Below are 72,089 nucleotides of genomic sequence, written 5' to 3'. Positions count from 1 at the left end.
TTTTCTCCTCCAGTCACCACTCCAATTCTCTTCTTTATTTTACAGCAAAAGTCTTAAGAAGAGTTGTCTATACTTGGATTGGTCCGTTCTTTGACTTGTCTCCAGTTTCTGTTCTCCCCTTCTCTAAACCAACTCCCATGAGGTAAGTTATCAGTGACCTTCACATTTTAAATCTTGTTCTCATTTCTCATCCTAACTGATCACACAAAAGCACTTGACACAGCTGATTACACCCCTTTCCTTGAAATATTCTTTTCACTTGGCTTCCAGGGCACTCAACGGTCCCACTTTTTCTCTTACCTCATTAGTGGCATCTTAATTTCCTTTGTCCTTTACTCCTCATCTCTCTCACCACCAGACGTTGGAATGTTCCAAAGCTCAATCCTTGGAATTATTTTCTTTTCTAACTACTCATACTCCATTGGTGAATTCGTGGTTTAAATATTTGAGACGCCAATGCGTGCTTCACGAAGGCGGAGATCTGCTTTGTCTGTTGTGTCCCCAGCCCCTTAGAGAGACACAAAAAGAACATTCAATAAATATTTGTTGAATAAATCAATAGTTTGAAAAAACACAAAAAATAAAAGTTATTAGTTAATGTTTAAAAATAAACATGAACCCTCTTAATGACATACTTCTGGAAAAGATGACTCAAAACATATAGATGCTCATAAAATGGGTAAATTTACTGGAGTAGAATAATCTAGGAAACAATAGGCTCAGTATATAAATATACTGAATACTGGAAGTCTGGTAACTCCTTTATTAAATAAATGCATAATAAAAATAAGAGAAATGTCGTCTTTGGCATTTTTAAGCCAATGGCCTACCTCTTACTTTTTGCCTTAACAAAGTGTATTGCAAATTTTAAAAAGGTCCTTTAAATGGTAAAACCTTTGGTGACTTGCTTAGAGAGGTGAATACTTAATTGCTCAAAATTAATAAACAGGAAAAGAATAAAGAGATTATAGAAAGCCCGTAGATAGTATCTTTCCCAGTGTCTCTGTTTATTAAACAATTTTATTTCTTCTTTATTAAAATGTTCATTCAATTCTTTTGTCCACTTATTGGAGCCTAAACTTTTGCTTCTATTCTGAATTTGTATGAGCTATTTTAAATATTTGACATCAATCTTTTAAATTTACAGCAAACATTCCCCCTCAACTTACGTTTTATTAAAAATAAAACTTTAAATTTTAACACTTTGACCTAAATAGAATTTATTTGGTGGTACTGTATGAAATTAAGTATTATAAAAAACTTTGTTATTTATAAGCACTTTGTCCGTTCTTAAAACATTTGTATAAAAATAAATGGCAATCTCTTTTTTAGAGATAGTTGGATTTAGAGTTATAAAATTCCAACATTTTAAATGACATTTCAATTTTACTTAAATGTGTTTTTTTTTTTTTTTTTTTTGGCCCAGCCACTCCGTGGCATGTGGGATCTTCCCGGGCCGGGGCACGAACCCATGTCCCCTGCATCGGCAGGCAGACTCTCAACCACTGCGCCACCAGGGAAGCCCCTTAAATGTGTTTTAAAATAAATGACCTAGGTTAAATACAATGTCAAAAATAATGAAAACAGATTAAAATAGACTCCTGTTTAATATCTCTCCCACTCCTAATCTTCTCTGATCCTTTTACAGTCATAAGAGTCAAACATTTATGTTTATAGAAAGAGCAGTTGGGTTTTGTTTCTTAAAGCAAGTTTCTTTCATGGGTGTTAACAGCAGGATTCGTAATGTTGATGATGACTCAATTATTCCTGGAAAATGCATCTTAAACCAGGCATCAAAAAGATGATGAAATGACATGAAACTGTGAAATAATGTCTTTGTGATTTTTTCTTTTTAATAATGAAACAAAGAAGGAAATTGTCGTGGAGCAGCTAAGCCCATGTGCCACAACTACTGGGCCTGCGCCCTAGAGCCCACAGGCCACAACTACTGAGCCTGTGTGCCACAACTACTGAAGCCTGCGCACTGCAACTACTGAGCCCGTGTGCTGCAACTACTGAATCCTGACCACCTAGAGCCCGTGCTCCGCAACAAGAGAAGCTACTGCAGTGAGAAGCCCGCGCACTGCAATGAAGAGTAGCCCCCACTCGCTGCAACTAGAGAAAGCCCCCACACAGCAGCGAAAACCCAACTCAGCCAAAAATAAATAAAAAATTTAAAAAATGAAACAAAGAAGGAAATTGTCTACTGAAAAAAAAGTATGGCTGTACTTTATTTAAAAGAGTTTGTATGAGAGGGATATAAAGTAGATTTTTTTTTTAGGCCAACCTGTGCTGCATGTGGGATCTTAGGTCCCCAACCAGGGGTTGAACCCATGCCCCCTGCATTGGGAGCTCAAAGTCTTAACCACTGGACTTCCAGGGAAGTCCCTAAAGTAGATATTCTTGATCAAAAGAGAAAATGAGCATTTTTGGGTCCTTAAACAAGCTTATCTATCACTGCATAACAAATTTCTGCCAAATCGACAGCTTAAAACAACTTATTTTCTGTCACAGTTTTGTAAATTGCCTTCAGCTTGGTGATTCTCATTTTGGAGACTTTCATGCTTTTGCTCAGGTAGTTGATGGGGCTGAAGTCATCTGAAGGCTTGCCTTGGACATCCAGGATGGCTTCTTCACTCACATGATTTATACTTTAACTGGGTAGGCTGGTCAGGCATCTGTCCCTTCCTATGGCCTCTCTATGAGCCTGGGTTGAGTTTTCTCACAGCATGGTGGTCTAAGGTAAATTTTAAGTGGCTACTTGTTTCGCCTATAACAAGAGCTCTAAGAGACCGAGGCAGAAGTTACAAGGCTTTTTTTGTGATCCAGACTTAGATATTACAAATCATCACCACTACTGTACTCTATTTGTTAAATGGGGCCAACCCAGGAATCTTGAACAACAGTATGAATACTAGAAGGTATAATTCAAGGGAGACCATCTTTGGAGACCAGCTACCACAAGTGCTTTCTACAACATTTGACATAGAGCTGGTAAAGGTGCCCAAAAGAGCATCAAAAGAATATGATGGGTTAAAAGAAGTGGGAAAATTCAGGAATGATTCTTTAATCCTATGCAGCCAAGTGTGAATTTTCCAGTTAATTTTACAATCTTTAAGTAATCACTATAACTTGTCCTTCTGACTATATTCTCTTCTGCTACTTTGGGGAATTTAACTGTGTATTCAAACTGATACCAGGCAATGAGAAAAGGACAGAACAACACCTAGAAACACCCAACTGAATGATACTAAATGAAAGTCTGGCCCCTTGAAAGGCACATTTCGTTTTTAAGTACTAGGTGTACATAACAACTTATCATAATATAATAGTAGGTATACTGAAAATGTCATAAAATTTTAGACCTTGAAGGGACTTGAAAGCCAATCTTTTTTTTTTGGGCACACCATGTGGATTGCAGGATCATAGTTCCCTGACCAGGGATTGAACCCAGGCCATGGCAGTGAAAGCCCCAAGTCCTAACCACTGGACCACCGGGGAATTCCTGAAAGCCAACCTTTATTTCAAAGACACTCTAACTAAGGCCAAGAGTGGTTAAGCAACTTGCTAAAGGTTTACATAAGTCATTGAAGACATTCTAACTCCTAGTCAACAAATTTGCATGCAACGTGCTACCTTTTTCACTTACCCAGTAGTATTTGAACTGAAACCTTACTATCAAGACAACTGGGCTTGAGTATGGTTGATCCTTATTAATTTTTAAGACTGCAGAGTGATACCTGTGATGTATTAGAGGGTACAAAGTGGTGTACAGAGAGAGAAAAAAAGCCCAAGTTTATTCTAGACCAGAGATTCTCAAATTTGAGTAAAGTATGAACTCCTTTTAAAGAAAAAAGAAGGGGGAAAAACTCTCAATGGCCACATTGTTGACTTAAATTTCTCTTTTAAAAATTACATGATTATGTTCAAATATGAAACTTTGTGTAAATTTCTTATGATTAGAACATGTATGTAACTATGAAACCAAAACAAATGTGCAAGTTTGTTAAGTAATATCTCACATATATACTAGTTAATGGGTAGTAGGCACTTTACATATAGCAACTCATTTAAAACTCACAACAACTCTATTAGGTGGGCACTATTATATTCATTTAGTAAATGGGGAAATCAAGACACAACTGGTCAGTGGGGACCTGGGTTTCGCAAAAAGTTCACAGACAACTGAGTATGAAGAATGATATTGTTGGACAGAAATTAAATTGCTGCTTGTAATGTGAGTGTGGTACTGACTGAAACTTCGTAGATCTTCTGGTTTAACATACTTAAAATGAACTCTCAAAAAGATACATGCACCCCAATGTTCATAGCAGCATTATTTACAATTGCCAAGAATATGGAAGTAACCTAAGTGTCCATCAGCAGATGAATGGATAAAGAAGAAAAGGTATACACACACACACACACACACACACTGGAATACTACTCAGCTATAAAAAAGAATGAAGTTTTGCCATTCACAACAACATGGATGGACTTGGAGGGCATTATGCTAAGCAAAATAAGCCAGACAGAGAAAGACAAATACTGTGTGATATCACCTATATGTGGAAACTAAAAAATACAACAAACTGTTGAATGTAACAAAAAAGCAGCAGACTCACAGATATAGAGAGCAAACTAGTGGTTACCAGTGGGGAGAAGGAAGGAAAGAGGGGCAATATAGGGGTAGGGGATTAAGAGGTACAAAATATTAGGTATAAAATTAGCTACAAGAATATACTGTACAACACAGGGAATATAGCTGATACTTTATAATAATCACAAATGGAGTATAACCTTTAAAAATAGTGAACCACTATATTGTATACCTGTAATTTACGTAATAAAAAAAGTTTTAGTTAAAATGAGCTGGATAGTGACTAATTTCTCCCATCCCTTTTTTCTCTTCTGTCAACTGCTAAATATACCTTGGAAGAGCACAAATTAATGTTATTTGGTCTTCGCTAGAAGCAAATGCTTTGTTAGAAACTAAGTCTATATTTGCTCACTCATTAAATTTTTTTAGACAATTCCTGATACTATTTTTTATTATTGAAAGATAATTCACATACTATAAAGTTCACTCTTTTAAAGTGTACGATTCAGTAGTTTTTAGTATATTCACAAAGTTGTGCAACCATCACCATTATTTAATTCCAGGATATTTTCATCATATCAAAAAGAAATCCCCTACCCATTAAGGAGTCATTCCCCATTCCCTTTTCCATCAGCCAGTAAATTAACAACTACTAATTTATTTTCTGTCTGTATGGATTTGCCTATTCTGGACATTTTATATGATGGGATCATAAAATATATGGGCTTTTGTGTCTGGCAGGTTTCACCTGAACTAATTTTTCAAGATTCATCTATGTTGTAGTCTGTATCAGTACTTCATTTATTTTTATAATGTCTGAATAATATCCTATTATATGAATATACTACATTTCATTTGTACATTTATCAATTGATAAGACGTTTAGGTTGTTTCCACTTTTGAGCTATTATAAATAATATTGCAGTGAACATTTGAGTGCAAGATTACCTAAGGACATGTTTTCAATTCTCTTGGGTATATACCTAAGAGTAGAATTGTTAAACTATTTCAAAATAGGTGCACCATTTTACATTCCCATCATCAATGTATGAGGATTCTAATTTCTCTACTTTCTCATCAACTCTTAATATTATAATACTGACTTTGATTATAGCCATACTAGTGGGTGTGAAGTGATACCTCATGTGATTTTGATTTGCATTTCTCTAAGAACTAATGATGTTGAGCATCATTCCATGATCTTGTTGGTCATTTGCATATCTTCTTTGAAGAAATATGTATTCAAATAATGTGTCCAGTTTATAATTGGGTTATTTGTCTTTTTATTGTTCAGCTGTGAGTTCTCTCATTAGGCTTTGACAGGGTGATACTGCTAGGCACCAATGCAATGATAAATGCAAAAAACATGGGTTCTGAAATTGCATACTTGTACTCAGTTATAAAGTGGTCATCTATGAGATCCAGAATCAAATCTGCTTCTACTGAAATTTTGAAGCTTATCATTAAAAAATATACATTTTAAATGTTTAATAAAATACTGATATCAGAAATATTCCCTCCACTTAATATCACAGAGACTAAATTTTTCAAAGAAGTTAAGGCAGTGTTAGTTACAATAGCAAAAGAGTCAGAAAATGTATTATCCTAAAGCTGAGGGTTAAGAAAACAATTCTATACCAATATTACAGACTACAGAGCAACTAATAATTATAAGCATCTGGACTATCTTGATATATGGAAATCCATTCATGAAACAACATTAGCTACAAAATATCTATCTTATACAGATATATACTCATATACTCTAATAGATTTATAAATGTGTCTACATCATTTTATCTTCAGACAAAATCTATAAAATATATTCTTATAAATCTATTAAAATTTATTAATATATGTATACATGTTTGTATATAACTTTATCTTCAATCTATTTCAAACAGATTATATACATACAAATTTATTAAAATCTGTGAATGTGCTTTGGCAAAAAATGTAAGGTAATGTTAACAGAATTTTATGTTTATTGGATTCTTTGGTTTCAAAAAGCACTGTTCCACAAATATGGTTCTATTTTATTAATAGCATTGCTCACAAAGATTCAGTGCTAAAAAAAATTTGGGAATTTGTTGGGAAGATGTTAAGCAAATGTTTTTAGGTAGAAGTCCTCAGAGCCTTTAATCCACTAATATGCATTGTGAATCTCTAAAAGAAAGAGGTTCTTCATATTATTTACTTCAAAGTCTGTTATTTTCATCATGATTTACATTTATTTTACTTGTATAAACAAATTTGTGTAAACCTCATTTGCACTTGTTTACTAATTTATCTTCTCCACTGAACTATACATTCTAACAGGACAGGTAAGTATATCTCTCTTCTTCACCGTTGTTCCTACTGTCTCAGCCAGGGCATACAGCAGGAGCTCAATAAATACTTTTGTAGTGAATGTATTACTTGGAGGAGCATCTTGAGGGACAAGGGCTGGAAGTTACACACTTTGGAAACTACGACTCTAAAGTTATTCAATTGTATAATAACTTCAAAGAAAGATTTGTGTTAAAACCTCTAGACCAGCAGCAGAGTCAAGATGGCGGTGTGGGAAGACACGGAGTTGGCATTTCCCCACAATTAGGGTGCCTGCCGGCCAATGGTGGGAGACTCTGATGCCCAAGGAGATGCGAGGAACGTCCAAGTGAACCGGTAGGATGTGGGGGGACTGAGGGGTGAGGAGAACTATAGGTCAGACAGGATCGGCGCCTCTGAGGCAGGGGACATCAGGAGAGGCAGGCAGGAGGCACTCTCCAGGAAGAGCTGGAGAGGAGCGGAGGGCAATCGCCTGGCCCACTCAGGCCAGGGAGACTGCTGAGCTCCCAGGCCGGTCCCCTACCCTCCAAACCCCCGTCCAGGCCGAGTGGGCCCTGGGGTCATAGGAGGCAGGCCAGGGAGATCAGGAAAGGCAGGAAGTAGGAAACATCTGAGAGGAGCGGAAGGCGCTTGCTCCGCCGACTCGAGCCCAGGAAGCCTGCTGGGCTCCCAGAGGAGGTCCCCCGCCCTCTGAGACCAGGGATAGGGGGCACGCCTGGGGCCCCTTCTGTTCCTTGAGCCTAAGCCCCACCCCCCACAGCCCACAGGGCTGGAAAAGTCCTAAGCATAGGCCCCGTCCACTGCCCAAACTTCACCCTTGCTTAGGCCCCACCCTCCACAGCCAAGGCCATCTCCCCCCTTTTTTTTTCTTTCTTTCTATATATTTTTTTCTTTTCCCTCCTCCTCTTTTTTACTATTGTGATACTGATGTACCTTCTGGTTGTTGATTCATCTATATTTTTATTTTTATATTCTTTCTAACATATCTGTTAATTTCCTAGTCTAATTTTATTTTTTACTTTGTTACTGTTCCTTTTTTTTTCTTTGCTGCCCCACATGGCTTGTGGGATCTTGGTTCATCATCTGGGGGTCTGGTTGAAGCTCCTGTGGTGGGAGCTACAAGTCTGAACCACTGGACTAACAGAGAACCTCAGACCCCAGGGAATATTCATCGGAATGAGGTCTCACGGAGTTCCTCATCTCAGCACCAAGACACAGCTCTACCCAACAGCCTACAAACTCCAGTGTTGGAAGCCTCAGGCCAAACAATCAGTAAGACAGGAACACAACCCCACTCATTAAAAAAAAAAAAAAGGGAGATGGAAAAAAAATATGTCACAAATGAAGAAGCAAGGTAAAAACCTACAAAACCAAATAAATGAAGAGGAAATAGGCAATCTACCTGAAAAAGAATTCAGAGTAATGACAGTAATGATTCAGAATATTGGAAATAGAATGGAGGCACGGATTGAGAAAACAAAAGAAATGTTTAACAAATATCTAGAAGAACTAAAGAACAAACAAACAGAGATGAACAACACAATAACTGAAATGAAAAATACACTAGAAGGAATCAATAACAGAATAACCAAGGCAGAAGAACGAATAAGTGAACTGGAAGACAAAATGGTGGAAACAACTGCTGAGGAGCAGAATAAAGAAAAAAGAACAAAAAGAATTGAAGACAATCTCAGAGACCTCTGGGACAACACTAAATGCACCAACATTCAAATTATAGGGGTTCCAGAAGAAGAAGAGAAAAAGAAAGGGACTGAGAAAGTATTTGAAGGGATTATAGTTGAAAACTTCCCTAACATGGAAAAGGAAATAGTCATCCAAGTCCAGGAAGCAGAGTCCCATACAGGATAAACCCTAGGAAAAACACATCAAGACACATATTAATCAAACTAACAAAAATTAAATTGAAAGAAAAAATATTAAAAGCAGCAAGGGAACAAAAAATAACATACAAAGGAATCCCCATAAGGTTTTCAGCTGATTTTTCAGCGGAAACTCTGCAGGCCAGAAGGGAGTGGCAGGATATACTTAAAGTGATGAAAGGGAAAAACCTACAACCAAGATTACTCTACTCAGCAAGGATCTCATTCAGATTCAATGGAGAAGTCAAAAGCTTTTCAGACAAGCAAAAGCTAAGAGAATTCAGCACCACCAAACAAGTGTTACAACAAATGCTAAAGAAATTGTCTAAGTGGGAAACACAAGAGAAGAAAAAGACCCACAAAAACAAACCCAAAACAATTAAGAAAATGGTAATAGGAACATACATATCGATAATAACCTTGAATGTAAATGGATTAAATGCACCAACCAAAAGACACAGACTGGCTGAATGGATACATATGCCCTGAGAAAACCATAATTCAAAAAGAAACATGTACCCCAATGTTCATTGCAGCACTATTTACAATAGTCAGGACATGGAAGCAACCTAAGTGTCCATCAACAGATGAATGGATAAAGAAGATGTGGCACACATATACAATGGAATATTACTCAGCCATAAAAATAAATGAAATTGAGTTATTTGTTGTGAGGTGGATGGACCTAGAGTCTATCATACAGAGTGAAGTAAGTCAGAAAGAGAAAAACAAATACCGTATACTAACAAACATATATGGAATCTAAAAAAAAAATGGTACTGATGAACATAGTTGCAGGGCAGGAATAAAGAGGTAGACGTAGAGAATGGACTTGAGGACATGGGGTGGGAGGAGGGAGCTGGGGCAAAGTGAGAGTAGCATCGACATATATACGTTACGGAACGTCAAATATTTGGCTGGTGGGAAGCAGCAGCATAGTACAAGGAGATAGGTAGGTGATTTGCAATGACCTAGAGGGGTGGGATAGGGAGGGTGGGAGGGAGGCTGAAGAGGGAGTGGACATGGGGACATGTGTATGCATATGACTGATTTGCTTTGTTGTGCAACAGAAACTAACACAGTAATGTGAAACAGTTATACTCCAATAAAGATCTATTAAAAAAATAAAAACCTCTAGGCCACTAGAGATCCATTTAATAAATTATTGCTGCACTTCAGTGGAACCCATTACTACTTCAGGGAACTAAAGAGGTTTCTCAGAGAGCACATCATGACCTGGTAAAATCTTGCAAAATCATTTTTACACTCTGAAACTCCAACTGAAAACTGTAGTAAAAATGACAGTAACCACGGAAGAAGTTATTGAAAGGAATCATGCTTTCATAAATACCAACAATTTTGTGGAACACATTTGGTGACATGAGATTTTCCTTCGAGGATGTCTTCTTATTTTAATAGTTCAAGTACGAAGAGCAGACATTCCTTCTGGAAATTGCAAATTATTGACTCATTGATCCTCTTTTAGGATAAGTGATTTCACATACAACTTGATTTTTTTTTTTTGAATAGTCCATGTTATGACAGTTATTAAAAATATTTAAAATATATAGCTTTCCTACCTGTATTATACAATAGTTTATAGTTTAGGTTAAAAAATGCTTTATTTTTTAATAACCTCTTGTGAAATTGATATAATGCTATTGTATTTTTTAAGAACATAGGAAAGCTACTTTTCATCAACTACTAAGATTCATGAATTTCCTCCACTTGTCCTACAGAAGTGCTATAAAGATGCTAATTTCATTATTTCAGAGTAGTGTTGAAACAAAAATAATAAAAATTGACATAAAATTTAATTATTTTTTTCCACTTAGCGAAGTGCAAAGAATTTTACCAGATGCCAATGCTGCCACATCATGACACACCATTGAAAGGTAGCTTGTCTAAACTTCAAACCTCGATAATATTTGTGGGGGGGAGGGGGCACATGTCAAGTCAAACAAAGAATGTATTTCCAAAGCAGCATTTGCAAAGGTTAATCTCTCTATAGACTACAGAGGGGAAAGTGCAGTGTCCAAGATCAATCCAAGACCGACTTCAAGAGTTTTTTTTCCTGGTTAATAAACCACCAGGAGAGATTTTTTTTAAACTTAAATTTGCTGAAATGGGGATTCACTAATGCATGCAAACAAATTCCCCAAATTTGATAATCTTCAGTGAACTGATTTTATATTTGAGAATAAAAATCTCTTGCTTCTGCTTACATCTTCAGCACAAAAAATAAAGGATACCTGACTATTTGGCAATCTGCAGGGAGAAAATCTACATACTCCCCAAACCAAAGGTGGCCTTACAGCTCAGGAATCCTCTGAACACTCAAGGCCATTGCGGCCCTGGCAGTTAAATGTCTTTCTCAGGAACCCAGGTATCCTGACCGCCAGGCCTAACCGTCTTTCCTCCAACACCAAAGCTCGAGCGCCACCAGCTAGAGTAAAGGTCAAAGCTAACAAACTACTATGCAGCCCGCCGGCTTCTCCTATCCCAGGGAGTTTTTAAATGTGGTTCACGAAAGGGCATTTCTGAACATTTTACTCCAAGGACGCAGTCCATCCAAAAGATGATTTGGGTGGGTAGAGGTGAGGGAAAGAACACGTACAGGATAAAAAGCGCAGTTTCTTGGAGACTTGTCACGAACTGAGTGGGGAAGGGGGTGGGAGTGTAATAAAAAGCAAAGTCTAGAGTGGAAAGGCACTCACGCAGTGGAGGAGAAAAGTGGGCTCAACTGTTCTAGAGAGGCTTCAAAAGGAACCCTGGGAGAGCCCTGCAGGGAGGCGCAGGCCAAGGGCGGATACGCGGCAGCTCCCAGAAGGTTTGGGGGTGGGTGGAGGCGGGGAGCGCGAAGCTGGAGCTGTGCCGCCCAGACTCCCCGCCCCTCTGCTGGCCCTCTCGGCGCTCCGCGCTGCAGCGCTCTCCCCACGCCTGCCCCGCCCCCGCTCCGAGCTCTCCGACTCCTCCCCGGCTCCTCGGCACTCCCACCTCGCCCGCTAGGCCCTCCACTCGGCGTCCCGGGGCCAGCTCCGCGCTCTGCGCCCTCACTGAGCGCAGCCCCTAGCGGCGCGTCCTGCGAGGCCGGGCTCCGCGCACCGCCCTTCCTCCCGCCCTCTCTCCTCCTCCTCCCCTCCCCGGTCCTGCGCGATCCAGCTTGGGGAGGCGGGGAAGCTGCCCGAGCGTGACCGCCGCGGCAGCCAGTGTGCAGCCGCGGGCCGGAGGCGCGGTTCCTAGGCCTTAGAGCGCGGCGAGGCCCCTGGAGAGTCGGCGCTGCTCGCGGAGAGCTGCGAGGCCCGCCCCTACGCGGCGCGGAGGGCGCGGAGTGCGCGGAGGTGAGCTGGCTGGGGAGAGCTCTAGACGCGGTGGCGAGGGCGGAGTTGGGGGGCCAGATGCGGTCGGCGCCAAGCACTGCATCCCTCCTCCCCTGGATTCCGCGCCGTCTGCGGCGTCCGCCTGAGCTGCTGGGGTCCTGGATCGCCTGGTACCTAGAGGCGGGGAGTGGGAAGGGTGTCTGTTCCACGGATCCCGCCCCCTACTTCCCCGAGCTCCCAGAAAGTCCTGAGGTTGGTTGGGCCCAGGAGAAAGGAGGCCAGGAGAGACATTGTCCCAGGTTGGATGTGCCCCAAAGGGAGAGGACGGGCAGGTTACCTTAGCCTCCCTGATAGTCTCCTTACCACTTTGGGTTCATGCGGGGCATTTCATTGAAGATCGGGCAGCGCTGCTTTTCAAAATCTAAGTATTTCTAGTAGTCATTTTGTTTATTACCCAGTGATGTGACCGTGGTGTGTTTAGGCCATTATGTGTTAGAAAGTAATTGGCCTCTTCTTTGAGTGTCCTAAATTATCAGAACCCCGTATTCAGCCACAGCCAAAACTTGTTCAAAATTATGCCCCCAAAATCTTGCTCTTAAAATAGAGCAGGGAGATAAAGAGAATTTTTGTCGAGAGATTTCCATTTATTATCTTCCCCACCCCTTGGAGAAGGATTGATGTCAGTTTTTACTCCTCAGGCCGTACATTTTTTAGATGGAAAAACTTATTCCAAGCCATGGTTAATTATCACTCATTGCTGTGGGTGAAAGTGCAAGTAGAATTCGAACTCCTGCCCCACCGCCACCCTCTTGACTTTGATTGGATTCTAGTCCTGTTAACAGCCCTGATGCTGGGAACCTTTTTAGTTCTCTCCAAACCAGTACCCCATCACACCCCATACACTTTTTTCACCTTTATTATTTCCTCGTCGTGTTGTTCTCCATTTATTTTTTTCTTTCTTTATTTTAAGGCTGTGTGTTTTTTTTTTTTAACTCTACAGCTCTCTCTTGTTTCAAAGCTTAAAAGCTGTCTACAGAAGAAAAACACCCGTCCTAGAGATTTTGCAGCATATTTAGAAACATAACTGGAATGGCTGCAGTTTCTTTCTCTTAGCTTGTCAGTCATTGGGGGGGTGGAGGGGTAAGGGAATGAGACAGTATTAATAATGATGAATTGAGCTAATTGTGCAGAAAGGAAATGAAAAACTGTATCCAGGTCACTTTTTATTGTACTAGTGACATGGAAAATAGACTTGAAGTGAATGAGCGTAATTATATTTTAATACTGCAGTTTCAATAAAGGGCATTCAGGGCATCAGGAGATGCATTTATTCTGTCTGTGCTCAGCCAGTAACCATGACATTGACTTAACCATGACATTGACATATCACCCGCTTTCGGCCCACAAGCCTTCATCAGCAAAATGAGGGATCTTATCTAGAGACCTATTACAGCTCTTCTGGTCCTGACATTTTTGGATGCATTTGACAACAAAGAATATTTATTGCATTCTTATGTATATACTATGTGCCAGGCACTGTGGAGGCAACGATGGACAAGACAAACATGGTTCTGCCCTCAAGGAGCTTATTTTCTGGTGGGGGAAATAGTAATGAGTAAAGAACAGTTACATAAGAAAGGAAACCTAACAGGGGCTCAAAACAGAACAAAACTGGAATGAATCATTGTATTGAAGAGACATGATAGGATGTGCAGTGTTCACAGGATAGGAAAGTGATTGGTCTTTTCTACTTCAAGAAAAGGATGCTGTGGCTGGACCATAGGGAATAACAGTCATACAGGATGACATTGAAGAGTTGTGCTGGGGGACTTTCCTGGCGGTCCAGTGGTTAAGACTCCGTGCTCCCAATGCACGGGGCCCGGCTTCGATCCCTGGTCAGGGAACTAGATCCCGCATGCATGCCACAACTAAAGAGTCCGCAAGCCGCAACTAAAAAGATCCCATTTGCTGCAACGAAGATCTCCTGTGCCCCAACTAAGACCTGGTGCAGCCTAAATAAATAAATAATAAATAAAATATTTTTTAAAAGGAGTTGTGCTAAGACTAGCTAGTTCATTCAGAGTCTTCAGGTCAGGTTCATTTAGGTCAAGAAGGTGACTGCAGTTCAAAATGCAACAGGGAGCCACTGATTTTTAAGGAGGTGAAAGACATCATATATAAAAGCTAGCAATTACCATTATCTAGCTATAATTCTTGGAAACAAAAGAATTTTAGTGTTGGGAAGGAATGCAGAGTCAAGTACAACTTCTTTGTTTTCCATTTAACAAAGGAAACTAAGACTCAGAAAACAAGGTGATTTCAGAAGCCTGGGCCTATTCTTTCTCCTCGACACCACATAAACAAAACTTTCTATAAATGTCATAGTCTTTTCAATTATCTAGTCTGTATTACCTGTGAATAAGATCAAAACAAAAGGTACAGAAACTCTAGCGCCTTGCTAGTCCAAATGTGGCCCATGAACTAGGACCATGGGTATCACCTGGGGGCTTGGGAAAACTGCACACTCTCAAGCCCCCCCCCAGACCTAGAGAATTAGAATGTGCATTGTAGCAAGATCCCTAGATGATCATACCCACATTAAAGCTTGATAGTCGGTCCACCTGGAAATTCTCGTCTGCTCAGGTCAGCAGAACCTCTGATGCCTGGAGAACTGAGGAGAGGAGCCCCTCGTCAAGTGGAAAGAAGAGACACCCTCACTGGAACATTCTGAATTTTGAATGTTATGAGCTAACAGGAACAAAGTATGCTGTGTGGTGGGATGACACATTTTAAGGAATTGCACTGCCCTTTCCAAAAAATGAAGAGAGGAAATTGCAAAATAGTGAGTGGACCTTCTGAGATAGCTCGGAGCCTGCGTGAGAAAGGGGAAAGGGCTGCATGCATATTCTATAGCTTCCAGCATTCAAGGGCAGCTGTTAGTCTCTTGCTAGGGTTATTTTCCATTATTACAAACAACAGTGTGAAAAGGAGTGTAACTGAGGATCAAAAAGCCACATCTGTTATCTCCAAATACCAAAATAAGTATGAGGTTGAATCCTAACGCTTTTAGTAGAGTTGTTTTTGATCTTGGCTGCATATTAAAACACCTGAGGATCTCTTAAAAAATCCTGATACCCAGGCTGAACTCCAGACCAATTAAATAAAAATCTGGGTGGAGGGGCGGTGGTGACTAGGTATCAGTATGTGGTAAAGCTCCTCAGGTCACTCCAGGGTGCAGCTGGAGCTGAGAACCGCTGCTTTAGAAGGTCATTCTCTGTTGTGGGAAGAGGCGGCTCTGAGACTGAGGCTCTGCCTCTCCACTTAACCCAAGCAGTGAGTGGGACCTTCTGGTACTCCCATAGCATCCAGCACAGTCAGCAAAATTGAAGTCACAATCTGCTGTGTGTATAAAAGCCAGTGAGGCTTTCAGGACATTGTGGGAAGTAGGATTTTTTTTTAAAGAGGCGTATACTCTCGGCAGGTTTTATTAAAATTTGAGTAATAACAGTTACTGCTAGTGGGAATATTCTAAAATTGGATTGTGGAGATGGTTACATAACTGTAAATACTGAAAATCATTAATTTATACATTTTAAATGGGTAAATTTCATGATATGTATATTTCACCTCAATAAAACTTATTTTTTAGTTGTTATATATGCTTCAATATTCATAATTTAATCATGTTGCTTGGATGGCCAGGAAGCCACTGCCTGTTTTGTATCATTGGAGTGTTAACATCTAGCTGCATGCCTGGTGGATAGGGCTCAGTAAGACATTGGATGGGGGAATGGTTGGGGATGGATGGATGAGTATCATTATGACCTTTGGTTGTGGACTGATTTCTAAATTGATGTCAATCATCAGAGACCCCTAAAGTTCATAGCACCCAGTGGGCATTGGTGCCATTGGTAAACTGTTTATGGTATGGTATTGAAATTAGGGAAAGGGGTTTGTGTAGAGGCTAGAATAGCAGGCCCATCATAGAAGATTATTTGTTTATGAATAAGTTACTGCAATGTAGAAAAACTTGTATTTGCTAGTCAATAAATATAGGTGTCCTTATCTCAGAGTACCATCTGCAACAAGGTTATAAGATGGGGAAATTATTTCAGCCATTATGAGACCTGCTACTCCCAGCTTCATTTTAGACATACCCCCTGGTCATGTTAAATTGCAGTGCTATGAAAGCCCAGGCATGCACAGGAGACATGGCTGTGCTTGATGTAGCAGGCTATATATACTATGAAGTGGATGGAAGGACGTGTATAGCTTCTTCTCTGGCCTAAACACAGAAGAAAAGTGGGTTGGTGGGGAGGTCTTGGGATGTTGTTGCTTTAATTTATTGAAGAAGATACTAAAATTTTTTATTAACTGAAGTCCTTGAGTAATACATTTTAAAAATTGAATTTCTAGACTAACCTAAATTTAACCAGAACGCTTTTTTGTTGAAAATCTTCCTACCGTGAACTAGACTGCTTTCTTACCCTAGCAATTGCAACATGATAAACATATAAAGTTTTGTTTTGATGACTTCGGACCTAGAAACATCATAAAATCATACCCATATAAGCGTATATATTGAATACATACTAAGCCTAGGAAATATCTTGGAAGTTACTTGTAATTTTGAATATCTCATTAAAATTCTGGTTATTTGAAAAGTCTGGAAGGCTTGGAGTTAGTCAAACTTTTGCTTTAATGCTATTTTCTGAAAATCTTTTGGTTCTATAAAACATTAACACAAAAAGACACTCAGATCCAAGTATGAAATATTAATGAATCATTTGTGATTACCATAGTTTATAAACAGAATTTCAAAGAATAGATCTGCATAGTTTTAATAAAATTACTATTTTGTAATTTTTGGAAAATGATTTTTAAATGAGGATGCATACAGATTACGCAAAAGTTTCAGCTGAGGGAAAGAATTTAATAGTCTGACTTAAGTGGATTTTAATATTCAAATAGCGAATAGTGATTGGACTGCATTATATTAGGACAGTTATTCTCAAACTTTAATGTGCATCAGAATCACCTGGGGGCTTTTTATGATGCAGATTGCTGGGCTTCACTCCCAGGGTTTCTGATTTAGGAGGTCTCCGGCAGGTCCTAAGAATTTACATTTCTAACAAGTTCCCAGGTGATTCTGATGCCGCTGGTTCAGGGACCATGCGTTAAGAAATTCTAATTTTTCAAGCAGAATTGCAGCTTTGCTTCTGGCATTGTCTAAAGGACTTAAGAATTTCTTCCAAAAAACAAAAACCTAAAAAAAAAACCCCACCTCTTCCCTCAAAGAAATACTTTATTGTTATAAACAGATGGGTTTTATATGTTTATTTAAATGCTGAGAATGTAGGGAATATCTTTTTGCAACCCAAAGATCATGATGGTAAGAATCACAATTTAGTCACAGAAAATTAGATTGGGATATTTGATATTTCATGTGAGGATTAAGCAGACATCTCTAGCATCAGGGAGTTTGTTCCAAGGTGCTTTTCTCCCCTCCCCAGAAATGTTTTCTCTCCAACAGGTTTAAGGTGTACTTTATATAAAGAGTTTCCTAATGTCAGACCAGTAAAATAAAAAGGAGAGGGAGAGGATCTATATAGGACTGCCAACTCAAACAGCTGTTATCACTATCCTTTTATGAAAAAAGGACATTTTGACCAGTAGTTAAGAGATACTCTCAGAGTAAAGGACAATTTGTTAAATTGAATAATTTTATGAAAAACTCCCTATTGTATCCATATACTTTTTAATTGCTGTCGACCAGTGGTAGCTTCATATTTGGGAACCAGTGCCCTAGCACTTTTAAAGTAAGGTCACAGAAAGCCAAATTTAATTTTGGATCCTTATGGTTTTAAGCTAGAATGAGCCTGTAGTGTACTGTCATGAACCTGGTTTGAAGACATTCTGTGTAATTTAGGGATTATTTCCCAAGTACAATTCATAAATATATAGAATGACTTGAGGTAAGGGAACACCATGTGATATTTTTCTCTCCCTGATTTTCTAGAATAACTATGCTCTGGTCATACAGTCTAGTTCTTAATTATATGCTGATATGAGGATTTTTTTTCTGCTTTTTATTCCAAGTACATACTGTCTCTTCCTAACTGGAATGTAAACTCCTTAAGTGTACGCACCATGCGTCTCTTCTTTATCTCTTATGTGCAAAGCACACGGTGGCCTGGATAAATTCACGCTGGATCACAGCAGAGTAGATCTGCCTTTAGATTATAGTTACATCACTCCTTGTCAGTGGAAATGTACAATGTAAGATGCTTATTACTCTTATTTTGTAAATAGGTAAACCTTTTTCAGCTATTGACATAATTCACTTCTTATAACCCCATTTTTTATGGATATCATGATTGTAAACTTCAACTCAGCTGTTAATCAAGTGATCCAAAATGATGGCTTAGCAAATTGTAAAGTGATTGATGAGGTTTTGCTCCAGTGTCTCAGCCCACATAGTTTGTGGAGATGCATTGCTTTTAAGTCTGTGTACAGATGGGTTCCACAGGATACGGACATACTTCTCGGCTCTTTTTCCTTTCCCTCTTGAAGCAGTACACACCTTCACAGTGTTTGCAGAGCCCCCAAAAGAAAATGAGTTGCTATCTGGGGGTTCTCCAAGAGATACCCATCAACCAATCATGTTTTGTTTTGTAGTATTAATAAATTTAGGTCTTTGGTTGGTTTTGATCTAATAATTGGATTTATTGTTGATTGACTGATTTGATTGATTGATTGGTAGCTAGAATTCCTAACCTTATAACTTTGGATTTACCTAAAACTATCCTAAGCTTGAACTATTTAGAGTTAGTATTTCTTTTGGAGAATAAAGTTAATGGGTTACATTTGGTGATCTAGACAGTTTTAAGATTCCCCATACAATGTTTGCACTGCAATATTAGAATGAGCAGAGGTCAAAAGACTCGTATTTGAAGACTTGTGTTAACTACCAACTGTACTGTCTTTGATAAATTGCTAAGGTTCTCTAAGCCTCTGTTTCCTCATCTTTAAGATGGGTATAATATGTACTTCACAGCCATCTGAGAATTAAATAAGGTAATATATGTGAAAAGATTGTGAACTATGAAATAGCACACAAGCACATGGTATTATTATATGCTTTCAGCAATACACAAATAATCCACCTCTCCGATCGTTAAAGGTTGGTTTTTGTTTTTTCCTCTCATGAATGCTTTTACATTCCTTAACACTTTGATGGAAAGAGTCTGATTTTTTAGGCCAACTTCTATTTGTAGGCACTGTCATACTATTAAAGGGTTCAGTTAGAACTTGCCATTAGAAATACAATGTGAATAAGGCCCAGACATGTTAGGACAGAGTCACTTATTAATATGTATAAAATACAGGGTATAATGAGGTACCCAGAGATGACATTATTAGGCCCTAATGTATTTTAACCTATTCACATTCTGATGTGCAGAAGGGGTTTGAACTTGCTTTGTAAAATAAGCAGATAAGTGATACTGTTTTGTTTTTGTTTTTCATTTGAAAAGGTCTTGATCATCATGATTCTTATATTTAAAGGTTTTGAAATTCTTACGTGTGGGGAGATGCTACAGTCTCTACTCAGAAGAACTTGGGACTGGGATATAGGGAAACTTGGTTTCTGGTGTGTGAGTCTAGTTAACTCTTTTTTTTTTTTTTTTGCGGTATGCAGGCCTCTTACTGTTGTGGCCTCTCCTGTTGCCGAGCACAGGCTCCAGATGCGCAAGGCTCAGCGGCCATGGCTCACGGGCCCAGCCGCTCTGCGGCATGTGGGATCTTCCCGGACCGGGGCCCGAACCCGTGTCCCCTGCATCGGCAGGCGGACTCTCAACCACTGCGCCACCAGGGAAGCCCCTAGTTAACTCTTTTTACCCTTAGATAATGTATACGACTAGGGGTAGGTTGGTCAGTTCACCTTGAATTGTTTAATGAAATGAGCATTGATTTAATTACTTCTGATTCCTTTAACTGCTCCTGATTCTCCAAGTGGCCAACAATATCTCCAAGATGTTGACAGTTTTGTACTAACCTGGTGCCTCTGACCCCCGCCTGCCTTTCAGGGTGTATGGGGTCACTCCAAGGGACAAGAAATAATTATCACCCCTTATGTCTTGAAAAGTATGAAATGAAACATGTAATAGATTAAAAAATAGTGAGTTTTCTCCTTTCCCAAGATCCAAGTTAGACATTAAGATGAGTAGGTAATGCTAAGGAGCAACGACATCACCAGAGAAGGAGAATACACTAATATGAACACAACCATCACTCTTCCACCTTGCCCCGACCCCATATCTTCCTGAAATTCCTTACATGCACCCAGATGACACATACCTTAGCTAGACTGCCTGGGTTCTAATCCTGGTTCCTCTGGTTTCTCTCTTGTGACCTTGTACAAATTATCTTCTGCATGTGTCAGTTTCCTCATCTGCAAAATGGGCATGACAGTATTAGTACCTATCTCATCGGGTAGTTGTGGGGATTCACTCAGTTAATTTGTAAAGCACACAGCTGGCACATAGTGTATGCTATATGAGTATTAGGTAATATTATTATTATCTTTTTAAAGATTAATTTACTGATGTATTTGGAGTCATTGAACATGCTCCAGTTCTAGGGTAAAAAGTTGGATTTTCCTTGCTCCAGTAATTTCAAATTTCATTTAGTAAAAACCCAAAAAAATGTTTTTTAAAACATTCCACCTATTCCTGTAAAATCCATTAAGTTCTCTGAAGTGATCCACATCTGCTGTTAGCATAAAGGAAATGGTGCATTGCGGATAAAATGGAAGAGTATTTTTTATCCAGACCCAGCAGTGACACTGATTCATGGTGATCTGATTGGTGTGCTCGAGCAAGTTACAACAAATATGAGCCTATAAGGTGTTAGTCACTCAGAAAACAGTTTGACAGATTTTTCCAGCAAAAATAACTGCATCATGTTGTATGTAATCAATGGGGGAAAAAAAAAAAACGGGAAGAAAAAGATTTCAAAAGTACTGTGTACTTTAAGACCATCAACACATTATTAACCCCCTTTACACAGGGAAGCTATCTTTCTCTATGATAAGTTAATAGGACATAGGGTGAATGATAGAAGTCTATTGTATTTAATTAATTCTTTTTTGTATTTTGATGCCTACTTTTCTGAAAATATTATTTAAGTGCAAGGTTTCATTCTTTAGTAGCTGATTTAGCTTACTCTCATTTAGTAATAAAGTCCCTCACTAGCTACTGAGGTAGACCCTATCACAAATGACTGTAGACAGTTTGGGGTTATAAATAAGTTCTTGGTTTTTATTATTGTTTTTCTGTTTTCTGTTGTCTCGTGAGCTATGATGAACTGTCATAGTCCTTCTCTACCTTTAGTGGCATTTCTGACTTGCTGCCTCTGGTCTGCTGAGCAACTGGATAATCACACTTGTTAGAACTGTGTTTTTTAAAAAGTTCTCCCTTGCTGAAAACTTCAGTCTCTTTCCTTTTGCACTCTAGAGCCTTGCTGTTCAAAGAGGGGCCCGTAGACCAGCAACATTGGCATCACCTTATTAGAAATGCAGAATCTTGGGCCTCACTCCAGACCTACTGAATCAGAATCTGCATTATAACACGATTCGCAGGTAATTTAAGTGCGTATTAAAATTTGAGAAGCTCCACTTTAGCGCATCAACTTTGTGACAGGTCATTTTTCTATTTCGAGATCCATTTTTAGCTTACAAATTGTGTCTTGCAGTGTTCGAGGTTACATAGCTTGCCAAACTATTTTACCTCTAGAAACAAGGGATGTTGTTATAACATCTAGACGTGTATTCATGTTTGTTAATAGGTAATTGACGAGCATTTTATTTTCTCTCCCCTAGGATATCCCTGGTGATCTTAGAAGAGTCCGTATCATGGAATCGATCTCTATGATGGGAAGCCCCAAGAGCCTTAGCGAAACGTTTTTGCCTAATGGCATAAATGGTATCAAAGATGCAAGGAAGGTCACTGTAGGTGTAATTGGAAGTGGGGATTTTGCTAAATCCCTGACCATTCGACTTATTAGATGTGGCTATCATGTGGTCATAGGAAGCAGAAATCCTAAGTTTGCTTCTGAATTTTTTCCTCATGTAGTAGATGTTACTCACCATGAAGATGCTCTAATAAAAACAAATATAATATTTGTTGCTATACATAGAGAACATTACACCTCCCTGTGGGACCTGAGACATCTGCTTGTGGGTAAAATCCTGATTGATGTGAGCAATAACATGAGGATAAACCAATACCCAGAATCCAATGCAGAATATTTGGCTTCATTATTCCCGGACTCCTTGATTGTGAAAGGATTTAATGTTATCTCAGCTTGGGCACTTCAGTTAGGACCAAAGGATGCCAGCCGACAAGTATGTATTTTTAACTTTTATTCTTAGTTAGATGGTATTTTGTACTGAAATAGTTAAAACAAATATCATGTATTTCAAAACTGAATTTTGACACTCTCCAATGATTATCATTTTGAAAACTGTGTATGAGCTCCTGAAGATTTGTGTCCTGACCTTGTAAGGGCACATTTCTATTCCCAAAATGATGTGAAAAGCTGAGAAAATAACTGGAACATTCCTATCATAATCAGCTAATTCAAGAAAAAGGCAAGGTTGGCAGTTGAATAATGGGCCATCTCCTTGCTTCCTCAAATATTAAAACAATCTCAATCATGTCTTTTTTTTTTTTCCCTCTCTCCCTCCCACCCATCCTTCCATCCTCCCTTCTTCCTTCCTTGAAGCTATTTGGTAAACAGTATCCCATCTCTGAGCGAAATGCTATGTAGTATGATCCTGAAGAAGAATGCTTTAGAAGTACCTTTTATTTTATGTAGATTATTCATAGAATTTTAAATAGTCCAGTTTGTTTTATTTTAAGGGTAGATTTCAATCTGCCTGGGGAAGGTAGAAGCAGATTGGATTTCTCAGGTTCTCCTTTAATCTGTGAGTTCTGTTTAGTTCAGTTTGAGAATAAAGCAGATGGGGAGCTCCATCAATGCTTTTGTGGAATGGGAGCTTTTATAAGTAAACACATAAAATAGTGCACCTTAAAAATCTTTCAAAAGTATGGTTATGCATTATAATGAAGCATGATGATAAAATACTTTTATTTTTGTCCATAAAGACCGTTGATTAGATGTCTTAGAAAATAAATTCAAGTATTACATCACTGTATGCTGCATATCAGAGTCATGATAACCATTCATTTTCAAGTGTTTAATTTGGAAGAATGTATACTTTCTTACTTTCCTAGAGAGTATTTCTGAATCCTTTTTTTCTTTTGCATATCAGCCAAGGTTTGGCAATGGATACAAATCTAGCAAATTAGAGATAAACCTGAATTTAATCCTTTGCCCATATTTGTGATAATTTGAATTATTCAACAAAAGAAATTGTAGAACAAGAGATTAAGTTCAATGTGAGCTACAGAAAGAGTTTCATTTGTATTTTGTAGTCCTTGTGGCTTTATGAATGTTTGATTTATTCTTTTAGGTTTATTATAAAATTTTATAATTTGTAGTTTTTTTTCCCAGTGAAGTAAAAACAGTTTAATCCACCATTGTCACACTTGTAATAAATTTGAGAATGCTTTTCCTTACTTCTTTGGTATATATTTCTCCACCTTCCCTGCTCCATTTTAGAAGTTCATGAACATTTGTATAATAGTATAGACTTTGTCATTTATATGGTTAACGTTAGATAAAATTAAAAATCCTAAGAGCTCTACATTCTCACCATTATGTAACTAGGTTTAGTAGGCAAGCATTTCAGTGTGGTCTGTTTCAGAGCCTTCATATAAACATCCTCAGGGATACATTTAGGAATTTGTTTTCCCTGAACATAGCTCAGAGATTTTATAGCAAAATTTTTCTAACTCTAATCCTGGCTCACTCCAGCCAGGAACTTGTGAACTTGGTGTTCAACAAATATTTGTGAATTCTCAACTACATTACAATATCTAAGAGGTTTTGGTAGTTTGAAAGCCCACCCTCACCCGCACTGATCACAATCCCATCTTAGAGTTCCTATAGAGGTAACAGCTCTTAGAAAATGGCAGTTACTTTACTGTTTAAGTTAACTAAGCCTATTAATGCTATTTTTTCCCCACTTTAAATTATCCTCATTTAAAGATGAAAGAATTTCATAATTCTGACCAATGAAATAATATACCTGAGATTATCCATGGTTTTGGTGAATTGGTTTCTAAGCCAAAAGTTAAATTTTATAAATAGTGTAGCATCATGATATCATTTAGAGGTTTTAATTACAAATTCAACCATTCAGAATCCATGCTTATCTTTTCCCTTGCTGAATAGCCATAAAGGGCAATGCTTGAAATCACTCTACTCGGCAGAATCACTACAGTCCTAGAACTAAGTACTGTCCACCAAAGCCTGGAAAGCCAGCCCCACCGGGTTCCCTGCAGGAGTGAGAGAGCTGGACGGGGGAGGGGCATGGCCTGCATCTCAAACTCCACCTAGACTGTTGGAGGGAAGACCTTACCTTGTCTGCTCAGAACCTGGTGATCCAGAAACCTTTCTCTCTTCCCGCCTCCCTTCCCCTGAGGACTTCTATTCCCAGGTTCAAGCTAGATTTTTCTGCATTTTCTTTTCATGTCATTGATGGTAGCAAGGACTTTGTTGTTTTTATAATACTATTTTAACCTATAAATAGATTAATAAATGCTTTATCTCCTTAATTTTTTTGCATCATGCAGGGTCATCATAAGTGATGCTCTGTGGATTAAATGGAACGTGTGATTGTTACCATTTTTATAAGCAATAATAGTAATGATGAGTCTTCTGTTTTTTCCATAGGTTTATATATGCAGCAACAATATTCAAGCTCGACAACAGGTTATTGAACTTGCCCGTCAGTTGAATTTCATTCCCGTTGACTTGGGATCATTATCTTCAGCCAGGGAGATTGAAAATTTACCCCTGCGACTATTTACTCTCTGGAGAGGGCCAGTGGTGGTAGCCATAAGCCTGGCCACGTTTTTCTTTCTCTATTCTTTTGTCAGAGATGTGATTTATCCATATATTAGAAACCAGCAGAGTGACTTTTACAAGATTCCTATTGAAATTGTGAATAAAACCTTGCCCATAGTTGCCATTACTTTGCTGTCCCTGGTGTACCTGGCAGGTCTCCTGGCAGCTGCTCATCAGCTTTATTATGGCACCAAGTATAGGAGATTTCCACCTTGGTTGGAGACCTGGTTACAGTGTAGAAAACAGCTAGGATTACTAAGCTTTTTCTTCGCTTCAGTCCATGTTGCCTACAGCCTCTGCTTACCAATGAGAAGGTCAGAAAGATACTTGTTTCTCAACATGGCTTATCAGCAGGTATGGGACGTGTTTGATATTTATCTGATGCTAGTAAAATACGTGATTATTAGAATTTGTAAAACGTGAGGTTTAAAACAGTGTAAAATAAAACTTTACATATCTTGTAATAGAAATTTTGGTATATTTAGGGAAGAGAAAGAATTGTTCTTTAAACAATGTTCTGCACAAGAATTATGCGGCTAATTCAGAATCATTTAGAATAAAAGCTGCTACTATCCCTTTCTTTGCAGAAAGGGCTGGGTTTTGTTTTCTTTTTTTAATGTTACAATTGCAGTGATTACTTTCAGCATCAGTTAATTATTTTATAATTGTCTATGTTCCATGAAATAATAAGGCAGTTCTCAGTAAACATACACAATAAAATTAGAACTAGTGAAAATATAAAACAGAATAGGAAGTCAAGATCAGGAGACACACAAGGTTTTTGTTATCATAAAGCAGGAAAGATACTGCTTCCTCAGGTGAACCTTTTCTAGCACTTAGCTCTTCAAGAAAATCTCTGGGAGAGCTTCATAGAAGGGGCTTGATGATGGAATAGACTATGATTTTCCTCAATAATTTCCATTCAGCAAATGTAAGGGGTTTCACTGAAGCTCTTTGATGTAGCACTTCTCAGTGAAAGCAGAGGACCGTGTGTGTACTAAACAAATGTGTAAGAGCTTTTGCATTTTATAAGAAACCAAGGCATCATGGTCCAAGTATGTAGCATCCAGTACTTACACTTGTTTCAACAATAAAACCTAAAATAGTTTGAAAAAATTACTAGATTGATGTTCTTTAAGCCATTCTCTCTAAAAATAACCACTTAAATGAATACTAAGGCTTTGATATCTACTCCACCCGCTTCCTCACCTCTTTCAAGTCTTCAGTTTGTTGACACAAATAATCAATAAACAATCAATAATAAGAATAGAAGAGAGTTTTATTTGTGCCAAACTGAAGACAACCTCTCAGTAGCTCTGAGGGGACTATTCTGAAGAGGCAGGGAAGGAGCCAGTGTGTATATGAATTTTTTGGTTAGGAAATAAGTGTAGTCGAACATACATCTTTGATAAAGAATTACTGCTAATCACAAAGAACAGATATCTCAAGTTAATGATTTTAGTGCTTTTCTATATATGGGAAGATGCAAGAATCTGGGGTCATTGAAATTCTTCCTAAGATATGCATCTTAATGACCTAGGGGCCAATATTTCAAAGCACAGAAAGCCTCATCCTGTTTTTTTTCCTCCTGAATTCCCCTCAGGGCCCGCTGTCAACTGACAGTGGGTTGTGACTGAACCCTTTGTATAACTTGATGATGGGCAACATTCTTCTCTTTAATGGTAAAGCTGATATACAATGTATGTTTGACAGGCCATAAGACAGGCTGTTCTAATTAGCATAAAGTTCAAGCCAAATCGTGTATAAGCCAGAATGACTTCCCTATACCTCAATATGTGAAAATTTCTTCCATCAAGTTCTTACCTCCTCAGCGAGGCCTTCGTTTGGACACCAATTTACATTCTGCCACCTGCTTCTGACTCAACCCTGGTACTCTCAGCCCCTCTTACTCTACCTGCTCTTCTTTCTCTTTGTTCAATAGTATTTACCACCTTCTAAGATACTTTGTGTTCTTTGTTTATTTACTGTTCTCTGCCTTCTCTCATCATAATGTAAGTTCACAAGAGGAGGGATCTTTGTTTCGTTCACTGATATATGCCTAATGCCTGGAACTGTGCCTGACACATTGTAGACACTCAAAAAACATACTCATGGAACAAAGGGATGAATTGGGAGGGCTTGTAGATAGATTCAGGTTGTAATCTCCAGGTATACTGGAGTATGCTGTTATTCTGTATTGTTGTATAGACACCAAATGAGATAATAAGAGCCTTTATCCACAGAGAAGCTCTGTGGCTCTTTTCAGGATGTTGGTATGATTGCTTCAGGGAACTAATGGCTAAGAAATAGCTTTTCTCTCTCTCTTTTTTTTTTTTTTCATTTCAACTATGTTTGGTTACCTGGAATTGGACAAAAAGTTAAGCTGGTGTTAAGTTAGAATGTTTTCCATGAATAGATTACTTAAACCGAAGCTTTAACCCAAGGAATCCAAGCCTTGATTTATACTCTAATTATATTGTTTGCATGTAAATAGACAATTCTAAAAGTAGCCCCTGTGCAGAATACAACATATTCAGAATTAAACTCTGGCTTGATTATATGTGCATTATCAATGTAAGGGAAAGTACTGAATGAGGCAACTGGACAGTTGGAAAGTATATTAATGAGGCCATTCAAGTGGGTAAGTATTTGCACTCCTTAGGGCTTTATCCTGAGGGAAATCTCAGCTTCCTGGGGAAAAGAAGGTAAGAAGAGGTAAATCAACATATAAATAATCTTCAAGTAAGAAAGGAAGGCACAGACATAGTTTAGAAATTCCCTGCCTGGATTCTAAATTGAACTAAGGCCAGAGTGTACCCAAAATATTCAACCAAGTTTAAACTAACTTATAAAAGCGCCAGAAAACAGTCTAACTGCCAGTACTTCTTTTGTGTCCCTCTGGAACCAACCACTCAGTATTTCATGGTCTTGGGACTCCAGAGTCCCTGTCACCATGATGTATTACAAATGTGGTGACACATTTACCCACGTTTCTCACATGTGGGTGAGGAAGGAGAGAATCTTAGCCCTCTTTTTGTTTAACTCTCCCTTCTCTTTCCCGCACACCTGGAACAATACCATCCAGTAATAGGTTCTCCATAACAGTTTGTTAAATTGAATTAGTGCAACTCAAATGTTCTATGTCAATATATGACATATTGTTAGGCCAAGAGTGAACTCTGTGCTGAATCAGTTAATATTCTACCAAACAAAGGAAATTCATGTTTGCTTTCTTGTTAGGTTCATGCAAATATTGAAAACTCTTGGAACGAGGAAGAAGTTTGGAGAGTTGAAATGTATATTTCCTTTGGTATAATGAGCCTTGGCTTACTTTCCCTCCTGGCGGTCACCTCCATCCCTTCAGTGAGCAATGCTTTAAACTGGAGGGAATTCAGTTTCATTCAGGTATGTGGGGTTTGTTTGGTGAGGGACTGAGTGGCATAGATTTTTAATTCCAGTTAAGTACAGTTGGATTTTAAATATGCTGCTAATAAAAGAGTGCCCCTGGGACTGCTGTTCATGCATCTAGCTCGTGGAATGTGTGTCTCTAGAGGCCAGCTTAGGACCATTCTGGTTTAGTAAGTGAAAGACCAGTACAGGACTTTACTAGAAAGCTTTGATAGTACTGCCTACTATGTTACAGATAAAGGTTATTTGAAAAAGAAAAAAAAAAAAAAGTGGGGGATGAATGAGCTTAGATCAAGTTTAATACCAAAGTCAATTTATTATTGGGTAAATGAATGAAGACTTACTTTATATTTTGAGTCATCTTAATCTGTCTAGAAAAGTCTCATTCATTGTAATTCAAGTGGAGAGAAGCTCAGTTTGAATATTTTAAAGGAAATGTGTATACACATACAAACACAAGTGGTAGTTAATGGATTATGGCAAGCAACCAGCCTTATCATTCTTGTTAGTATATGTATTTGGTACATCAGTTGTATACATATGTATATGAGTGTCTACAAAGGGGTTTCAAGATAACATTGTGTTCTTTGACAAGTTAAACATTCACTTTCTCCAGTAATAGCTATTTAATACATTTGCATACTTTAAAAATATATAACTCAAACTGAGACCCTACCTAAATTACCATAAAATCAGTATTAGTTGTATCCAAATGGTTTATAGCACAATATGTGGATGGGTGTCATTTGGTGGTACACTAAATTTTGTTTGTTTTTAGTTTTGTTTTTTGCCTCTTCACTTGAGTTTTTTTTTAAGTGATCTAAAAATCTCATTCAAATTAAGGGCATATCCCTCGTCTAAATTCATTTTTCCTTTTTGAGGGAAATAAAATGTGAATATTTTCCCAACTGCTAGTTTAATCACACCTGAAAAGAAATAGAAGGCCCACTGATAAAAGGTGCTAGACGGGTGCAAAGTATTATAAATTTAGATGAGTAATTGCAAACAGAACAGTTTTCTGCGAGAGAGTTGATCCTTCCCCAGGGAAGTTAGAAGTTACATTATTATGCCGATGTAGTACTACATTTTATGTAACATAGACCATTTCTTAAATAAGCAATTAAACATAACGTAGGGAACCCAAAATGCTGAACTTTTTGATTTTAACCTGTGAACTGTTTAACAAAGTGCTCTTAATAATCTTATATAATATGGTTGATAAAGCCATTTGAAATGCTTTTTATGTTACATATTAATACTGTAAGATTTTTCATATTTATCTTCAACTAGTATGTATGTGTGTGTATACTTATGAGAATGCTCTTCAGCATTTAATTTTATTATATACGTGTGTATATATGTATGTATACATGTATTATATACACACATACACACATTTAAAAAAAATACACAACTGGTAGAAATGTGGATAACTTTTATAAAGGAGTTTTCCAGTTTTTATCAGTATCCTTAAGGAAAACCCAGATGTTTTGACCAGTAATCCCACTATTAGAAATCAATTCTAAGGAAATAAACCAAAATATAGAAAAGGGCTTAAAGTGATATTATAGTTGAGGAAAGTAGGAAACAGAGTAAATGATCAACAAAAAGGAATGGTTAGGTAAATTATAGCACATCCATTCAATAGAATATCATGCAGCATTAAAGTCATGTTTTCATATTTAATGACATGAGGCAAAGGTTCTGGATGTGATAAATAATCAGAATATTAGGCTATATGCAATACAGCCTTATTTGTGTAAAAAAAAGTGCATATAAATATATAAGAAATATATGAAAATACTAAAATTGTTTAATGCAGTAGAGAACAAAGAATAACTCAGTAATTTAAGATAAAATAGTGTTATCAAAATATAAACTTGGTATATCTGGATGGGTTAATTTATGAGTTTGAATAATTTGCTTCTTATTCTGTTTCTTTTTCTTCCTCCCCTATCTCAAGTCTACACTTGGCTATGTTGCTCTGCTCATAAGTACTTTCCATGTTTTAATTTATGGATGGAAACGAGCTTTTGAAGAAGAGTACTACAGATTTTATACACCACCAAACTTTGTTCTTGCTCTTGTTTTGCCCTCAATTGTAATTCTGGGTAAGATCATTTTACTCCTTCCATGTATAAGCCAAAAGCTAAAGAGAATTAAAAAAGGCTGGGAAAAGAGCCAATTTCTAGAAGAAGGTATTGGAGGAGCAGTTCCTCATCTCTCACCAGAGAGGGTTACAGTAATGTGATGATAAATGGTGCTCCCTGATGCCATATAAAGTTCTCCTCATGCCATTATTTTTATGACTTCCTTTATCTTCAGTTGCAAGTGCACTGTCAAACTGCTATGGGCTGATACCTCTTCAGTGAAATCTCAGCTGAATTAGTGGTAGAATTTTCTTCAAATTTATTTTCACTAATGTCACATTTTGCCAATATGAGGTTTTATTGTCAACTTATTGTTGAAATGTAGGTATGTTTTGTTTTGTTTTGTACAATCGTAAGGCTATTGTTATTTTAACAAACTTTATTCCATAATCAGGCAGAAATATTTGTAGTTAATAATATAGATACAACATAATGTTAAAAAACTTTGCACACCAGCAGAACTTTAAGGGTTTTTTTGTTTTTTTTTTTTGTGGTACGCGGGCCTCTCACTGTTGTGGCCTCTCCTGTTATGGAGCACAGGCTCCGGACGCGCAGGCTCAGCGGCCATGGCTCACGGGCCCAGCCGCTCCGCGGCATGTGGGATCTTCCCAGACCGGGGCACGAACCCATGTCCCCTGCATCGGCAGGCAGACTCTCAACCACTGTGCCACCAGAGAAGCCCAGAACTTTAAGTTTTAATATAAATCAATAGATATATTTCTTTTCTGAAGCTTCAGTAAGGTTGTAATTATTATCTAGCTTAAGAAATAGAAATGCATAACCATGCATTATTTTTAAGAAAGGACACATTACATTAGCATCTAGGAAAGGGTACATGGTTAAAATCCCTATATTTCTTTCATAAGATCGGGTTTGAAGAATGTAATCAATTGTATGAACCAATGTGATTTATAAACAAACACAAATTAAAGAGACAAACTGAACTTGAAATTATGTTTAAAATGCATTGGAGACATGAACTATATACTGATAACGTGTACCTCATGAAAGATTTTATTCTTTATCTTATTACAGAGCAGTTTTATTTGCATATTAATCTACTGATCAGGGAGAAGACAGTAACATCTGGCCTCCAAAACTGATCTTTCTCACCTAGTACCAATCTTGGGAATCTTATAATTGTTTCTAGTTAGAGGGAAAGTGTTATGTTTACACACAAGGAGTTGTCAGCTGATCTATGCTGTTGCACCTTAGCCAGTCATACTCCAAATGGTACAGGATTTTACTGACATTCATGGATGGATTATAACCTGCCAGGCACTGTTCTAAGCACTTTACTTGTATTTTCCCATTTAGTACTTACAACAACCCCATGACAGAGGTAGTTATTTTCCTCATTTTACATATAAGGATACTGGAGCATAGAAAAGTTAAGTAATTTGCCCAAGGTCATGCAGTTGAGTCCAGGCAGTCATATTTCAGAGGCTACAGTTTTAGCCGCTAGGCTGTATGGCCCCTGTCCCATCCCCATGCATACCAATCTAGATGCTTCCTCTTTGATATAAAGGCACTGACATTCTTTACAGTGCGTTGTGGGTGTCAAAAGATATATGAAAATAGTAAAATCATAAATTTATCATTGCCTGTGGGATAATCCACACTTACCCTAGGAGAGGATCTTGCCTGGGACAGGACCCGGGAGATCCATGGCAGTCCATAGGCCTCCCTGTGCAGTGAGGGACTACAGCAGATAGGACCACAGCAGTTTTAATGAATGGCTGAGGTCCTACAGAATCTTAAAAAGTCCCTGTAGAGTTGGTCATCTCTTTTTCTCTTCTTGAGAAGTCCTCCTGCCTGCTCAGCCACTAATTAGGGACCAGTTTGCAAGCATGAAGGATATTTAGATGAGCAGTTAATTATAAATGTACTCTAGAGACATAGAATCATACAGATTATTCATGAAAGTTTTCAGTGCTGACATTCCACATTAAAATTGCATTTTGTTCATACTTTGGTTAGAAAGCCCTATTTTTTTTTCCGTTTGCTCTTTCCTTATTAAAATAGAAAGTTGCAGACAGATACAATTATATGTATTCCTCTTCCTGAAATTATAACATTTTTAAACTTACCCAGTAAGGTTCTGCTGAATCCAGCTGCCAAAGATAAATGGACTTTTACTTAGTGGAGGCTACCTTTCCCACCAATGGCTCTTTCCCTAGTACCGCATCATGTCAGTTTGGTAAACTACTCATAATTCTCTGATGTCCTCTTGCTGAATTTTAGTAGCTTGTACTTTTTACCTGAGCTTTTCTTTTTTCTTTGTTGTAATTATATTCTTTCCCTCTTGATAATCATTTACTTGTTAGTTCTCAGTAGGGATTCAGTTGGGTGATAACTTAAACACCTATAAACTGTATAGTGAACTAGTGAAATTAAGAGCATATTTTTAATATTTTCTTGTTCCTATAGTTCCACTCCCTTAAGCCCATACTTGCACCAGTTAACGTGAAAATACAATGAAATATTTTTAAAAGTTAGATGACTACTGAAGTATATTGTTGCATGTATATATTAATTAGCCAATAAGATAAATAAACTTATCACTATTACAGGTAAGTGGGGCCTTTGAAAATATGAAAAAACAAAGTTTATGAAAATGTATATAAGATGTAACAGTTGTTTGAAATGGTGATATCTCCTTTTCAGTACTATAAAGAGGAAATAATTTTGAAGTTTTAGAATAAATATAATATATTCATTATAATTCTAAGTGTTTAAAAGCTTTTCTAAAAATGCAAAAAAATATTGACTTTTAACTGCTTTACTTAAATGACTTTTAATTGCTTTTACTATTTCCTACCTGATTATTTTTCTTAATCATTATTTCTCATAATCATTCTTTAAAAATCATTACTCTGGCCTCAGAAGTAGGACTGAATTCTGCTCTTGCTAGATGTGAGAAAGTAGTGGGAACTTTAAAGTAGTGGGATTTTTTTGTTTCCTTAACTGTATTTTGAGAAGCGCCCCTGAGAAAATTATTATAAGAATGTAGAAAATATACCTAGTTTTAATCCTATGCAAAATAATTAAGTAATTTTTTTCCTAAGAGGAAATTAATCATTGACTGAATCATGCTACCTAGCTTTTGTGTGCAGATTCCATGTCTCCTCTATTAAGAATATTTTAAATCATGTTTAAATAAGAATATATTCATGCTAGCATATATTTTTCAAAGCATATATGGAAATTAGCCTAGACTGTCTACATGTAGAGATTTTTATTTAAATTTTAAAATATTTTAAAGTATGAATAAATTATATTTATAGGTATTTATCAGAGAGGAATATTTTGTGCTACATATGGGATTGGTTAATGAGCTCCAGTGTTAAACTACCTGATTAATTTCTTAAAATTAGCATAATCTTGGGTTGATTAAGGAATTTTACTTTTAAAATTAATTTGATAATAGTAACTCAATGTATATTAATCCTTACAGTCAAATTATGAAAATTATTTGTGTAAAAGGGCTTTTAAGAATATATCATATCCAGTTTTTTTATTGTTTATCTCTTATGTAATATGTAAAAATCTTAATTCTTTTTAATTGCCTTTTGCCATTAAATTATTTCATAATAAATTCTGTACAGAGAGGTTTCCCCTCCAAAAAAGTTTTATTTGTGAAAGTTAAAGATTCTTATGTGATGTTTTAAATAAAGTACCATCAATGTAACTTATAAATATTTCTTTAGGAGTATTATGAACACTGAAACTGTGTCAGTCTATAAAATCTCTGTTTTGAAATAAGTATTTAAACAGCCTAAAATGTCGTGTTGAAATTATTTTGTAAATTCATGACTTAAAGCACACATAGCATAATAACCTGAGTCTAGTGTTAAGATTTATATTTGCGATGTGTTGTCATGAAAATGAGCCGCTCCACCCTCAGCTGTTCATAAGTCAGTAAAGCAAATTCTGATACATCTTCAGTATATGTAATTGCTCCAAATGAGGACACTGTAATAATTTTAGTGGAAACACAATTTGTTCATACCTTTGAACAGTGAATTTTATAGGGATGAATAGGTTCTTCAGTTTTTTTTAAGTGCAAGAAAACTATAAAGTGCTAATATTCAGAGATTCTGTCTATATGATACCAAAAAACATTTAGTTCAGCTTAACACATGTACACACAGTAGTCCCCCCCTTACCATAGTTTCATTTTATGTGATTTCAGTTACTCAGAATCAGCCATGGTCTGAAAATATTAAATGGAAAATTCCAAAAATAAACAATGAATAACTTTTAAATTGTGTGCCATTCTGAGTAGCTTGGTAAAATCTCGGGCATTCCTGCTCCATCCCACCCACCCGGGACGTGAATTATCCCTCTGTTCAGTGTATCCTTTCCCTTAGTCACTTAGTAGCAGTCTTGGTTATCAGATCGACTGTTGTATCACAGTGCTTGTAACCCTTATTTTACCTAATAATGGTCGCAAAGTACAAGAGTAGTGATGCTAGCAATTCAGATATGCCAAAGAGAAGCTGTAAAGTGCTTCCTCGAAAAGGTGAAAGTTTTTGACTTAATAAGAAAAAAAATTGTATGCTGAGGTTGCTAAGATTTATGGTAAGAAAGATTCTTCTATCCATGAAATTATGAAGAAGGAAAAAGAAATTCAAGCTAGTTTTGCGTTGGACCTCATGCTGCAAAAGTTACAGCCACAGTGTGTGACAAGTGCTTAATTAAGATGGAAAAGGCATTAAATCTGTACAATAAGATATTTTGAGAGAGAGCGAGACCACATTCACATAACTTTTACTACAGTATATTGTTATAATTTTTCTATTTTATTATTAGTTATTGTTGTTAGTCTCTTACTGTGCCTAATTTATAAATTAAACTTTGTCACAGATATGTATGTATAGGAAAAAACATATGTATGTATATATAGGGTTTGGTACTATCTCTGGTTTCAGGCATCCACTGGGGGGTCTTGAAACATATCCCCTGTGGATAAGGGGGTTGCAGACTACTGTACTCAGATTTTTTTAACTTTCCAAATCATTGGATTAACAACATACAGTCATCCAAAATTAGGGCAGACTATTTGGATTCTCCTAATGGCTAGATGGGCTAAATTAAATTACCAATGCAGGTTCTTTCTTTATGATTTCCAAATTACCACCTCCAAGGAAGATTCTCTTAGGATTTTCTTTAAAGGTCTTTCATAGCTTTACAGATATCCAGCCTGAATGGGGACTGGAAGTTGTCTCAATGTCTAGTTACCCTACTTTAAAAGCTGTTGCCCATTACATTCCTCAACTGCACTTGCCATTAGGTGTTCCTGTGTGACCGAGTGTTGGCCAGCGAGATGTAGGGGTACAAATGAGTGACTTCTTGGAAGTCTCTTCAAAGAAAAGCAGCATGTGTTCCTTTATCTTATTCCTCCATCTTCCTGCCGAACTGTGATATAACAGGAGCCCTTGCAAATATCCAAGTAGACCAAGGCCTAAGGACGACATGTTAGAAACTAAAAAGATCTTGACTACTTCAACTGCCTTTTCCTGTATTTAAGCCATTGTAAATTTGGGTTTCTTTTTATGAAATCAAAACTAATCCATTCCGGCCTTCAGTTCTTTATCACGATGCCGTTTAACACTGTTTGAATCAACTAGATTGCAATAATTCTTACCTTTAAACGTTTTTAAAGGATAATGTGCAATTCACATTAGAATTGATTTTCCATTGTTAATTAATTATACTCATTTTCCTGCCTTGACCTTTCATTAGGTATTTTATATCTGCTTGGAAAATACTGTCTTCTTTATAACTGTGTAATAGATATTTGCTAAAACTCTGTAATCTGTAAAATATCGTTATCAAATTTTATGCCATGTTTTTATATCATTCTCATAGATATGCCTTATAAACATCTAAATAAAAAAGTACTGTTTAATGTGATTTAACTTCTTTTTTGAAATGTTATATATAAATGGATTTTTCTTTCTTACTGAATAATAATTCCAGTATTTGGTGGAAGCCATCTAATACTTTTCTGTTTCTTTTCAGAAGCATCCAGAAAGCAATTGCATGTAACAGTTTTGGATTTGGGGGGAATTTTGTTTGTTTTTGCCAAAGTAGACATTTAGAAAAACATCCATCTAATGAGATGGTATTCTTAAAAGTATTTCATTTCACTAGCATTTATTAAGTATCTTTTGTTTTAATTAATTTATTTTATTTTAATTTTGGCTGTGTTGGGTCTTCATCGCTGTGTGCGGGCTTTCTCTGATTGCGGCGAGCGGGGGCTACTCTTTGTTGCGGTGTGCAGGCTTCTCATTGTGGTGGCTTCTTTTGTTGTGGAGCATGGGCTCTAGGCGCGCAGGCTTCAGTAGTTGTGGCACATGGGCTCAGTAGTTGTGGCTCGCAGGCTCTAAAGTGCAGGCTCAGTAGTTGTGGTGCCAGGCTTCGTTGCTCTGCAGCATGTGGGATCTTCCCAGACCAGGGCTGGAACCCGTGTCCCCTGCATTGGCAGGTGGATTTTTTTTTTTTTACAGATTTAATACATTTTATTTTATTTTATTTTTTTTTTTCTAGATTTTTTGATGATGGCCATTCTGGCAGGTGGATTCTTAACCACTGCGCCACCAGGGAAGCCCTATTAAGATCTTTAAACCAGGACTGAGCACAATATTCAAGCTATATTCTGTAAGTTCCTGATAGCAGGAACTCTGTCTTACGACTATATTCCTAGTGTCTTGTGCAACATGGTCCTACCGACACTAACGAGATAGTTTAATGAATGTTGCCTCATTTTTACAGAAAATTATGTTATTTATCACCCCACATCCATGCAGCCATACCTGCATCCTCTTGCACATTCCCCTCCCCATCACTGTCTCAACTTCTTGCTTTTCCTCCTGGCCAGTGGCCTGGAGCTGCCCTGTGGTCCCAGAGTGGAGCCGCTGCTGTTGCTGCCACTGCCGCCACCATCACCCCTGCCACATTGCTGTACTGAGGAAAAGAAACTGACCTTTGTGCCTGAGCACGGGATCTGTGGAGGCTATGGCTCCCCCTGCAGCTGCCTGGAAGTGCGTGGGTGTTAATGTCCTGAGAGTAGGGTTCAGGTAAAATACAGGATACTCAATCAAATTTGAATTGCAGAGAAACAGCAAATAACATTTTTAGTATAATTCTGTTACAAATATTGCATGGGACTTTTTTTTCCCACCTCTAAATCTGGCAACCCTACTTGGAGGGTGAATTTTTTTTTTTTTTTTTTGCGGTATGCGGGCCTCTCACTGTTGTGGCTTCTCCCGTTGCGGAGCACAGGCTCCAGACGCGCAGGCTCAGTGGCCATGGCTCACAGGCCCAGCCGCTCTGCGGCATGTGGGATCTTCCCAGACCGGGGCATGAACCCGTGTCCCCTGCATCGGCAGGTGGACTCCCAACCACTGCGCCACCAGGGAAGCCCTGGAGGGTGAATTTTGACCAAAGAGATGCAGCACAAGAGGGAGCTGGTAGATAAATTCTTCTCCCTTCATCTCCCCAAGATAGGCTGTTCCAAAGTGCAATAATCCATGAAAATATCCTAAAAGACTGAGCAATTAACCACTCTTGTTGAAAAGCTATGGCAGCTCAGTAACACCTATATTTGTACACCCTCCTCCACTGCCTGCCTCACTTCCATCTTTTCCTCCCTTCTGCTTCCCAGAAATAGTGCCCCCCAGTGAACTGGCAGCAGGTGAATGTTTCTTGTTGTTTGTGGCAGGCTCTAGGAAACCTAGGCTAGCATAGTAATTTTGGTAGTGGATTCTTCAACTGGAAAATAAAACATGAAATAAATGATGGTTTTCACAAAGTCAGGCACAGGGCCCTGCAGACTCAAAATCCAGACTGGCTGAGAGCTTTGAGAAAGGGCCTTTAAAGAGGTAATTAAGGTAAAATGGGGTCATAGAGGTGGGCCCTAATCCAACATGACTGGTATCCTTATAAGAAGAGGAGATTAAGACACAGAGGGGAGACCATGTGATGACAAAGGGAGAAGCCAAGGAGAGAGGTCTCAGAATGAAACCAATCTTGGACACCTTGATCTTGGACTTCTAGCTTCCAGACTGTGAGGAAATAAAATTTCTGTTACATAAGCCACCCAGTTTGTGGTATTTGTTCCCATAGCCTTCAAAAACTAAAACACGGTTCATGGAATCAAAACAAGTCAAGTTAATTACAGAACTTGAATAATTAATGTCACTGGAATAAGCTTGTCTGATTAATCCTGCTCCACAATAAAGACAGTTCTCTCCTGGGGGTACTTCACTATAACAACCCACCATGTAAACACAATAAATGGTTTTTAGATCTAAAAGCTCAAGAACATTTTCAGTTCATGGAACTATGAACTGGAACTATGTTATGAAACTGAAGCTTTGATCAGATAAAAGTCGCTCTTTTTAAATTAATCTTATTTATTACCATTTATTTAGTTGCTCCACTAAACATGAATAGCTCCTGCAGCTTCCTATTTCAAAATCACTTGCAGAAAGTGAGAGTGGCATGGACATATATACACTACCAAACGTAAAATAGATAGCTAGTGGGAAGCAGCCACATAGCACAGGGAGATCAGCTCAGTGCTTTGTGACCACCTAGAGGGGTGGGATAGGGAGGGTGGGAGGGAGGGAGATGCAAGAGGGAAGAGATGTGGGGACATATGTATATGTATAACTGATTCACTTTGTTATAAAGCAGAAACTAACACACCATTGTAAAGAAATTATACCCCAATAAAGATGTTAAAAAAAATAATAACTTGCAACTTGGATTATTAGTACACTTTTTTAGTAGAATGGTTGACTTCAGGGGTGGCTGTTCTTTTGTTTTCTGTTCCAGGTACTTATTATCAAATTTACATTAATGATTCTGTTAGTAAGAGGTAATTACTTTTGTTTCTTTTTTATGCATTGTTTCTGCAACAATCAACCTCAAAGATATTTTAAAACACTAAAGTAGATTAAATTCCAGCTTTTATGTACTTCTTCTGTTACATCCAACCTAGTAAGACTATAATTACATTTCACATGTGCTATAAACTTTTTCTGTTTAAAACAAATTACTCTGACTCAGAAAGGAATAACATTTGCTTGAACATTTAGGACACCTGGCATTAGGTTAGCAACTACCAAATTCATATATAATCTAAAATAGTAATTAGAAACATTCTTAATTCATGCTAATGAATAATTATAATTTTAACTAAATATTGCTAATTAGGCAGGGTGCAAACAAGTATCAGGAAAAAAAATCAGAAGAAGAATATTATTTCTTAACATATTTATGTTAAAAATATATTTAGTTTTCTTTGTTACTTTTAGAAGTAACAAAGTGGTGCACAGGTCAATAAATTACTAAAACTTGTAGTTAATCTTTAAGTCTACAACAGCTTTTAAGAAATTGTAATCTGTAATTTAACAGAAATGTTAAATTCTGCTGAACTGTTACCAGATTGAAGCATTTCTATTCTCTGTGTATAATTCATCTCTCATACATTTCTCTACTATTAATTTATATTTTTGCTGAAATAATTTACCAATTCAATAGTTAGCCATTTTACCCCTACCTCCTTCTGTGTTCTGGTGTCATAATGTCTCTTGTGCTCTTAACTTATAGCCTTCAAAAATGGATAGCAAAGAAGAATCAATGAATAATGATTAAACCTAAATCCATTAGCTAATTTAAACAGGTAAAGCTTTTTAAAAGCTTAAGCTTGGTGCATTTAACAAGAAGAAAAACAAATACACTCAACATTATCATCAGTAAGAAAACAAAGGACATGGAAAATTCACAAATGGAAAAGTAAGGTAGATAGCTGGTGGGAAGCAGCTGTGTAGCGCAGGGAGATCAGCTCAGTGCTTTGTGACCGCCTGGAGGGGTGGGATAGGGAGGGTGGGAGGGAGGGAGACGCAAGAGGGAAGAGATATGGGAACATATGTATATATATAGCTGATTCATTTTGTTGTAAAGCGGAAACTAACACACCATTGTAAAGCAATTATACTCCAATAAAGATGTTAAAAAAAAAAAGCCAGTTTTACAGCGACTGCCAAAACAATACTAATGAAAATATACAACACACAGCAGAGCAGTGCTTCTCAACTTTTAACATGTATACTAATTACCTGGGAATCTTGTTAAAATGGAGATTCTGATTTAGTAGGTCCAGCACAGGGCCAGAACTTCCATGTTCCTAACAAGTCCCTATGTAATAGCTGTGTAGGTAGTTCAAGGACCTCACTCTGAGTAGCAAGGACTTAGTGTGAACCTTACTCTGGGTAAACTTATGAAATGCTTTAATTTGGTTTCAAACCAAATAAAAAAGTAATCCTTGAAATCTTTAATGAACGTTTATTGAGTACCTAGAAGGATCCAGACCAGGAGGTCCCAGGTTGCCAGACTAGAAGCACCAACATCACTCAGGAACTCGTTATACGCTGACCCATGAACAACGTGGGGTTGGGGTGTCGACCCTGGCTCGGTCAAAAATCCAGGTGTAACATTACAGTTGGCCCTCTGTATCCAAGGTTCCATATCCACGGATTAAACCCACCAGATTGTGTGGGACTGTAGTCTGTATTTATTGAAAAAAAATCTGCGTATAAGTGGGCCCCTGCAGTTCAAACCTGTACTCTTACAGGGTCAACTGTAAATGCAAACCCATGAACCCCACCCGGACTTACTGAAGCAGACTCTGAAGGTAGGGCTCAGGAGTCTTTTAATTAGCTTTCCAGATGATTCTGGTGCATACTAAGTTTTGAGAAACACTACTCTAGACACTATGCTGAGGGCTTGGGATGTAAACCTGGGTATGTGACTCTTCTTGCTTTAAAAAAATCTCAGTCTAGTAGGAAGTCTGCTGAGCCAGTAAATACCGGTCAAATATGCAGTCAGTACAAAGCCAGAATGACAGACAAAGTGGCACCTAACATAGCAGAGCATGTAAAGAAGGTTTCCTAGAAAAGGTCACAGGAGCTGAGTCTTATAAGGAGTTAGACATCAGAAGACAGTCACATGTACAACATATGCAAAGGTAATGCAGGAGGAAGTTTGGCACCTGTGAAAAACTGCAAGTAATTCAGTCCAGATGGCTTGAGTGTGGGGTGTTTGAGGACTTCCATTCTGGCTGCTTTTCACCTGGCAAAAGATAAAACAAAAACCATTAGAGCTGATAAAAATTACAAAGTTAGATCTATTAACTTCCTGGTAAGGGAACCCATTCTATGAAGAATGTCACTGATGGGGAAAAGTCAAAAGTTTTTAAGTGCTAGAAAGGGGGAGTTCATGGGAGTAGTGCTAATTAAGGATGGGAAACTCGTGCTCTGGATATGGGACAGAATGAATCTATAGGTCGGTACACAGTTGGTTAAAATAAAACAAAAATCCTATTGTTCATTCGTCAGGGAAATGTCTTCTGTAAAGTCCAGTGAGGAGAGTCTGACTTCTCAGGGCCATTGAGATTTATGGACCCTTATCAGCTTCAGTCTACTGTGCTGAATCACAAAAGTCAGTTGATATCTCCTAGGCAAGCTCCACTTTAAGTGGGAAATTTTCCGTGGCAATCCCTCCTCTTTGTCCTTCCTCATCTTGAGATGCCAGATGAGCACACAAAGGATAGCAAATCATCAGATTATCAGCTTTCCCACCACCATCTTAGGCTTGGGTGCTGTTCTCACAGGATTCCACTGTGTTTATCCAAGTGGTTTCAGTCTCCTCTTGATGTAGTATACTTGGAATGTACAACAACAATTAAGGTTATGTTAATAATACACTTGACACACCCTTTGCACTTTCTCGGGTTAATAGCAACCTTAGACCTACTGAACCACTTCTAGGTGTAAGGCCTGAGAGGAGCTCTAAAAGCACCAATGAGTAGTTGTAAAGATAAAAAAACAAAAACAAAAATAATGCTGAAGTCCAAGCTAGGGAGTTTCAAGAAAGCGTGAGTGGTCAACAGTGTAAAATACTACAGACAAGTACACCAAAATGAGGACAAGAAAGTGTCCACGAAATTTTACCACAAGTGTTGTGACCTCAGTTAGGGCAGTTGAGGAAAGCCGAAGAATGAATAGAATTGAGTAAATAGGGATTGGAAGTGTTCAGTACTCTTTCAAAGAAACTTGGTTTCTTTGGCTGTGATTCACATCAAGTGCTGCCAAGCCCAATCTAGGTTTTCCATTTCTTTTTATTTGTAGGGCCAGAAATATCATTCAGATCATCTTGCTTATTATGTGCCAAGTACCACTTTACAAAACTATCATTTCATTCTGTCCTCTCATGGCAATCCTATTGATGAGAAAAGTGAAAAATTATGAGAAAAATGGGGCTTCCAGGGGTTTACTTGCTCTAGATTCAATAATTTGACTCGAAAGCCTTCTAACATTGTGTACAATGCCTTGGTGGTTATTTAATTGTCTGGGAGAACCACTAAAGTACAGAAGAGGTAAAACGCTGGGGAATGTAGGTGACACTAGTCACCTCTCCGGGGTGAGATAAACTGCTTCAGCTTCCAACATTATCAGTTCATCATCCATCATTCCTGCATCCCACATCCATCCCTCATCCCTCCACCCGCCCATGCTTGTTTCAAGGAGGCCCAGCGCAAACTACAAAGACTGAGACGCACATGTCGCCAAGGTAACACTCCACTGTTACATACCGAGGTCTTCCCCCGCTTTCCTCTGGTACGCAAGCAAACCCAGCCCCTCCAAGTTTAGAGGTTCAGATAAGAGTTTGGGGTAGTTTGGATCCTCGGGCTTCCGTAGGTGCTGGCGCTTCAGCAGCCTCTGGCCCCGCCCCTAGCAACGCATTGGCTTGTTAACAACCTGCCAGCAAGCAGGCTGCTAGGTACGCCGGTGGGCTGCCTCCGCGGGATGCGGGTGGCGTCGCGGTGGCCGAGTCCACGGCCGGACCCCCAGGACCTTTCGCGACTCTAGTGGCTCTCAGGAGGCTTTCACTTCTCGGTGGCGGGGCCTCTTGCAGTCTCGCGGCTGCAGGCACAATGTAGGACAGGAGGACATCCCCCACCCCTCACTCCGCCGCACAGCCATGTCTACAGCGGAGGCTGCGGCGACGGCACAGGCCCGGGCACCCGGCAGCACGATCAAGTTCAGCAGCCCTCTCCAAATCCCGGTAGTCGGGGTGGTGACGGAGGACGAGGAAGCGCAGGTATGGCCAGGTGTCTGTGCTTTGGAGGGTGTGAAGGCGGGGGCGGAGATGATGCCTGGGGGCAGCAAGGGAGGAAACGGGGGCCTGAGGGGAAACCAGGGGAGCCCGGAGGACTGTGGTTCCAAGCTCAAAGCTGATCCCTTTGAGAACTGCGCCGCCTGCGAGGGGACTTGGCTGTCGTCGACCAACCTGTCTGGGGACTCGTGTCTCGAGGTCCTCCCGGAGCGTCCCAGTAAACTGAGTAGGCAAGGTTTGGCGGCTTTTCTTCGAAAAGTGTGACCCCACGAAGGACCTGAGAGGGAGGGAAACATTCTTAGCGAAAACTTGGATTTGATGACCCCTTTGTTTGCACTGGGCTTTTATATGTAGATCTCTGTTATCGTGTGATGTTCTTGATATCGGGGTATATCCTCCCGTGTTTAAATTTGCTGCTACCAAAACCTGCACCTGGAGGGGAGGGAAATACTATTAAAATTAGAAATTTAGCAACATTTTTATATGAAATTGGAAGCTGGTTAGAAGTGCGTCGGAGAGAATTGGGATCGAATAGAATTGATTTATTGTGCTTGTATTTGGTTTTTAGTTTACTCTTTGTCTTACAAAACTAGTTCTTTGGAATTTCTGTTGAGAAATTTCACTTCAGAACCCTGGCTTGGATCTCTACTCATAGCGAGGGTGTTTAGAAATTCCAAGGCGTTTGTTTCATACTAGGGTTCCATTGCTCTTCCCCAGAGATCCATGATCAAGCCTTAAATTAACGTGAATTCTATGGAGGAAATTTGCCCTACCTCCTCACGCTGATGGTGTGGGGCTACTATGGGAATTCCCAATGAGGCTTCACAAGTCTCAGGCTGCGTCAGGAACCTTGTCTCCTGCGTCCACATCCTGGAGGCTTGGAGAGTTCCTTAGGAGAGGCTAGTTGACTGGGGACCTCTTCTATGGTGGGAGTAGGGTTGCACTCTCTGAGGAGGGCCAGACATTCAGCCCACAGAGAAACAACACTTCTGCATGAGGAGGAGCAGGTGTTAGGGGAATTTACCTAATCGGGTTTGTGGAAGTATTCCAATCCAGGTGCAGATGATTTTGAGGAACAACAGCTGTCCCTTCACTCCCAAGGCTGCAAGGGGGCTCAACACTACTGCTGTTCTCCCAGGCATGGGGCAAAACTGACGAGTAGGTGAATTTGGTATCTGATGGCTGTCATTCTTCCTTTACTTGGCATTAAAAAAAAAGAAGGGATGGGGTCTCAAGGTTATAGGAGGCAGGCAAGAGTGGGCTAAAAAGAAGAAGAAAAAAGGGGAAATACTTTTAACAGGCTGTTGCCAAAATAGTCCACAATGTATCAAATAATGCAGAACAAGAATATGTGTGTTTATTTTCTCCCTTCCCTTTCCCTTTCTTTTCCTCTTTCATTACTGCCTCTTCTTACAGGGCCTAGGTTTCTGCTCCAGGAAGAAATCAGTTTGTATTAATTAAAGTTCCTACCCTGTTAATAACTGCTTCTAGGGATATTAACGTTTTTTATAGTACTGAAGAAAAAGGCAGTTTCTAGCAAAAGAAAGGAAATCGAATAAAGACATCTTAGAGCTGGGAGAAATGGTCTCTAAGCCTTCCTGGGTTTTGTTTGTGGTTGTTTTTACAAATGAGGACCCTAAGGCCATGAGAAGTTAACCGAGAGTTACTCAGTTTCTTTACTGGGAGTGGAGTCTAGTGCTCTTTGCCACTTAAAATGATAACCTTTATAGACCTCTGCCTTGGAACTCGAAATTTTTCCAATCTTTTCAAAGCTTTCCATATTTGCAGCCTCCTCCTCTTCCTACAGTGACAGTACAGTATATCCTAGTAGCTAAAAGTGAGAATGTGGAGTCTACCTCAATCCATTAAGCCAGCTGCATCATGTGCTTGAGAAATCACAAATTGTTCACCCTTTATATATTTCCTATTTATTTTAATGTTGTTCCTCTTATTATAAAGAATCAGAAGCCCTTTGGAGCAGTGATTATTCAAAATTTAATGTGCATTTGGAGCACCTGGGGAACTTATTAAGCGATATAGATTCTAATTCTGTAGGTCTGGGTGGAGCCCTGGATTCTGCTTTTCTAACAGGTTTTCAGGTGATGCCATTGCTACTGGTTGAAGGACTCCATTTTCCACTCAGAGTAGCAACACTTAGTGTATCATAGCTGCAGTATGGTATGTACAGTGTGACAGTTTCACAGCAGCTAACTCCTGGAAAGCCATAGGAGATGGTTTTACATGGACTCAGATTATAAAACAAAGTAAACAATAACAACAATAAAAATTCCAACCCTCCCCCTGCCAGGTCAGATGATATGGTACCAAATGGGGCTTTAAAAGAACTACTTGTTCTCCTTTCCTGTCACCACAATGCCTCAGTCAATCCTGGATTAATGTCACATCCTTTGGGTCTCACCTCTTCCTCTCTTTTCACTCCATTCTCCATAAACACCACATTACCATCCTCCTTGCTACCTCTGAGTCCCGCCTGTTCTTTCTTTCAGGCTTCTGCAGTAGCTCCTTATTGCTTCCCTCACTTAATACCATTACATTGACCAGATCACTCAACTCTCTAAACCTGTTCCCTTTTCTGTAAAACAAGCCTGTACTAGATGAGTGTTCCCCGCAAACTTGGGTGACCATCACAGTCATCTGAGGAGCTTTTAAAAAAAAACCTGTACATAGCTGGGTCCTTCCTTAGATTTACTTAATCATAATCCTTTAAGTGATTTTTAGCCTCAGAACCACTGAACTAGATGGTATCTAAGGGGTTTGCCATCCTCAAAGTGCCTCAGGTCCACTTCTTGTCCTGTTTGCTAGGTTTCCCAGTGTATAGTCGGTACTTTATCTGTACCATGTACTCTGCTTAGTGCCACCTCCATGAGGGCAGAAACCTTCCCTGTTGTTTTTTTCTGTAGTGTCCCCTATTATCCCCCAGTAGCACCCAGCACAACACCTGGTACACAGGAGGGGATATTAAATATGTATTGAATGAATGCCCTCCCCTCTTTTCTGAATTTAGATCTTACCCTACCTTCAGATCCTACCTCTCCACCATAAAGTAACCCCCAATAGGACAAGCTTCCCATTCATTTTCACTCTCACAGACCTTCTTCTCATAAATGGGTGTAGTCCTTGGTCTGAGTTTCTCACCTAATTATCAGTTGTTTTATGTTTGTTACTATTTCATTTGTCTTGTTTTGTCTCTCCCTCTCCTTAAGTGTAGAACATATATCTTAATACTTGCGTGTCCCTCCCCTCTCAACTCTGAGTTCAGAGTAGAAATTTAAGTCCTCATTAGTAGCTGATAAAGCCTTCTGTGTTCCAGCCACACTGGCCTCCTAGCATCTCCTCAACCATGCCAGGTATACCCTGCCTAAGGGCCTCTGTACTTGCTATGCCCACTGCCTGGAAGTTTTCCCCTTCTTATCCATGGCTTGTTCCCTTACCTCCTTCAAGACTGCTGAAATTTTACCCACTCTGTGAGTCTTTTGCCGACCACTGCTTAAGCATGCTAGCACTTTCTACTCCCGTTTCTCCAGAGCGTTATCTTGCAATACACTGTATAACTTATTGTCTCCCCCAAAGCATATCAATTCTTTATAAAAGCAGGAGTTTTTTTGTTTATTCAATACCATATCTTCAGCACTTAGAACAGTGACACAATGGAGGCACACAGTAATATTTGTAGAATAAATATGATTGCGATTAGTTTTTTGTTTTCACTTGCATAGTATCATGGCTGAGCTTCCTTGCCCAAATTTGCTTTCCCTCTGAGAACCTGCACAATCTGCTAGTTGATGTCATATCCTGCCACTGTCTGTAATACTGCCATGGGCTGTGTCCTTAAATTGCCCACCCCTGCTTTGGAGTAATTGCTAGAAGTAGCCTCTGTGGTCAGCTGAGAAGTCAGGCAGAGAATGAAGGTGCAAAGAACCAGTGTTTCTGCATCAGACAGCCCTGCTAGCCCATATACTAGCTATGTGACCTTAACAAGTTAGATATCAGGGCCTCAGTTTCAACAACAGGGATAATCTATCTTCATATGGTATATTTGAGGATTAATTAAGATATAAAGTACCAGACACATTAATGGACCACAATAAATGTTAGATCCTTTCCCTATAACTAAGTATCAAAGGAGCAGGACTTTCCCCCTTTGAAATGTTCCTTGGTAAAGTGGGAAAATAAGTTCATTCTATAACTTGACGTAAGTGGAGGTCTGGTTTTCTTCAAAGCAGTTTATTAAGCTTTTGATCTTAAAAGGTTTTGTTAAATGTTTTTAGAATTTCTCCATAAACATCTTATGATGATAATAACAGCAATTATTTTTATTTTTACATCCGTATGTTCTCTCTTCTACACCCTGCCTGTGTGATCTCATTTACCCAGACTGTTCCAATTATTACTTTAAGCCTGTGACTTAGAAATCTCTGCCCCAAATTTAACTCATCTCCAGCCTCAACACAAGCTTCTCCCTCCAGCATCCCTGTCTCAGCAAATGGTGCCAACCACTTATGTAATTCCTCAAGCGTGTCCGTCCTCCTTACCTTTTCCTTCTCTTTCCCACCAAATCAAATCACTCATAAGGTCCTGCTGATTCTGCCTCCTTGATGCTTTTCATTCCATTCATTGTGTATTCCGATTGCCACTGCCTTAGTCAAGGCCTGAAGTCATAGACTGGTCTCCCACCTCCAGTCTAGATCTTTCCAGTTCAGTCTCAGCAGACAGAATTATCTTTTTTATTGTTACCTTCCTCTGGTTAAAACCTGTGGAAATCAATGAAGACCACCCTAGTGAGAACGAACAGGGGCTTGCTGTCCAGAGCTTGCTATAGAAAGAGAATCTGCCAGCATTGCTTACATTTAGCAGAGACTCCCAAGGCAGGCAAGGGAGCTTTACAGTGAATAAAAGGGAGGCTTCTATATTGCTCTGGTTGGAGGCTGTTGCCTTGGGGAAGCTGGAAGTGAGCCAGCTAGAAGCAAGGCAACCTGTGTGATTGATTTGGGAAGCATACTTGTCTTTTTCTGGTTGGCCCTGAGAGACAAATTGGGGTAAAAAATAGGGAATCTGACAATCATTGACCAGATACTGACTTTTCTGAGCCAGTTGCTGCAGAAGTTGTGGTTTGACTCCCCAGGTTGGTTACTACAGAGGTTGTAGGACAGAGTTCTGTTGCTAGATATAGTCTGGCCTTTGTCTGTTTTTATATCCAGTCTCTCAAACCATTCAATAGCTTCTGATGATCATTAGCATAGTATACAAGGCCCTCTGTAAAATGGGGTTAATAATAGTATCTACCTCATAGAATTCAGTTAGTAAATTCATTTAGTGCTTACAGCTGTACCTAGAAATAGACTTTGTCTAATAAGTTTTACCTATAACTATTATTGTTATTGTCATCATTATTATTCATGATTTGACCTCTACTTACCTTATCAGCATCATCTGTAGCTACTATCCTCTGAACTATCTTCTCCAACCTACTGAATGTCTCACCAGTTCTGTAAATGCCATGTTTTCTCTTGTCTCCAGGCCTTCACACGTGCTACTTCCTTTGCTGCATTTCTCAAACCTTCAGTTCATCTCGCAAATCCTACTCCGTCTCACCTCTGCTTGAAGATTACTTCTTCCAGGAGCTGTCCCAGATTGCCATCCCGTTCCCATTCGCATCCCTCCTCCCCATACCATTCTGTCCCCATCTATATAGTTCCAGAGCACACCTCTCAGCCAGATTGATAGGTACCTGAAGTCAGGGCAATGCGTTCCCCACACCTAGCACAGTTTCTGAAATGTCGAAGCTGCTTATAACTATTTATAGAAGGAGGAAAAGGCTAAGGGAGGGAGGGAGAGAGGGAGAAACCTTAAAAATATAATATGTGCCATGCAAGTAAAACACAGGGTAACATGAAGTAGTAATATAAGATAAATTTAGAGATAATACAAGATAAATCTATGCTTTAATCTTTATACACTCTTTCTTGGAAAAGTTATACCTGCTCATTTGGGGGAAAAAATTCTGAAAATACATACAGGTATTAAAAAAAAATTTTTGCTCTGACATTTCAATATCTTTTACAACCCTCAAAGCCAATATTGCAGAAAATCGGAAAATAAAAACTCACTATATATATTTATTTCTCTGAGAACACAGGAAGAAAAAGGACAACTGAGGTAGTGGCAGATGGCACTGTTAAATCCCAAAACCTTAGAAGGCAAAATTCTATTTATCAAAAAACTTTGTAACAGTAAATTTAATAATTTAAACAATTTAATAGTAAGATGTAACAATTTTAATGGTAATCATAATACCAAGGATAAATAAGTATATAGTAAATCCTTTTTTTTCTTTTTTTATACAGCAGGTTCTTATTAGTCATCATAAAAAAAAATTTTTGCTCTGACATTTCAATATCTTTTACAACCCTCAAAGCCAATATTGCAGAAAATCGGAAAATAAAAACTCACTATATATATTTATTTCTCTGAGAACACAGGAAGAAAAAGGACAACTGAGGTAGTGGCAGATGGCACTGTTAAATCCCAAAACCTTAGAAGGCAAAATTCTATTTATCAAAAAACTTTGTAACAGTAAATTTAATAATTTAAAAAATTTAATAGTAAGATGTAACAATTTTAATAGTAATCATAATACCAAGGATAAATAAGTATATAGTAAATCCTTTTTTTTCTTTTTTTATACAGCAGGTTCTTATTAGTCATCAATTTTATACACATCAGTGTATACATGTCAATCCCAATCACTCAGTTCAGCACACCACCATCCCCACCCCCGCACGGTTTTCCGCACTTGGTGTCCATACATTTGTTTTCTACATCTGTGTCTCAACTTCTGCCCTGCAAACCGGTTTATCTGTACCATTTTTCTAGGTTCCACATACATGTGTTAATGTACGATATTTGTTTTTCTCTTTCTGACTTACTTCACTCTGTATGACAGTCTCTAGATCCATCCACATCTCAACAAATGACTCAACTTCGTTCCTTTTTATGGCTGAGTAATATTCCATTGTATATATGTACCACAACTTCTTTATTCATTCATCTGTCAATGGGCATTTAGGTTGCTTCCATGACCTGGCTATTGTAAATAGTGCTGCAATGAACACTGGGGTGCATGTGTCTTTTTGAATTATGGTTTTCTCTGGATATATGCCCAGTAGTGGGATTCCTGGGTCATATGGGAGTTCTATTTTTAGTTTTTTAAGGAACCTCCATACTGTTCTCCATAGTGGCTGTATCAATTTACATTCCCCCCAACAGTGCAAGAGGGTTCCCTTTTCTCCACACCCTCTCCAGCATTTATTGTTTTTAGATTATCTGATGATGCCCATTCTAACTGGTGTGTGGTGATACCTCATTGTAGTTTTGATTTGCATTTCTCTAATAATTATTGATGTTGAGCAGCTTTTCATGTGCTTCTTGGCCATCTGTATGTCTTCTTTGGAGAAATGTCTGTTTAGGTTTTCTGCCCATTTTTGGATTGGGTTGTTTTTTTTTGTTGTTTTTGTTTTTTTTTCGGTACGTGGGCCTCTCACTGTTGTGGCCTCTCCCGTTGCGGAGCACAGGCTCTGGTCGCACAGGCTCAGCGGCCACGGCTCACGGACCCAGCCGCTCCATGGCACGTGGGATCTTCCCGGACCGGGACATGTAATCTACATGTAATGTCTGACACATTTATATTAACATATTTCCATGCAAATAACCCAATGAAAGTTTAGTATTAGTTGTTTGTTTGTTTGTTTATACTGCATGTTCTTATTAGTCATCAGTTTTATACACATCAGTGTATACATGTCAATCCCAATCACCCAATTCAGCACACCACCATCCCCACTCCACCACAGTTTTCCCTCCTTGGTGTCCATACGTCTGTTCTCTACATCTGTGTCTCAACTATTGCCCTGCAATGGGTCTTGTTTTTGTATCCATTCAGCAAGCCTGTGTCTTTTGGTTGGGGCATTTAATCCATTCACGTTTAAGGTAATTATCAATATGTATGTTCCTATGACCATTTTCTTAATTGTTTTGGGTTTGTTTTTGTAGGTCATTTTCTTTTCTTGTGTTTCCCACTTAGAGAAGCTCCTTTAGCATTTGTTGTAGAGCTGGTTTGGTGATGCTGAATTCTCTTAGCTTTTGCTTTTCTGTAAAGCTTTTGATTTCTCCAACGAATCTGAATGAGATCCTTGCCAGGTAGAGTAATCTTGGTTGTAGTTTCTTCCCTTTCATCACTTTAAGTATATCATGCCACTCCCTTGTGTCTTGTACAGTTTCTGCTGAGAAATCAGCTGTTCACCTTATGGGAGTTCCCTTGTATGTTATTTGTCGTTTTTCCCTTGCTGCTTTCAATAATTTTTGTCTTTAATTTTTGCCAGTTTGATTACTATGTGTCTCAGCATGTTTCTCCTTTGGTTTATCCTGTATGGGACTTGCTGCGCTTCCTAGACTTGGGTGGCTATTTCCTTTCCCATGTTAGGGAAATTTTCGACTATAATCTCTTCAGATATTTTCTCGGGTCCTTTCTCTCTCTCTTCTCCTTCTGGGACCCCTATAATGCGGATGTTGTTGTGTTTAATGTTGTCCCAGAGGTCTCTTAGGCTGTCTTCATTTCTTTTCATTCTTTTTTCTTTATTCTGTTCCGAAGCAGTGAATTCCACCATTCTGTCTTCCAGGTCACTTATCTGTTCTTCTGCCTCAGTTATTCTGCTATTGGTTCCTTCTAGTGTAGTTTTCATTTCAGTTATTGTATTGTTCATCTCTGTTTGTTTGTTCTTTAATTCTTCTAGGTCTTTGTTAAACATTTCTTGCATCTTCTCGATCTTTGCCTCCATTCTTTTTCAGAGGTCCTGGATCATCTTCACTATCATTATTCTGAATTCTTTTTCTGGAATGTTGCCTATCTCTACTTCATTTAGTTGTTTTTCTGGGGTATTTTCTTGTTCCTTCATCTGGTACATAGCTCTCAGCCTTTTCATATTGTCTACCTTTCTGTGAATGTGGTTTTTGTTCCGCAGGTTGCAGGATTGTAGTTCTTCTTGCTTCTGCTGTCTGCCCTCTGGTGGATGAGGCTAAGAGGCTTGTGTAAGTTTCCTGATGGGAGGGACTGGTGGTGGGTAGAGCTGACTGTTGCTCTGGTGGGCAGAGCTCAGTAAAACTTTAATCCACTTGACTGTTGATGGGTGGGGCTGGGTTCCCTCCCTGTTCATTGTTTGGCCTGAGGTAACCCAACACTGGAGCCTACCTGGGCTCTTTAGTGGGGCTAATGACAGACTCTGGAAGGGCTCAGGCCAAGGAGTACTTCGCAGAACTTCTGCTGCAAGTGTCCTTGTCCCCACGGTGAGCCACAGCCACCCCCTGCCTCTGCAGGAGACCCTCCGACACTAACAGGTAGTCTGGTTCAGTCTCCCCGGGGGTCACTGCTCCTTACCCTGGGTCCCGATGCGCACAGTACTTTGTCTGTGCCCTCCAAGAGTGGAGTCTCTTTTTCCTCCAGTCCTGTCGAAGTCCTGCAGTCAATTCCCACTATGCTTCAAAGTCTGATTCTCTAGGAATTCCTCCTCCCATTGCCAGACCCCCAGCTTGGGAAGCCTGATGTGGGGGCTCAGAACCTTCACTCCAGTGGGTGGACTTCTGTGGTATAAGTGTTCTCCAGTCTGCGAGTCACCCACCCAGCAATTATGGGAGTAAATCCTTTTTGATTGTTAATTTTTGAAGTAAAAATCATATTGAGTAAATAAACTCACTCAGATACTTATTCTGCAGACTTAATGTTAGAACGCTTAACTGAAAATTGGTTTTGAAAGAGATTTCTTGAGATCAGAGCATGTGAGTTTGTAATTGTGAAAGGAAAGGAAATTCTAGCCCTAAGAGGCAATGGAATAATGACTGTGTAGAAAGGTGACTATGTAGAAATATGGAACGGTATGTATTATAGATTTAAAAATCAGAATATACAATAGTGTTAACACTAAGTGAAATTATGTAATGTATTTATACATGTAAACAAAAACAGAAAATAAAATATTAAAATACATATATAAAGCAGAAAATAATAAAAATGTATTTTGATGATAATAAGATTTTTTTCTTTTTGAATATTTTTTATTACATCATCTTTTCGAACAGTTATTTTAAAGTAGAAATAAGTATGAAAGCAGGAGAGATGGGAAGAAGGAAACAAGAGACTGGGATAGCTTAACCCTTCTAATAGGAGTGAGCAGTATTGATATAACATTTGAATGAAAGAAAACGCCATGCAGCAAAGCATTAATCCCCAAGATAAATATAGCCCAAACTGCATTTAGAATTTTGACATTTTATACTATCATAAGTACTTAAACTTTGGATAACACCTTCTATTTCCTTCCCCATTTACCTACAAATAACTTATATATGTTACACCCAGTGTTTGGTGCTGGGGATGCCAGAAAACAAAAGTCTTCCCTCAAAGTAAACTTTGGGACAGGGGATAAGGATGTAAACCATTTTAGAATAAGGTGATGGGAACTGTGATAGATATACGTTCAAAGTGCTATGGGAGTACTCAGGAGGGACATTTGTTGTATCCTTTTTCCTCCCTTGTGGAGGTGACACCTGAACTGTGTCTTGAAGGACCTGGGGAGGTTAACTAAGGAGACAGATAGGATTGTAAAAACATAATGAAAACAGAGGAGGGGGTGAAAGGCATTAGTGGAGAGTCATTGAATGATTTAGATGTGTTGTGTTCAGATTTGGGTTTTATTTGTTCTGATCAGAGGGTAGAACCGTAAGGGTGCAAGACTAGAGGCGGGGAGAACAAACAGCAGGAAGCCTTCAAAACTGAGTGAGAAATGAGAACTGAATATATCATTAAGATGGAGTGGGCCGGATACTATAAAACTCTTAGAGGAAAACATAGGCAAAACACTCTTTGACATAAATCACAGCAAGATCTTTCTCAATCCACTGCCTAGAGTAATGAAAATAAAAAGAACAATAAACAAATAGGACCTAATTAAACTTAAAAGCTTTTGCACAGCAAAGGAAATGATAAACAAAATGAAAAAACAACCCTTAGAATGGGAGAAAATATTTTCAAACAAAGCAACTGACAAGGGATTAATCTCCAAAATATACAAACAACACATGCAGCTCAATATCAAAAAAAACAAACAACCCCATCATAAAGTGGGCGGAAGACCTAAATAGACATTTCTCCAAAGTATACATACAAATGGCCAGAAAACATATGAAAAGATACTCAACATCAGTAATTATTAGAGAAATGCAAATCAAAACTACAATGAGGTATCGCCTCACACCAGTCAGAATGGCCATCACCAAAAAAATCTACAAACAATAAATGCTGGAGAAGGTGTGGAGAAAAGGGAACCCTCCCACACTGTTGGTAGGAATGTAAATTGGTACAGCCACTATGGAGGTTCCTTAAAAAACTAAAAGGAGAGCTACCATATGACCCAGCAATCCCACTCCTGGGCATATATCTGGAGAAAATAATAATTTGAAAGGATGCATGCACCCCGATGTTCATTGCAGCACTATTTACAATAGCCAGGACATGGAAGCAACCTAAATTTCCATTGACAGAGGAATGGATAAAGAAGTTGTGGTACATATATATACAATGGAATATTACTCAGCCATGAAAGGAATGAAATAATGTCATTTGTAGAGACGTGGATGGACCTAGAGATTGTCATACAGGGTGAAGTGAGTCAGAAAGAGAAAGATGAATATCATATAATATCACTTATACTGTATGTGGAATCTAGAAAAATGGTGCAGATGAACTTATTTGCAAAGCAAAAATAGATTTGCAGATATAAAAAACAAACTTAAGGTTACCAAGGGGGGAAGGGGGAGGGGGGGATGAACTGGGAGATTGGGATTGACATATATACATGACTATATATAAAATAAATAACTAATGAGAACCTACTGTATAGCACAGGGAACTCTACTCAGTGCTCTGTGGTGACCTAAATGGGAAGGAAATCTAAAAAAGAGTGGATATATGTATATGTATAACTGATTCACTTTGTTGTACAGCAGAAACTAACACAACATTGTAAAGCAACTATACTCCAATAATAATTTAAAAAAAAAGATGGAGTGGGCTCAAGAAATATTTAAGATGTAAACTCTGTAGAACTTGGCAGTTCCTGTTTTCTACTACAGGTGATGTAAGACTGCTGGGATAGGGGATACCTGGTTCAAGAAGGCGATCACCTACCTGTAGTTTAGAAGCTCGTCTTATGTATATCTGCGTAGGCAAACTCAGTGTAATGTGTATGCATGAGATATGTAATATGTATGAATGAGATCGTTTTATTTTCCAAAGCATGGAAGTGCTATCATTCCAGATGCTCTCTTGGGCCTTTCGGGACTAAGAAATTTAAAGACGTTAAGATTGTAAGATATGAAGGTGGGAGGTAGATGCAAGAGGGAGGAGATATGGGGATATATGTATATGTAATGTATAGCTGATTCACTTTGTTATAAAGCAGCAACTAACACACCATTGTAAAGCAATTATACTCCAATAAAGATGTTAAAATAATAATAATAAAGAAAAATAAAATGAAAAAAAAAAGATTGTAAGGTAATACTAGAATTCAAGAGGTTTGGGGGGGGTTCACTCCAAAATTTATTTACTCCTATAAGTCTCATCTGCTTTTCATTATCCCTTACTATCTTTTTGTCATAAGATATTTTTAAGTTGCTAAGAGATAATGCCATATAAAAATAGTGTGTTTGATGTGATTTCTTGTTTCTCATGACATAGAATACTATGAGTTTTATGTTTTTTTAGGGTGTTTTCAAGCCTATGGACCTAAATCGTGTCATCAAACTCCTCGAAGAGACTGGTAAAGTAAGCTTTGAGAGAAAATTTCTCTATTTCACTTAGAAACTGTGATTTCCCTGCAAGGTAACATGTATTCCCCTAAATATGTCTCATTTCTCTCCTTTTGTTGAAAACATTTCAAATAGTATATGTCTCATCTTGAAGAACTATTTAAATTTAGTATGTATATATTTAACCTGGTAGGGAGGCTGGAAAAGAATAGATTTGATTACATGGGATGGACAAATCCATGGTGGATATAAACAGAAGAAATCATAAGAGTAAAGAAAGACTGATCTAGCCTCTGTTCATAGCTTATTACCAAGTAGGATATGGGCACAAGGGTAGAAAAAGTGTATCATGATGTAGTACTTAAAAATTTCCTGATAAGAAATTAGGATATGTACATACTCATATCCAGTCATAAGTAATTTATTTTGAGAGAACTCTTATACAGAATGTAATGGAAATAAAGATACAAGACTCAAAATTGAAGTTTAGGCATTAGGAGAAAGGATAATAAATGTGTATGCATACATGTTTATATGACACTCTCCTGATGTTACCCAAGAATTGACTGAATGCCTAAAAAGCCACTATAAAATTACTACAGGATGAAGATTGCATACATTCAGTAAGTGGGAAATGGGCTGACCATGGTATAGCAGATCAAGACAATGTCCTGTGATTAGCAGGTGCAAAAATTTAGTCATTGTTTTAACATTTTTTAGTCTCTACATTTTTACATAGAAAGAAGAAAAAAACACATTAAGAATAATGACTTTATAAGAATAATTTCTCTTTTGTTGGCTATGATTATTGTGAAAGTTATTTTTAATTGTGAATATATCTGCAGTTTTAAAAAAAGGAAACCCAACTATGTAGAGCTCCTACTAGCTGTTAAATAATAAATATGTGTGTGTGTATGTATATGTTCATACATATGTCTATATACACAGATACACACACACACACACACACACATATACGCCACAGTTTCTCACAAACAAGAAGGTTAAAAGAACAGAAATGGGGGCTTCCCTGGTGGCACAGTGGTTGAGAGTCCGACTGCCGATGCAGGGGATGTGGGTTTGTGCCCTGGTCCGGGAAGATCCCACATGCCGCGGAGCGGCTGGGCCCATGAGCCATGGCCGCTGAGCCTGCGCGTCCAGAGCCTGCGCTCCGCAATGGGAGAGGCCACAACAGTGAGAGTCGAGGCCCGTGTACCACACACACACACACACAAAAGTGATTCAGTCATGAAAATGCATCAGTATACAGAGTTTTGCTTTGCTTTGTTTTGTTTTGTTTTAATTGGCTGAAGATATTTAGTTTGGGCCATTACATTGGGTATATTTTAGAGGTTAAAAATACAATTTCTGGAGGCAGATTGTCAAATTTGACTTCTTACATCACCATTTATTAGCTGTGTGATTTGGGTAATTACGTAGTGTTTCAGCTTGAGTTTCGTATTCTGAAAAAGAAGGATAATAAAAGTACCTCCTAATAGGGTTATTTTGAAGATTAATGAAATGATATGTATATACCTTGCCTAAATGGTACATGGCATAGAAAAATGCTCAGCATACTTCAGTATTATTAATATTATTTCTGGAAACAATTAATGCTTTTATATTAACCTAGTTTTGATTTGCAATTTCTTATTCAAATATAAATGGTAGTTTATTTTTACCTTCACTGTTTTATGAAACATTTTTAATGCTTACATTATAATATAGTAATTTAAGAATTACTTGATAACATGTCTACTCTCTTTTTACACTAAGGAAAATTTTTGAAATCTCAACAGAATTAATAACACAAAAGAACTAAAATAGATAATTTGTTTTAGGATGATTTAGAAGAAAAACAACTTAAATCTGTCAAGAAAATGGTGCAGTGTTATCAGAATGGACTTGTATCCTTTACTTATATGTGTATGTTTGTTTTGTTTATCCTGAAATGGGAGAATTTTTATTAGAAAACGCATTAGCTTCCTATTGTTGCTGTAACAAATTACCAAAAACTTAGTGCCTTAAAACCACATAAATTTTTTGTTTTACAGTTCTGGAGGTCTCACTGGGCTAAAGGCAAGGTGTTGTTGGCAGGGCTGGTTCTTTCTGAAGGCTCTAGGGGAGAATCCATTTCCTTGCCTTTGCTAGCTTCTAGAGGCAGCCTGCATTCCTAGGCTTCCTGGGCCCTTCCTTGAAGTAGCATCACTCTCACCTCTACTTCTGTCATCATATCTCCTTCTCTGACCCTCTCCTGCCTCTCCTTTCCTTATAAGGACTCTGTGATTACATTGGGCCTACTTGTATAACCTCGGATAACTTTCCCATGTCAACGCTTTTAACTTAATCACATCTGAAAAGTCCCTTTGCCATGTAAGGAAGGTAACAGTTACAAGTTCTAGGGATTAAGACAGGCCATTATTCTGTTTACCACAGAAAATATCTAACATTTTGTGCTTTTTACAAACTTATATTTTTATCAGAGATATAAATTTGAAGAAACAGTATAATACAATATTAACTGTGCAGATAGTGTCAGTTTCTATAGACTCAGAGAGACAGTTTATGTAGTTAGCAGGGCCAAGTCAAAGTCTTGTTTCTACCAATTTACTTGAGTATTTGCACTGTTGATAAGCTTCTTAACTTTTCCACCCTTATAAAATAGGGATAACAGCCCCTTATAAGGTTGCTAGGAAGACTAGATGAGATAATGTATGAGCAAGTTCTTGATAATCTGTAAAACATTCTATAAATATGTTATCCTCAATGAAGATACCACCCTGATCAGAATATGTAGAAACCAGTGTGTCTCAAAACTATCTGTGATTAAGAACCAGTTTGCTGTTGGGGGTTGTTTCTTTTTTTTTTAATCCTTTGCATATATATGCTATTGTAAAAATGCAATGAAATTGTCACAGGAAACTCACTTTCTGCAGTTATTTTTCCACAGACTGGTAACATACAATTACAGAACTGGCATGGTCCACAGACCACACTTAACAGTAGTATTGATCTAACTAATCTCTAACAGTTGTCCAGTCTGGTCCCAAGAAGACAGCAGTCTCTAATATTATCTTGTTCCAAGATTTCAAAACGTCTTAAGCCTCCGATTCAGGGAAGTGGTGCCTTATAATTTTATCTCTTTTCTCACCTTATTTTAGCCTTGTTTTGTATGGATTTGTTCAGTCAGTTACCTGAGGGCTTGTCGATATCAAGCATTGTTTACTGGTAGCCAAGAAAGTCTACTAGCAAGTGATTTCTTATCTTAACCCAATAACTCAACACCTCCCTTATTTTTTCTTCTTCAGGCTAGAGAGTTGGTGGCAAATGACTGTTTCTGAATGCCTTTAGTAGGCTGGGTTTAGAGGTTATAACCACATAAAGCAAACATAAGTTAGAGAGGTATCTTGATCATTTCTCTAGGAAGTTAACAGAGGTTTGTATTTCTAATATATCCAGCTCTCCTATCTTTTTCTAAGAAGCTCCTAGAGACTAGAAGTGATCAGATTCAATCAAGAAGTGCAAGTCACAGCTACCATGTCCCCTTAACTGTATTAAAAAACAAAACAAAACAAAAAATGTGAAATTTGTTTATGTACCAACTGGGTTTTTTAAATAGGTAAAATAAAAGGTGCTTTTACCTGAAGATCTAGAGAGGGTACATTTTGCTTTCATAAACTAGTCTTAAATAAAATTTTCAACCAATTTAAACCTTAAAAACAAGAGCACACACCTGAGTAATGTTAATAAAATAACGCATAAAAGTAAGGTAGGTTTGGGTTGCTTATTCCCGAGCAATATATGTTTTGTATGTGGGTGGAGATTAAGGATATAATTGAGCCATTAAGTTAGTTTTGTTTTCAAAGTATTATTACTCATTGCCAATAAGTTATTGTTCAACTGAATATGTGGTGTAGTAGTTGGTAGTCAAATTCTAAAGATGTGGTGAGAAGAGAAAAAAATATTTTGAATAAGAGGTTACTGAGACAAAAATTAAATAATATTCCTTAAAAAACATGGTTCTGTTTTCCTCTTTAGATTTCAAAATTGGTATAATTAAACCACATTTAACAAAATAGATGGAATTCTATAGACTTTTCTTGACAGAAGTGCTGTAAAGGATATTTTAATAAAAATCTTAATTTTATTTCTTAACTAAAAATATTAAAGCCCCTAAGGGATTTAGCACAGATATTTAAAATTCTGAATCTGTGTGCAGGAAAAATTAAAAAACAGCCCTATTTTATAGAACCTGCATGTAATATCCTAAAATTATGTGGGTAAGTTTTTTTTTAACTTTGTTTTATATTAGCATGCAGTATTTTCTGTTTTATTTTGTCTTACAAAAATATTATGCATTATGGTATAGCAAAGTGATACAGAACTCAGGACACTTCACTTGATCACTTGATTCCAGCAGCTGGTATCTCAAAGGTAGTTCATTTTATTTTATTGTAGTCTGAGATTGCTGACCACAAGAGATTAAACTGTAAGTATATTTGAATGTTTTCTCATAATAAATTGCTCTCAAGTGAATGATAAATGTGAGATAAAACAAAGAAATAATATTTTTAGAGAATCCTTGAGAAAATTTATGGACAATACTTAATAGTTTCTGCCTAGTTTTTTTTCTGTCTCTCTAAGAAATTTGACTCTCAAAGACATGAGAGTCAAAACGTTTTATTTGATCTTCCAAATTTGAATAAAGAATGATTTATCACCAAATTATTTTTGGCATATTTTTTTCAAAATGTAAATTAGAGATCAGAATTATAAAATTTATATATTCCATCCTCTGTACTATTTTTTCTTCAATGATTTGGGGGAACTAGCCACATAGTGGCTAATCAAGATGTATATTAAAATATATGTTTTTGGTTTTCAATATAATATGGTAGAAGAAATTTCTTAAACAAGGAATAAACTTTTCTGACAATTTAACCTTCTAAACCTTTCTACCAATTTACTTTTTAAATAGTGAGTTTCTTTTAATATATAAATAATAGTATTAGTAGGACTATGTATATATGGTAGGTTTATCTCTCACTTTTAGATTTAGTAGCAATAATATTTGCAATTTTGTAAGTAATTACATTTAAGATTTTGTTATCTGAATAGATGTTCAAAAAAAATTTATTGAATGCCCTTACCACACCTTACTTTTTAATAGAGACCATGAAAAATAAAGAAATAAATTATTGCTCTGATGCTCTCAAGGAACTGTAATGTACTAACTGGAAATTATTGTTATATTGATGTGAGATAATATTATGTAAAACACTTTCAGATTTTGAGGCTATGCAAGTCTTAGAACACCAGATATGCAAGCATTACTTTCAACATCAGTACTCCTACAGAGCTCCACCAAGAATTGGTTCTCTATGAAAGCTGTGACTGAATGTTTCATTGCATAATATGAGAAATCTTTTGAAATGCACTCTTCACTTTCCTTCATATTTCATAATTACATCTTTTTTTTTTTTTTTACTTTCCTAATTTCTACTTTCATCGTGCATTTTTCCACACCACACCCTCACTTGATTCTCTTTTCAGGACATTTTTGGGAGATAAAAACATAGGAAATTAAAAAATAAAATCAAACCCTTCTGTTTTGGCCTCTAAGTAGTATGTTTCTCTCAGTGCATCAGAAGTATAATGCTTATTTTTTTTCATAACCTTTTTGGTGGAAAACTCTTCTGATGCTTTGTCTTTTAGGTTGTTTCCTTTGGTAAAAAAGGAAAAAATTTGAGGACAAGAACAATTTGTTTTATAGTTCTTCACTTTAGAGATTCAACAATGAGCTGGATATCAAGTAATTAAGTTATTTATTTCAAATGAAAAATTCTAACAAACACCAGAAATGAACCTCTATGGTATTTATAAAATATTCCTTTTCATAACTTGCCCTTGAAATATCTTTTAATTCCAGTTGACCTATATACATCCACATGTGATAGTTCCAAGTGCTGTTTTTCAACTATTTGGTTAATTTTTCTTGAAAAACATGAATTTAAAGTCCTATATATAAGATATATTAAATATCTTTAAATAGGATACAAAGTTCAAATTTTGAAATCCTGAAATAGTTTATATTTTTTGTTTAGGAAGTGACTTTTCTCTCTCCTCTGACAGTTAGACTAATGACCTAGGTTCGAGTGCCCTATCTTTTATGATTTGTGAATAAATTATTTTCAGATAACTTTGGTTATATTAGCTGTGAAATGTAATTCTAATATAATTAATATTTGTTAAATTCTTTAGTGTCTCAAAAAGTATATTTGTTATTTCATGGATGGTAACTGATCCAATTAATAAGGAAAAAGTCACTGACCTTTAAGAACAAATAGACCATTGATCTATTAACTGGAGTTTCAAAAACTTCAGAAAAAGCCCTTGAACAGCCTTTAAGTTATAGGTGAGACTAGATCTGTGATTTGTATCAGATTTTCCAATGTCTTCCTAATTTTAATAGTACAAGTATAATCTAGTATTATTTTGCCCTCAGAGAGAAAGAAGATTCTTAAGTTTTTTATTTATGTACTGTTTCAAGACGGCTTTCTTAACGCTTGCCTTGTATGTCCATGTCTCTTCATTTTTATAAACCTATTTTATTTTGTTTTATTTTATTTTGGTCAACTGGTTAGAAACACAGAAATATTTTTGGTAGTTGTTAATTCTCCAGGGCTAAAGAAACAGGATATTTATCCTCATTTTAATCTTTAGAAAAGAAATTTTCCTCTACTTTGCAAATGATGCTTCAATTAAGGACTTCATTAAACATAACTCATATATTCTTCATTCTTATTGAAGCTTGCCATTTTTGAAAAAGAAAGTATCGGATGAAATAACATATGCTGAAGATACTGCTAATTCAATTGCACTTCTGGGTGAGTTGAGATGATAGGCCCTACTGACAAGAAGGAAATAGCTCTTGCACAAAGTTTCACTAAGGATACTTCTCCAAATCTAGGCTCTTTTCTTGTTGGGAATTAATCACAGTGTGCTTGGTGACGTTTTTTGTATTATCTTCTACTCGGGTGTTTCATGATACCAACAGGAGTTTTTGTTCCTTAATTTTAAGGACTGGCAGATACTTATGTGCACTTATTTGCCTTGATGTTATATATTTAGTTTGATGAAATGTTTGGGGACATTTTTTTTTGTAAATCAGAAGTATGTGTTCCTCTCTTTCAGTAATCACAAAAATATTTTCATCTTTGAACTCTAATCATTGCTTGAACCTAACTGATTGCTGGAATTGTTAGCAATTCTAACAATTTAGCAAGGGCCAAATTGTTCATTAAATAATTTAAAGTCTTAAATAAAATCATAAAATGGTGGGATATTGGGAGCTTTAGTATAATATACATAACGATGCCTGTGTTTTTGTATAAAAAATATGAAAAATATTATAAGCAGGTTTCATATTTGGGTTATTGCTCAGTTTTCTAGAGAAAGAAAATAATTTTTTAGAAATGAGATCAAACACTATAGCTCCTTGAATCAGCCCCTGAGACATAACAGCATGTTCCCAAAACAAATCCCACATTAAATTTATGCTTATTAATTTAGGTCTTTGTACAGGAGAAATAAAAGATACACAAATGGCCTAACAAATTAAAAATAAATATTTACTGAATAGTTATGTTCCCAGCATTATACTCCATACTGAAAGATGATAGAAACTAATATAAGTAAAAGGCATTTAAAATTTTTAACATAGACACTAACACTTTTATGTCTAAATAAATTTCATAATCTTCAACTGTAGATACTTTGGGAGGAATTGTTATGGCCTAAAGTTGGTGAAGGTATCAAGGAAATTAGAATAAACATGGGGAGTTAAGTAAGATGACCTTAAGGAGCAGGAAGACTAGAAACTAATGGGAAACTTTAATTCTGTGAATCTCTCATCAGTGGAAATTTACAGTGAGAAGCCAACCTAGAAGAGGATATGATAGTATTAACAGATAAAAAGTGTAGGTTTGGTTGATAACATTTAAAAAATCTCTGTTGCCCTTATTATTTGTAAATAGCATTTGTATAATAAATACATGGAGCTTTTTTACTGTGTCAGTCTACTCTTTGCTGAATGCCTGCCTACAGAACATATTACTGTCTCATTTGAGGGCAGTATGAACTCTTAGCTTAAAATGGACTCCTTTCACTGATTACTTACCGTAAGTACTGCTGCTCTGTCCCTCATTTTTTTAATTGCTGGAACCATGAGTTTAAACTAAAATAATTGTTTGTAGTACAAAGTTTTGAACAAAGGCTATTCATTTTTAGTAACTTCCAGTTTCTACTACGTACTAGTAAATTATATTACTTTTTCTTCTAAATGATAGATATTTCTGAATTAAGAACAGGATTCTGGAAACATATGAAGGAAAAAGTTGGTACTCTGCCCTGAGATTATAAACAGGAAACTATGAGAGATGATCTAAACCTACAGGAACTAAAAGGGTGGTGAAGCAGATGAGAAACCTTAGAATTTCCCATAAACTTGAACGTTTGGATAGTTTTATTAGAAAAGTTTTGTTGTTCCTGTTGCCTAATTTTTTTCAAAACATAGTGAGTTTTCACCTTCAAAGGATGGGTCCAAAAAAATTAAGAGAATAATCTTGAACCTATCTTTTTTTTTTAAGTGCTAGCTTTTGCTGATAGATTCTTCTCAAGCTAGGGTGAGCCTTTCCTACGTGCTCCCTCCTTCTGTCTGCTTGTTTCCCCACCCACTGGCTACCCCCAGAGATAAACATTATGCAAAGCCTAATGCAAAACACAAGTCTTCAAGGCACACCTAATTATCTCTTTCCCTCAGAGAATCCAAGCAGATCTGCTTCAGTCCTGAAGCTGATATTCCTGACTCCAGTTGTCCTCAGGCTCCCAGAGGACATTCTGGATCATTTCCAGAATCCTACTGATCATTTTCAGATTCTCTTAGGGATCATACTTGTAGGACTTCACCAGAGCAGATACAATCCAGTTTGAAATATAGGCTGAAGCCAATTCAGAAGTAGTTTAAATATGACTGAAAAGGAATATTCCCTATCCTCCATCCCCACCGCAATAACCTGAACATAAAACTATTACCTGCAGGGCAAAGACTGCCTAGAAACTCACTGTCTTCCAGTCTGTCAATAAACTGAGGGAGCAAAGCTCACTTGGAACTTCTCTAAGCAAAGGATGCATTATTAGAGGCAACAGAGTACTGACTCTCTAGTTAGGGAGGAAAAGCTCACTTGGAACTTCTCTAAGGAAAGGATGCATTATTAGAGGCAACAGATTACTGACTCTCTAGTTAGGGAGGAAAAGTCTCAGCCCTTTTCTCATACTAATGCATTTAATTCTCACAGCAATCTTTAAAGTGGTAACTATTGTTATACCATTTTATAGATGAGAAAACTAAAAGACAAGTTTATACAGGTAGTAAGTGGCAGAGCCAGGATTTAATCTTAGACAATCTAGTTCTAGCATTTATGCTGCTAATTACCATTCTTTTCTTCCTGGGAAGGAGAGACTGAGTTGATTGAGGGGCCAACTGTTACAAGGATAGATATTCAGGGTGTTTTGTGCATGCATGCGCACGCACGTGTGTGTGTGTGTATAAAATTACATGATCCAGTTTGAATCTCTGATGATATTTTTAATCATGTTACTAACACTGTATGCTTAAAACTGCAAATAAACTTATGGCACTGTTGTTGAATAGCATTTGTTTATCTTTCTGGCAGGTGACTTAATGATAATACCAAGTTCTGAATTGAGGATACAAATTTGTAAGTGTATTATTGACTTTTATCATGCAGAACCACCAAAGCAGCATATTACAGGTAAAGTTTTCAATAGTCTTTCAGTAATAACTTATGTCTTTATAAAATAGAACAGTCTTTCTCATTTCTCTTTGAACTTGGAAAGACAGAGTGGGATCATAAATGCAATACATCGGGCTTCCCTGGTGACGCAGTGGTTAAGAATCCACCTGCCAATACAGGGGATATGGGTTCGAGCCCTGATCTGGAAAGATCCCAGATCTAGGCCACAACTACTGAGGCTGCGCTCTAGAGCTCATGCTCTGCAACAAGAGAAGCCAGGACAATGAGAAGCCCACGCACTGCAACGAAGAGTAGCCCCCGCTCACCACAACTAGAGAAAGCCCGCGTGCAGCAGTGAAGACCCAACGCAGCCAAAAATAAAAATTAATTAATTAATTTTTAAAAAGTAAATAAATGCAACACATCAAAACAGTTCTTTTGGTAGTCTCAAACTCTTCAGTCATTTTAAACAAAAAAATTTATGTATTTTTTTCAACTTTAGATTTTTATTCTGATGCTAAATATAACAGAATTTTTAAAGTCATACCCAAGTTAGTTTAATTATAATTATTACTATTCATGTTATTTAATACTGTTGATAATATTATTATTTTCTAACATTTATCTGTCCCACCCAACTAGATGTTAAATTCCTAATGCTAATAACATTCTCTACCATGTTTGGAAAAAGAGTTCTGCATGTTACAGCTAAGGGATCATAATATATAATGATAAAATGAGTCACACTGAAATGGGTGGTATCAAGATAGAGGGCACTTGCAATGTAGAGGATATAATGTTACTTAGGACATACTTCCTACCTTCATAGTTTCTGTAATTCATAATCAATCTAGGAAAGGAGAGAAGATATAAAATACATTTTTAAGTTATATGTTCCTTTAAATGGGTGGCAATAAGACTGGTAGAAAAGAAAGCTAACTTATGAATAGGGAAAAATGGGAGGACATCTGAAGTAGAGAAATGAGTAAAGACATTATTAACTGTCAGATTTGAGCTATTGATGAGATAAACAGGAGGAAGTGTTTGGTAGATAGTAGACATTGGATACTAAAAGCAGAGACCAGAAATACAGGTTTGAATTTCACCCAAATAGAGATGAAAATTGAAACCATCAGGATGCTTGAGTTTTCCAGGAGATAAAGCATGTAAGCAGCAAGGGACCAAGAACAGCAACATGGAGAGTGCCCATATTGAGATCTGGGGAAAAACAAAACAAAACAAAAAGCAATCCAAAGAAACTGGCAATGAAGGAAGGTTCAGAGAGGAGGAGGAAAAGCTAAAGACTGCCATGTCTTGTGTGCCAGTGAATGAAATGTTTGATGAGGGAAGTAGTGGTCTCAGTGTCAAATACTGTAGAGGCTTCTGTAATTGAGGAATGAAAACGCCAACTGATGTGATATCTGAAAAGTTGTAGTTCATTTTTGGCAGATCTATTGCCATAAAGTGGTCAGGGCAGATACAGGACTAAAGAATGAGAGGATTGTGAGAACAGAGGCAGTGAATGCAGACTTATATATTAAAATCAGATGGAGAAGAAAAAGAAGGAAGATGGAGAACAATTCAACTGGTAGCAAAATCAAAGAAGATATTTGGTTTTGTTATTATTTATAATTTTTAGGATAGGGAAAAATGAAGTTTTCCCCTATAGGCAGAGGAATAAGAAGCTAGTACATGGAAAATTGGAGGGTGAAATTCCCAAAGAAGGCATGAGAGGATGGAATTAAGAGCACAAGTTTAGGGTTAACCTAGGCAATATATACACAGTCTTTTTAAAATAGAAAGAAAGGGAGACAAATGATGTATAAGATATGACAGAGGAGTTAAGGTGCAGAGAAGTGAGGTTGATCTTAATTTGACCAGGCTCTGAAAATTGGGAATCTTAGGCAATGCTCTCACTAGCTGTCACACAGTTGGTTTCAGGTGATGGGCATGGCTGGATAGCTGGGGCCACAGCTGAAAAGTCCTCAGTAGAGCAATAGTAAGAGACGTAGCCCTGGAGACAGGAATCAGGTCCATGAGCCTTAATATTACTATATCCTTCTGTAGAAATGTAAACTCAATATATAAAGATACAGTAAGTATAAAGTACATTTTGGTTGGTCCATGCATATGGACCATTATGGCTATTATGCAAATAAAATCATGATTTGGGAAAATATAGAATGAGAAAAGGCTTACAATAAAATCTTTAGTGGCTGCAGTTGAATGTAAAATTCTGCATATAGTATATTGTTAAAGTTATATGCATACATTAAAAATATCAGTAAGAAATATACCAGATTTACAATAATCTGTAACATAGTAGCTGCTTAGTAGATATCTATTGATCAAAAAAAAAAACAAAAGAAATATACCAGAATGTTAAGGTTGTTCTCTCTGGATGGTGAAATTCTGCAACTTGTGGTTTTCTCTTTATATTTTTTAAATGCCTAAAGTGAGTAGCTAGGGCCTTACCATAGAGAACCCATCACAGGAGTGGACAGGGCCTTGTCCAGGGCTAAAGATCAAATTCAGAAAGACAAGACAAACTGACAGACATCTCAGAACTATGGCAAAGTTAAAGAATCTAGTTGGTCTCAAAAGTCAAGAAGTCAGGGAGGTAGATAAGTATATCACTAAGAGAGAAAATAGCTGCGTCTCACGTGAGCAGGTACCCTCTGCTGTGTATTTAATCTCTCTAGTTGAGTGTAGTTGGTCAGGTACCTGTGCAGCTGTATCAAAGGAGAGGTGGTGTTTCTCACAGGCGCTACAGCAGAAGGAAATTATTATAAGACATGTCGCCAAGAATCAAACTTCCCTAAGATACCATTTTCACTAGCATTTATCAGAACAGCATTATATTTTCACCTCTTATTTCATCACCTAATTATGGTCCCTTGAAAGCACTAAAGTAATGTATTGACTTGAATAGTGAAAACATTTAGTATTTTTAATCATGCCATTTTCCTTTATGGAAAGGTATATCTAGAGAAAAGAAATATTGTTCTTTTTTAGAATTTAAGATATGCCTCCAACTCTGCAGTCCTATTTCAAATGCTACACCAGGGATCAGCAAACTATGGACCCTAGGCCAAAATTGGCCCTCTGTAAATAAATTTTTATTGGAACACAGCCATGTCCACTTATTTTTGTATGGTTTATGCCTGCTTTCATGCTATGGTAGCAGAGTTGAGTATTTGAGAGAGAAATCTTATAACCTGCAAAGCCTAAAATACTGATACCTGGCCTTTTATAGAAGTTTGCCAATCCCTGTGCTATACCATCTTAACATGCCATACACTTTTTTAAAGTTTTTGTTGTTGCTGTTGTTTAATGTTTACTCATTCTTTTGTTTAATGTAGATGATTACTATGTGAAATAACTGTACATATTTATTCACTAATTGTTGTTAGGTTACCAGCAGGCTAGTTCATCATATAAGATTAAAATGGCTGAAGTTGGAGGATTGGCAAAAACAATGGTCCAGTCATTGGTGTTGTTTGAAAATCAACTTGTTGAGAAACTTTGGGTACTTAAAACTCTACAACATCTCTCAGCTTCTGGTTTGTATATTATTGTACATATTTGAACACTTCATTCTCAACTATTTTTGTTTTTATCTAGTAATGTCAAGGCTGTACAGCATAAATAATTTTAAAATTTATTTTCAGAAGTTAATTGTACTTTAATGGTGAAAGCACAAGCAGCCGGTGCAATCTGTGCTCACCTCAATGACCCAGATCCCTCTGGACAGCTTCTATTTCGTTCATCCGAAATACTTTGGAACTTATTGGAAAAATCTTCAAAAGAAGAAATCATACAACAGCTTAGTAACTTGGAATGTTTGCTGTAAGTATATGTGGTTAGATAGGAATTTTTAACCTTAAAACGATAGCCAGTGACAAAACTAAATTTTTTTAAAAATTTATGTTCAATTAGGCTTTTGATTCATGTAATGGCTATGTTTCAGGACATTTTTTGTACCATAGTATAAATGCATCTGCACAATAACAAGTCTTTTTTTTCTATGTGGAAGGCTTTTAAAGTAGCTTGTTAACAAAACTAAATTATGTCCTTGAGTATGTATAAAGTAAAATTAGATATTTAAAATAACTATTTCATTTGTTCATTCAGTAAACCCATTTTTGAGTACTTACTGTCTTCCAGATACTACAGTAAGCATTAGCAATAAAATATGAGTGAGCCTTTGAGTTACTTATTCATATATTCATCAAATAATTATTGTCTGCTCTGTGCCAAGTTCAGTACTAGGCTGTGGAAATACAACTGAAAACAATACAGAAATGGTCTCTGCTTTCACGGCACTTGCATTATGTTAAGGGATAGAGACAAGTAAATAGGCAACTAAAAGAGAGCATACTAAATGTTATGAAAGAGATTACTGCAAGGTCCTTCATGTTCTCCTGAAGATGGTGGATCAGCACAGTTTTGTTTGCAAGCAACTGAACCCCCAACCCAACTGATTTAAACCGAATAGGAAATTTTATGGGCTCATGTAACTACAAAGTCAAGGATAAAACTGGTTTCATGTGCAGCTGTATTCAAGGCTCAGCAAATATCAGGACTTGGGCCCTCTTCATCCCTCTGCACTATTTTCCACGGTGTTGGCTTTAGTCTCAAGATCCATAGGGTAAGACCTACAAAGTCTAGCTTCACATAATCACAACCCCAAACCAAGCAGAAGATAAGACTTGCTATTCCAAAAGCTCAAATGAAATCCTTCTAATTGAGTCCCTGTTGACCCTTAGGTCTGGTGTTGGCCATATGCCCATTTCAGAGTGAGTTACAGTGACAGAAAGAAGGAATGCTCTAACTCGCTTCCTTTTAGTGGAAGGCAGCTTTACAAGACCAAAAGTGGGTAAAGAGTGAATGCCTAAATAAACATAAGGGTACTATTATCACAAGAAGGACAAGTGGCTCCTAGAAGATAACGCAACAAATGCCCATTGTACAGGGAACCTGACCCAGACTTGGAGAGTTAATCAGCACTTCCTAATAAACCCTAATCTGGTATCTGAATGATAAATGTGACTTAGCAACACAAGAGTTCTGCATGCAGAGAGCATCCTAGACAGGGGAACAGAAGTGAAAGAAGAATTTAGCAAAATCAAAAAAATTGAAAGAAATTCAATATAGTGAGAGCAAAAAGTACAGGGTGGAATAGTAAAAGATGAAGCTAACAATGTTAGCAGGGACTGTAACATGAAAGACATGATAAGCCTTGGTAGGGAGGTAGGACTTTATCCTAAGAACAAAGAAAAGGCTTTAAGTATCAGTAATTTTAAAAAGGAAAATGACGTGATTGAATCTTTATTTTAGAGCAGTCACTTTGACCACCAGGTATAGATTGGACTGAGGGATTCTTATCTAGTCCCTCAGAGAACTAGAGGCAGATTTGTATAGAAAAGATTAGAAATATTTTGAAATGAGTAGTAAAATGTAAAAAGGGAGATTTTGTTGGT

The 72,089-nt window shown here is 37.6% G+C and overlaps 2 protein-coding genes across 3 annotated transcripts in view; both read left to right on the top strand.

Annotated features, from left to right (window-relative positions):
• Positions 1-12,042: 12,042 nt before the first annotated feature.
• On the top strand, positions 12,043-31,243 carry STEAP2 (STEAP2 metalloreductase). Its single transcript, XM_024755080.1, has 6 exons — positions 12,043-12,149; positions 21,644-21,768; positions 22,009-22,533; positions 24,990-25,517; positions 28,404-28,568; positions 30,535-31,243. The coding sequence occupies exons 3-6, from the start codon at positions 22,042-22,044 to the stop codon at positions 30,820-30,822; spliced, it is 1,473 nt and encodes a 490-aa protein (XP_024610848.1). The 5' UTR covers positions 12,043-12,149; positions 21,644-21,768; positions 22,009-22,041; the 3' UTR covers positions 30,823-31,243.
• Positions 31,244-43,777: 12,534 nt separating this feature from the next.
• The window catches only part of CFAP69 (cilia and flagella associated protein 69), a 63,692-nt gene continuing 35,380 nt past the window's right edge, over positions 43,778-72,089 (top strand). The window contains exons 1-8 of one of the 2 annotated variants that reach the window (XM_024755046.1): positions 43,778-43,897; positions 56,748-56,807; positions 58,633-58,698; positions 60,962-61,071; positions 63,602-63,678; positions 66,526-66,570; positions 70,020-70,169; positions 70,278-70,455. In XM_024755046.1, the coding sequence (XP_024610814.1) occupies positions 43,778-43,897; positions 56,748-56,807; positions 58,633-58,698; positions 60,962-61,071; positions 63,602-63,678; positions 66,526-66,570; positions 70,020-70,169; positions 70,278-70,455 (806 nt within the window). Of the gene's footprint in view, positions 43,898-56,747; positions 56,808-58,632; positions 58,699-60,961; positions 61,072-63,601; positions 63,679-66,525; positions 66,625-70,019; positions 70,170-70,277; positions 70,456-72,089 lie in introns of both variants that reach the window. The other variant, XM_024755045.1, reaches the window with a different exon arrangement.

Source organism: Neophocaena asiaeorientalis, unplaced genomic scaffold, assembly GCF_003031525.2.
Source record: "Neophocaena asiaeorientalis asiaeorientalis breed wild unplaced genomic scaffold, Neophocaena_asiaeorientalis_V1.1 scaffold36, whole genome shotgun sequence".
In the NCBI taxonomy this organism is placed as follows: Eukaryota; Metazoa; Chordata; class Mammalia; order Artiodactyla; family Phocoenidae; genus Neophocaena; species Neophocaena asiaeorientalis.
This window is presented reverse-complemented; position numbering and strand designations above follow the sequence as displayed.

What these genes read in the sequence shown, in the direction of transcription:
- STEAP2 (XM_024755080.1), top strand. Translation starts at nt 22,042, where the DNA reads ATGGAATCGATCTCTATGATGGGAAGCCCCAAGAGCCTTAGCGAAACG. An exon ending in CAAAGGATGCCAGCCGACAA is followed by an intron (nt 22,534 to 24,989) that starts GTATGTATTTTT and finishes TTTTTTCCATAG; the next exon opens with GTTTATATATGCAGCAACAA. An exon ending in GGGAATTCAGTTTCATTCAG is followed by an intron (nt 28,569 to 30,534) that starts GTATGTGGGGTT and finishes CCCTATCTCAAG; the next exon opens with TCTACACTTGGCTATGTTGC.